The sequence below is a fragment of the Protopterus annectens genome, chromosome 5.part0 (genome assembly GCF_019279795.1).
Source record: "Protopterus annectens isolate FY-2018-M chromosome 5.part0, PAN1.0, whole genome shotgun sequence".
Classification (NCBI taxonomy): domain Eukaryota; kingdom Metazoa; phylum Chordata; order Ceratodontiformes; family Protopteridae; genus Protopterus; species Protopterus annectens.
In genome coordinates, this window is record NC_056735.1 from 579,775,335 (window position 1) to 579,847,423 (window position 72,089).

Here is a 72,089-nt window from a genome sequence, read left to right on the forward strand (position 1 = left end):
CATTGCCACACTATCCAGAGTCAGGAATACACTCCCTACATAGTTATTTTACCACAATACAGTACTGCACAGGTATCACATGCACCACAGGAGCTATTGTGCTGTACTATGGGCAAAAGGCATGTGAAGGTGTCTGACATCAGTTGGACAGCTTCAGTATGCCAATGTGAGTTGTACCAGGTGTGAATGTGGTTGGAAGCATCATACACCACACACAGGGACACAGGGTGCTAGTACTGATGTGCATGTGTGCATTGCTTCATGGGTGTGTAGCAGTTGGCTGTGCCAGAAGGCTGCAGATGACTAGGTGAGGGGTATACCTTGGCATCAGGCCACATGACAATGGTCTGTCATGTGGATCAGGTGTGTAGTGTCTGGGATGTCCCACACAGATGGGTATTGTACTCAAAATCCTGTCACCTGGGTTAGTATTGTGTGTGGCCAGTGCTGTGCAAAACTTGCCATGTATGTGTTCTATAGACCATGACATGGATGGTGTCTGGGATGTGCACACATCCCACATTCATGCACAGTGATGTGGAAGTGTACCTGGATTGACAGGCCCATGTTATGTACACAGATTATCATCACATGTACCACCCCTGACCTCTTGTGACAGGGCGTGCTCATGGACAGTCATTTGTGGATCACATTTGATGGCACCACAGATGTTGTAGGCATCAATTGGGGAACATAGTGAAGGTGCACTGTTTTCAGTTATGTGCCTATTGTACTGATAGACAGGGTACCATGCCCTCTGTAGCCCACTGCAATAACACCATGCTCGCTATCTGTGAACAGTATACAGGGTACTACCAACATAGTGGTAGTTGTCTAGGCAAGTGTGTTTGTGTATGAGACACAGGTTCATAGTGTACTCTGTGTAATACTAGGGTTGCTTACTTTGTTCACTAGGCCTTGTATCACATGTAGGGTGTGGATTGGCACCCCAGCATCTCCACTGATTGACATCTGTCATGCTTGTAAGGTGGACATTGTGACATATAATATGACGACCATAAAGGAAAATTACAAAACCGGCTCCTCAATGGGGCCAGGTGTTACACAGTCACAGTCACCTCCACACAGGTTACGTATTACAAACATACACTTACCATGTCTGGAAATAGAACCTTACCTAGTTTATCACACTACAGCATTACATAGTTATAGCATGCGCCACAGAGATTATAGGGATATGTTTCTACAAAGGTGTATTTTGCAGTCGATGATGTCAGCAGACATGCCAAAGTAGCGCAATGGTGGTTGTACTGCCTGTGATTGGCCTCAAAAACATTGCTCCTCACTCTGACAAAGGAACACACACAAACATTCACACATATGTCTGGGTATAGATCCTTTACCTAACTAGCTTATCACACTGCAGCATTATGCAGTTACAGCATGCACCATGATTACTAGGATTTTGCTTTGCGAAAGGTGTATTTCACATGGAATGACATCAGCAGGCTTGTCAAAGAAGGGCAATGATTGTCCTCAAAAGCACTGGACCATGCACATACAGTTACCATGAATGGGATTAGAACACCTACCTAACTACTACAGCACACTACAGCATTATGCAGTTACAAAACATGCCATGGAGATTACTGGGATACTCGTTCACCAAAGGTGTATTTCACAGGGAATGACATCAGCAGGCTTGTCAAAGAAGGGCAATGACAGGTGTACTGACTGTCCTCAAAAGCACTGGGCACTACACATATGCACAGACTCACAGTTGCCATGAATGAGATTAGAACACCTACCTAGCTACTAGATCCCATTACGCAGTTACAGAATGCACCACGTAGATTACTGGGACACTCCTCCACCAAAGGTGTATTTTACAAAGAATGACATCAGCAGGCTTGTCAGAGAAGGTCAATGACAGGTGTACTGACTATCCTCAAAAGAATTGGGCCCTACACATACACAGTTGCCATGAATGGAATTAGAACACCAACCTAACTATTACAGCACATTTGAGCATTACACAGTTACAGAATGCACCACGGAGATTACTGGGATACTCATTCAGCAAAGGTGTATTTCACAGGGAATGACATCAGCAGACTTGTCAAAGAAGGGCAATGACAGGTGTACTGACTATCATCAAAAGAATTGGGCCCTACATATACACAGTTGCCATAAATGGGATTAAAATACCTACCTCACTACTACAGCACATTGGAGCAACACACAGTTACAGAACACACCACAGAGATTATTGAGATACTCCTTCACCAAAGGTGTATTTCACTGGGAATGACATCAGCAGACTTGTCAAAGAAGGGCAATGACAGGTGTACTGACTGTCCTCAAAGGCATTGGGCCCTACACATACTCACAGTTGCCATAAATGGATTAGAACACCTACCTATTACAGCACATTAGAGCATTACGTAGTTACAGAGCACACCACAGAGATTATTGGGATACTCCTTGACCAAAGGTGTATTTCACAGGGAATTACATCATTAGGCTTGTCAAAGAAAGGCAATGACAGGTGTACTGACTGCCCTCAAAAGCTTTAGGCCCTACACATATGCACAGTTGCCATGAACGATATTACAGCACCTACCTAACTACTACAGCACCTTTGAGCATTGCACAGTGACAGAACATACCACAGAGATCACTGGGATACTCCTTCACTAAAGATGTATTTCACAGGGAATGACATCAGCAGGCTTGTCAAAGAAGGGCAATGACAGGTGTACTGACTGTCCTCAAAAGCATTGGGTCCTATACATACACACAGTTGTCATGAATGGGATTAGAACACCTACCTAACTACTACAGCACATTACAGCATTACGCAGTTACAGGACACACCACAGAGATTACTGCAATACTCCTTCACCAAAGGTCTATTTCATAGGGAATGACATCAGCAGGCTTGTCAAAGAAAGGCAATGAAAGGTATCCTGACTGCAGACACTTGCTGATGGGTCTGTGTATATGGTCCAGCACTTTGGTGCTGTTGTGGCTGTGGGTCCCATGCCTGAACAATTATCACCATGACAGGATGGCCATATCGTGCTGTGGCCATACCTTCCAGGTATTCAGACTCATTGAGGTTATCCAAAGGCAGAGCTCATTATTCTGTTCATTAACCCTTCACAATTTGATTTGCAAGTAGGTTTGTGGCTACACATCCCAGTGGTTGCAGCCATGATAAGTATGTGTACACATCAGGCTTTCACCCTTCACACACTCCATAGTGGCGATGCTACCCCTCTGTTAATCTGTCCTCTTCCTACCATTATGCACACAATATCTGATAGGTATGCCTATAGTTGCCACTCCATCCCAGCAGTATGTACATGTTGGTCCACAGTTCATGCATTGGAACATGATGGACATACTACTGGGATTTGTCAACATGTCCTTGCATTTGTGTTTGTGGACTGTGTTTTGTCATTATGTGGGGGTCCATGGGGTAACATACAGTGGCGGTATGGGTGTGACACAGACCTGTGACAGACGACAGTGGGGCATTGGGTACTGATGCAGGCTATCTGTAACAGGCCAGTGCATTCTGTCAGTTGTACAGACCCAGGCTGCAAGGCAATGTATTCCCCTGGGTTGACAGGATACATGTGCAAGGTGATGATGGCAATTGTTTCTGTCCTTATCAATCCATTGGTGTGGTTGCTGGCAGGGTGCATCTTACAGCTATGGACACACCTCTGTGGGACACCTCTTCAGCATGCTGCATTCTGTGAGTATTCACATAGTAATGTGGGGATCATATTGTACTCATTCACAGCAGCAGGGAGGTGGCCTGTGTGTTACCTCTGGCTGATGTTGGGCCAGACTGGCTGCATGTGTGCTAGGGTAGCTACTTGCAACTGCCTCACAGGTATACATGGCCCTTTCCCCTGCTTGTGGCTAGTGAGTGGACACCAGCAGCTTCTACATACATCATACCTCTGCCTTTTGTGGTCTGCCAGTGTTTGCCCACAGTACATCTTAGTTCCCCATACTACACAACCAACTGATGAGCTGTGAACCTGTATGTACAAACGGAGGTTGTCTCCATTTCACTGTGAAATGTTACACAGTCTCTCTCTACGGTACCTCCACCTGTGTACTGTGTGTATGAGTTGGCCAACACTCATGCCATGTCCATCTTCCCAGATGGTGACAGTTATGACATCTGTACAAATAATATGGTCTACTGCTGCAACATGTCATGCTGGGATACCAGTCTGTTTGGCACTGCAGTTGTGTGGACTTGGCCCAGTCATCAGCAGTACTGACCATTGGACACCAGGACACACTATCCATGGCTATTTGCTGAACACTTTCACACAGCATACCACTCAGAACTACCTAACACACAGAGCTCTACCTATTGTAGACATGTGACTATCCATCTTGCTGATTTGACCAGCGCAGGTACTCAGTGCTTGCTGTTATTACTCCTACACATGGATGCTAATACATTTCTACATAGGGTTGGGGAGGATACCTGCTAACTGTGGACATGTCCTATAACCACCTGGTATGTCAGGTACTCTGTTGGCTTCCACACAAAAACTTGACATTCAGATCTCTGCATATTGTACACATGCAACAGTCCATCATTATAATTGGGGCAGCTCAGGTACTCTGTGCCCTGCTGCTGTGTTAACCACACATAGATGCAACTGCTATACTACATAGGATTGGGGGGGGAACACCTGACAATTGTAGACATTTCTGCTATACCACCTGATATTTCAGGTACCCTGTTGGCCTCCACACATCAACCTGACACTCAGAGTTCTGCATATTGTAACATGAAACAATCCATTCTTCTACTTTGGCAAGAACAGATACTCTGTGCTCACTGTTATTACTCCTACACATGGATGCTAATACATGTCTACATAGGGTTTGGGGGGGCACACCTGACAACTGTGGGCATTTGCTTTGACTGCACTGGTATTTCTGGTAGTCTGTTGGCTTCCTTTTAAATCTGTATTCTGACATATCCTGCGGACTACAGGCATATCAGTGTAGTACAGTTTATATGTTTTATTGACCTACATTGCCATTTCAGACTTCCTACCCTTCATGAATGACATCCCAATTCCCGACCTGTTATACTCTGTGTTGGTCTGGAGGGGGGGGGGTTGATCTCCATTGCCATACCTTGAGGACCTTAGCACAGCCTTTCCTTGTGTTCATATACACCTGTCATGCTGGCTGGGTGGGGCTGTTTTTGGGTATGTGAACCTCCATGACATGCATGTGTGTGCCCTATGGACACACATTTGGGTCAGCACATGTCCTGCAGTGGGTTTTTTTCACGTTGTCTGTTACTGCCAACGTTGTTGACACCAGTGTCTGTTATGGTTTCATGCTACCCATATAGCTGTCCACTATCTGCTGCCATCCCATTCAGCCTCACAATTCCTTTCCTTGCATGTTCACATCCATACCATTGATACAACTAGCAGACTATACTACTACATTCAGTGATTGATAGGAAGGGTGACTTACTTTGCAGCTGTGCCAGTATAGAGGATAGTGCTGGAGGGCTGACTATGTCAGATGTACATAGTACACTCCCTATACATGGTAAAGCACAGGCGGTGTCTTTTTTGCCATCCCTTTTACTGTATGTGTGAGTAAGAGAGAGTTTCCATTCCCTGGGTTCCTACTGTATCAGTATGTGTGCTATGCATTGCCTCTTTGCCAAAGCCAAGGCATACTGTGCACACCTCCTTCTGCCTACAGGTGCAGGCTCAGGTTGTTCCTCCTCCGAGTCACTCTGTGCCTGTGCTGGCCTTGGCAATGGTGGGGGGCTGTGTCCCTGCCCCTTGCTGTTCCTGCTGCAACTGATTCCTTAGGATCTTGTTGTGTAGAATGGCACATACCATGAATATCTGGGTACATGTAGCTGGAAAGTACTGCAAGGCTCCACCGGATGTGTCCAGGCATCTGAACTGTGACTTGAGCATCCCAAACACATGTTCTATTATGATTCTTGTTTGTGTATGTGTGCCTCATTATGGAGCTATGGTTCGGGTGTGTGTGCATTTCTGATGGGTGTCATCAGCCATGGCTTCAGTGCATAACCAGCACCCCCCACTAGGTGGCCGTATGGGATGTCCCCACTGGCAATTCTCTGGTACAGCTGCATCAGATGCCAGATGTGGGAATCGTGATAGCTCCCAGGGCTTCCAGCACACACATTCCTTATAATGGCCTGGGCATCGCACACAACATGGCAGTTGATGGAGGGGAAACCCTTGCAGTTTATGTAGACCTTGCCCTGCTCATGGGGTGGTGCTTTTATGTGTATGTACGTGCAGTCTATAGCATGCACTACTTCAGGGTATTCTGCTCTTTGTTCGAAGTGATACATATTGCTGGCCAATGCCTCACAGGTGTTGAGGACATATATGTGCTCACCTGCATGTGCTGACATGACATCCCAGAACTGGTGGAGTACTCTGGATGCTGATGCCTGTGAGATCCCCATGATATCCCCAGTTGACCTTTGGAAGGTACCTGTGGCTAGTATTCTTAAACCTGCACATACCTTGGTTTCCACTGGGATGAGTTCCCCTCTGTTGGTTCTGTGTCTGAGATCTGGCCAGCACAGCTCGACAATATGCTGTAGGAGGTCCCTGTCCACCCAATAGCACTCCACTATCTCCAGTTCATATAGCCCCTGGTAGGTTTCCCTGGGTCTGTACACTCTTCTCCTCCTCCTCACTGTGTGTTGGTCATCAGCATTCACATCCTCACCAACATCAGCCTCTTGCACATGCTGGTTTATGATAGCAAAAGCAGACCTTAACATTTTTTCTCTTGCTTTCGTTTTGTAAAATTTCCCCATTCGTATACACCAGTGATGCAGAGTTTTTTGGGAAAAAACAAGGGGGAAATGTGTTTCCATAGTTTATAGTGGTGTGCTGGGCTGTGCTGGTCTGCTGCCTGTGTCATTGGCTGATTCTGATACAATTCACCTGCCAGCTATGCTAGTTCTTCTTGATTACCTTCCTACTGCTGTTTTCCCTTACCATTGCCTCCCTGTTTAAGCCCATGTGCACGCCGTGCAAACAGAGTGCTCACATGTGCACAAAGCTGCTATTTCCTGGTTTAACTTCTTTTTTCTTCCTGTAAAACCCGGTGCATGGCATGCAAACCCGCTTACACTTTGTAAAGAGTGCTATGCAGATTTAGACACACCCCCTAGCTTAGCTGTGCTAAGCTAGGAGCAAACCCGAGCCACAGGCCTCCAATCCACTTACAGGATCCCTGACACACACACCCATGATGTCACCTACCTTCTAGTCTTGCACCCAGCTATTCATACTCTTACACTGTTGGGACCTGCCTCACATGCTGGGGAAAACTGGGATTCACTATCCTTCCCCTCATTTGCATAGGATTGCCTGCTAATGCATAGTTACATATCTCACACTGAGCCTCCCCCCTTAGCAACCACTACTCACTGGCCAGGTTGTCTTCTGCCTGCCATTGACTTGCATGGCAGAATACTGATTTTAGTTAGAATGCTTATTTTAGGTTTATTTTCTTATTTTCCCCTGATTCTGTTTGCATGCCACTGCCCTATGCTTAAATAGCTGAGACCGGCGAAAAAATAATTAAAGTTTTTTTTTTTTGTATTGTTTGCAATGCCAGTGGCCTTATACGTGGCCATTGGCATGCTTCCTCAATGATATGCAGCCTTTATTTGGAGCTGTCATAGCGCCGTTTTGAATTTTGCAGAAATGTACTCGGTTACTAACTGAGTACATTTCTGCGGATAGCACTAGTCTTGCACAGACTGCTGCAAGCTTCCTGGATTGCAAAATCACCTCATTTGCATGGATTTCATCTGGAAATGGTGTGATTTGCATACCAGTGCTTAGTCCATGCAGGATTAGTGCAGGAGCACTCATACACGCCCCTGCAGGCTGTTCCTGGATCGCATGTCAGACATATAGCCTGCGTGGCCTCCTGAACCAATCTTGCACTCCGTGCAAGCTTTTGTGAATCCAGGGGGTTGTGTGAGAAGGCACTTCTGATACTGACATGTACACCATCTAACTGACAGACATCATAAGATCATCATAGTGAAGCACCACACAAATCACAGTAATGATCCTGTGAAATACAGCAGAGATATGACCAATAAACGTGGACAGTCTGACACAATCTGGTCAGTCCAGAGGTATGCATAGAACTCCTTAGTGCAAGATGTGTGGACCAAGCCTGACAAAGTGGATGTTTATAGCCATGTAAATGGGGATATCACAAATATACTGTAATAGATAAGCTCACACAGTAGATGCTTTTACATACTCCTATCTGTGCTAACACATATTAACTGGATGAGCAGAGGTCCCAAGCCCACATACTTTCCACTAGTTAGTGACATACATCTTCACAGCATCCCACTGCTTTTTCAGATATACACATCACTTATGGTGGGCAGGCAACAGTACATCTGACAAATATCTGGACATAACATCACACTAGGTAAATACACTGAGCTGCTAGGCATGTCACAAAGCACTGTGCAAACTACAGGCAGACTGACACAACACTGACCCAAGTTTCCTATGGGGGAATACACATGCGCTTGCAAATATAGCCGGCACTACAGGCATGTAACAGCATGGAGTAACAGACACCAGTGCAAGAATGCATACCCACAACCAACTTGAACACAGTCACAGCCAGTTTATGGTAAGCCTAATTAATAGTACAGCATATGGACTGTGTGAATAAAAACATCCTCATATGTGCCACTCAGACACTAACCCTACATATATTGGCCAAATACATTGTGTAGTCTGATGCCTGACTGTGATATGGGACATGTCTCAATCTGGCCCTACAAACATGTACGCTGATAGGGTACCATAAACTGGAGCAGCATGCAACGTCAGATAGAAAAGGACCAAGCACAATGACTTCTACCACAGTCTGTACACAGGCCAAGTAACATATTCCCAATACACACTCTGTCAACAATCACCATAAGTACACAGACCTCACTACTGTATAGACTACAACAGAATGTCCAGGTTTTGTACTCAGATATAAGGCCTACTATACATAACATGTCTAGCAGTCTGATATCTCGCTGGCTTGTTATCAGGTATGATGTCAGTAATTAATGATATACTGTACATATGCATCTCTTACTGCATGACATATGGACAAAGGGTGTCAGATGTAGGTGACAGAGGCACAAACACAGGACCAGTATTGACATATTGCTGTGATAAGCTGAGAAAATTCCTGGTGTAACAGGGTTTGTTGTGACATGTCTCTTCTGAGGGATATGAAGTCAGCAACTCACATGGATGTCAACATGTACTGACTGCAATAATCAGAGTATGCTACTGCATTTCTAAAGATAGGAAATGTGTGAGTGACACACCTCATGTAAGACTCCAAACTCTGGCCAGTCTGCAGATAGCCCTACAGGTGGGAGTTTCCTCAACCACATAACACTGTCATGCCAGACTTTAAATCATGTACAACAGCCATATCCACACAAACCCTGTTAAACCATTACTTCAAATGTAAAGCAGCAGCACTTACATTCTGTCCCCATGTCAGGAACATCCCCCTCCTGTTTGTTGGCCTGTCTCCACAGTGTATGTTGTAAGAGGTATTTCCAACTACCCTATGTAATGCTGTTTTTCAAACTCCCACATGAAGTCCTGCTCACAGTGAAGGAAAAGGCCAACACCCACATTAAGTGCTTAGTTATAGGAGTGTGGTTCCATGCAATTGGCTATAAGAATGATACCACACCTGTTCCACATGCAATTAGCAAGTGGGGGACTGCAATTCGTGCACAGGCCATCAGCTGATCATGAGCATTACAAAACTCAAGCTGCTGCCTATGTAAAACAGATGTACTTTTCCACATCCACCAGGAAGGGGAAGAGAGAGAGAGAGATAGACAGGGACAAAGTAAGAAAGGAAGGGAGTAAGAGAGTAAGAGCCAAGCGTGTTTGGGTATGATCTGTGGATGGAGAGTGGTATCTGGGTATTATAACAGTTGCTTATATTGTTTACTAATCCAGACTGTCACATAATAATTGCACATGGCTGTACACATTTATGGCTGAGGATTGTCTACAGCAACCTCTACAGTGTTTGAAAACTGTTGGCCTTGTAATGTGGACAATGGGACATATAGGTCCTCAATATAATGATGTAGGCAAACCCACACTGCAATGAATCCTGTCATTACACAATCACCCTAACACCCACACTGGGTACTGATGACACACACACTTACCAGTACTAAGTTTCAAAACCCTACGTGACTATGTATTGCTATTACAGTGTTATGCAGTTATAGCAAGTGCCACGGAGCTGACATGTTGTAGAGCTGTCCAAAGGTATCTTTGATGGTGAGTAACATCAGCAATAGAGCTAAAGGAGAGGTAAGGGAAGTGTAGTAAGTGTGAAGGTCCACAAAAGCAGGTGTCAAGGAAGACACACACACTCACACTCATTACCACAATTGGCAGGATAAGGATTGGCACTAATACCTAACTAGTTTGCTACACTACAGTACTACACAGTTATTGCAAGTGCCACAGGGCTTATAAGGCTAAACCATGGCCAAAGGGTTATTTCAAGATGAATGACATCAGCAGGCATGCTAAAGTAGGGCAATAGGAGGTGTAGTGAGTGTGACACACACACACACACACACACACACACACACACACACACACACACACACACACACACACACACACACATACTCACTTGCCAGTACTGTGATGCATAGGTTCATTGCTTCACAGGTGTGTAGTAGGTGAATGGGCCTGAAGGTTGTACAAGGCTAGGCAAAGGGAATACCTTGGCATCAGGCCACATGGCAATAGTCTCCAGTGTGGTTCAGGGGTGTAGTCCCTGGAGTGGTCACCATAGGTGGGTATTGTATTCACCATCCACTCATCTGGGTTACTGTTGTGGGTGCCCAGTGATGTGCACTGCTTCCCATGTATGTGATCTATATTCCATAACATGGATCATGTCTGGGTTGTGCACATGTCCCACATGCATGTTCTTTGACATTTGGAAGTGTACTTGAGGTCTCTGGGGCATGTTGTGTTGTTATCTTCTGATGTAGCATTCCTGACATCATTTGGTGAGACCTAGCTATGGAACTGAGGTTGTGCCTGCACCTACATTGACAGCATGATAACAGTATTCAGTGATGATAGTGGTATCTGTCCATACAGGGCATGTGTATAAGGCATGATATTCCCTTTGTGGGTTATATTTGCAGACTTTACAGTTATTATATGAGTCCAGTTGGGAACATAGCAAAAGGGTCACTGTAAGCATTTATTTGCCTACTGTGGGGATGGAACAGGGTGCCATGTCCTATTACTTGTTGGATAACACACAGTCATGAGATGTGACATATCATAGTACTTTCTGATGTCAGTGGCACTGTTGTGGTCAACAGGCATGTAGTCCATTGGAATCCCACCATAGTTACTATCTGTGAGGCAATATGCATGGAACTTCCAATATAGTGGTTGTTGCCTATCCAAGTGTGTTTGTGCATGAGACATGGGTGGAGAGTGTTCTCTGAGTAATAAAAGGGTTGCCTATATTGTTCACCAATCCATAATGTCACATGTAGGGCTATGGATTGTCTACACCAGCCTCTCTGGTGTTTGACATCTGTTGTCCTTTTAAGGTGGACATTTACAACATACACTAGGTCCTCAGCATAATAATTTAACAAAGCTCACCCCCCAGTGCATCCTGTTACTACACAGTTATAACATCCTCCACACAGGATACTGATGACACACACACACTTGCCAATACTGAGATTCAAACCCCTATTTAGTTATGTATTGATACTATAATGTACAGCATTTATCGCATGCACCATGAAGCTTACAGGATGGATGTAGTCCCAAGGTATTTCTAAGGTGAGAAACATCACCAGCCCTTGTAAATACTGGCATTGGGTGATGTAGTGGGTGAGAGATCCCAAAAAATAACTTCACCCTAAGCACACATTTTCTTTTGCCAGGCGTGAGGTTCAAATCTCTAACAATCTTTACAGACCATTATAGTTACACATTTGCCACAAGCACCACTAGCCTGACATGGTCTAGGGTTGGCAACAGATACTTCTAAGGTGGATGAAATCTGCAGGACTGCTAAAGGCAGGTTTTCAGATGTGTACTGGGTGTGAATGGGGCAAAAATGTTTGATGTACACACACATAAACACTTGCCACAGATGAGATTCAAACTTATACCTGTGTATCTACTGCTACTACATTGTTCTGCATTAATGGCACACACTGTGGAGCTTGTATGTTGGAGAGCTCCCCACAGGTATCTGTGAAGATGAGTAACATCAGCAGCAGTGCTAAAAGAGGGATAAGGGGAGAATAGTATGTGTGAATGTCCATAATATGCGGTATTATCAAGGACACACACACTCTCTCACACAAACACACACAGTTTTACAGTTGTCATGTCTGGGATTAGAACTCCTGCCTAATTAGTACATTACACTATAGCATTACACAACATATATCCCTATAGTTGTCCCTTCATCCTAGCGGTATTTCAGGCTTGTTCCACAGTTCATGCAGTAGGACATGGTGGGCATGCTACTGGGATTTGTCAACATGACCTTGCATTTGTGTTCTGTGGACTGTGTTATGTTGTTAGTTGAGACCCCATGAGATAGCATACATTGGCAGTATGGGAGAGGCACAGGCCTTTGACAGAGGACTGTAGGGCATTTGGTAGTGATGCAGGCCATCTATAGCAAGCCAGTGCATTCTGTCACTCCTACAGTCCCATGCTGTGAGCCACTGGATTCCCCTGGGGTGACAGGGTAAGTGTGTGAGGTGTTAATGGCAGTAGTTCCTATCCATATTAATCCATTGTTCTGGATGCTGGCAGGGTGCTGCTTACAGCTAGGGACACACCTGCATGAAACACATCTTCAGCATGCTGCATTCTGTGTTTATTCCCATACAGAAGTGGGGGTCATACTGTACTCATTCCCAAAAGCAGGGATATGACCTGTGATAAACCTGTGGCTGATGCTGGGGTGAGCTGTGTGCATGTGTGATATGGAAGCTTCTTGCAGCTGACTCACAGATATAGCTGGGACATTCCCCTTATGCTGCCTTGTGCGGGAACATAGGCAGTCTCTCATTACTTCATAACCATGCCTTTTGTGGTCTGCCAGTGATTGGCCAGACTGCATCAGTATTCCATACTACACAGACAACTAATTTGCTGCTAACCTATATGTACAATTCCAAAGGTGTGTACAGTCGACAGTTACATTTTATGTACTCTGTCTAGGGTACTTCCACCTGTGTACTGTGTGTATCTCTGGGCCACATTCATGGCATGTCCATCTTTCAGATAGTGGCAGATAATGACATATGAACAGTGAATTTGGATTTTTGCTTAATTGGGTCTTGCTAGGATGCATTGTGGTTGGCACTGCAATTGTCAGAACATGGCCCTTTCATCAACAGTACTGGCCAACCCTCCATGCCTACATGCTGACCACTTCCACACAATATAGAACTCACAACAACCTAACACACAAACCCCTGCCTATTGTACACATGCAACAATCTATCCTGTAAATTGTGCCAGTTCAAGTAACATGTGCATGTTACTGCATTTCTACATAGCATTGTGTGGGGGGGGGGGGCACTCCAGACAACTGTAAACATTTGCTATGACTGTACTGGTATTTCAGGTACTCTGTTGGCTTCCATTTTTTTGTATTCTGACCTATCATGCAGACTAGAGGCTTATCAGTAGAGTACACATCTTAGGTTTTATTGACCTATATTTCAGTTTCAGACTTCTAAACCTTCAGAACTAATATATGGCTGCCAGACCTGTTGTAAGCTGGCTGTGTAGGTCTGGAGGGATCTTTTCTCTTTTGGCATCAATTGGAGGCCTTAGCACAGCCTTTCTTTATGGTCATCTACACCTGTCCTGCTGACTGAGGCTGTTATTGGGTATGTGAGTCTCACTGACATGCATGTGTATGTCCTATGGACACACATTTGGGCCACCACATGTGCTGCAGTGGGATTTGATACCTTGTCTAGTACTGCCTACTTTATTGACACTGGTATTTATTATGAATTTCATGCTGCCCATATAGGTGTGCACTATCTGCTGCCATCCCTTTCAGCCACCCGATTCCCTTGCATGCTCACTTCCATAGCATAGATACAACTAGCAGTACATACTACTCTATTCAGCAATTGATAGGAAGAGTGACTTACCTTGTGGCTGTGCCAGTATATGCTGGATGCACATTGTACACTCCCTATATATGGTAAAGCACAGGTAGTGTCATGTTTGCCATCCCTTTCACTGTATGTGCGAGTCAGAGAAAGGTGTCATTCCCTGAGTCCCTACTGTGTCAGTGTATGTGTTATGCATTGCCTCTTTGCCAAAGGCTGGGCATACTGGGCACACCTCCTTCTGCCTACATGGGCATGCTCAGGTTGTTTCTCCTCTGAGTTACTCTGCGTCTGTGCTGGCTAGAGCAATGGTGATTGGCTGTGTGGCCCTGCCCCGTGCTGTTCCTGCTACAGCTGTTTCCACAGGATCATATTGTGTAGAATGGCACATACAATGAAAATGTGTGTACACGTAGCTGGAGAGTACTTTAAGCCTCCACTTGATATATCCAGGCACAGGAGCCATGACTTGAGCATCCCAAACACATGGTCTATTATGATTCTGGTTTATGTGTGTGCCTCATTATGTAGTTCTTGTTCGGGTGTGTGTGCATTTCTGATGGGTGTCATCAGCCACTGCTCCAGTGTGTAACCAGCATCCCTCACTAGGTGGCCATATGGGATGTCCCCACTGGCAAATCTCTGGTACAGCTGTGTCATATACCTGAAGTGGGAGTCGTGATAGCTTCCAGGGCTGCCAGCACACACATTAAAGATAATGCCCTGGGCATTGCACAATGACCTGGCAGTTGATGGAGGGGAAGCCCTTGCGGTTTATTCAGACCCTACCCCCCTCAGTGGGTGGTTCTTTGATGTATATGTGTGTGCAGTCTATAGCCCCCACTACCTCAGGGTATTCTGCTATTTGGTGGAAGAGATGCATATTGCTGGTCAACAACTCATGGGTGTTTAGGAAATACATGTGCTCACTGGCATGTGCTGACATGGCATCCAGGAACTGGTGGAGTACCCTGAATTCTGATGCCTGTGATATCCACATGACATCCCCAGTTAGACTTTGGAAGGTACCTGTGGCTAGTATTCTAACCCTACACATACCTTGGTATCCACTGGGATGGGTTCCCTTCTGTTGATTCTGGTTGTGAGGCATGGCCGGCACAGCTCAACAATTTGCTGTAGGATGTCCCTGTCCACCCTATAGCACTCCACTATCTCCAGCTCATATAGCCCCTGGTAGGTTACCCTGGGTCTGTACACTCTTCTCCTTCTCCTCACTATGGGTTCATCATCAGCATTCTCATCCTTACCACCCTCAGCCTCTTCCACATATCAATGTATGACAGTGACAGCAGCCTCTATCATTTTGTTAGTTTTGTCAGGTAAAATTTCCATGTCTGTGTACACCAGTGGTGTAGTGTTTGTGGGAAAAAAACAGAATAAAATGTGTTTGCATAGTTTATAGTAGTGTGCTGGGCTGGGCTGCTGCCTGTGAAATTGGTTGATTTTGATACATTTCACCTGCCAGTTATGCTAGCTCTCCTTGATTGCCTTCCTACTGCTGTTTTCCCTTCTCATTGCCTTCCTGTTTAAGCCCCAAGATGCGACGCACATACCTAGTGCTCAGATGTGAACAGAGCTGCTATTTCCTGTGGTTTTTTTTTTGTTTGTTAGTTTAAAACCCGGTGAATGGCATGCACACCCATTTAAGCAATGTAAATGCTGCTAGGCAGCCTCAGACACACACCCCTTCCTTAGCTGTGCTTAGCTAAAGGCAAACAGGGGTTACGGAGCTCCAATAAGCTTACAGCATGCATGACATTCCCCCTTATGAGGTCATCTATCTCTTATGCTTATACCATGGTGTTGCTGCACCTACACGGTTGGGTGCAAGCTAACACTGAGGGGAAATCTGAGATTCAGTATCAGTCCCCTCATTTGCATAAAACTAACTGCTAATGCATGGTTACAAAACTAACACTCAACCTTTCCCCTTAGTAACCACAATTCCATGGTATTGTTGTCTTATTCATGCCAATAGTTTAAAAGCAAAGAATAATGCTCACTACACTCTGTTCGCCTTATAGTAAACAAGACTTATAAAATACAACAAAAAAACAGGCTTAAATAGTGGGAAGTTTACTTGCTGTGTTCAATTCAAGTCAGTCACAATAGGTAACCAAATGTTCCACAAAAAGAAACGAAGCTGTAACCTACAAACCGCTTTACTTTGCGAACTCTTAATCCAATAAAAAAGAGTCAAAATCACCATAGAGTGTTCATTCGAACCTACTCATCCACTGGGCAATAGCTTGTAGAAAAAACACGCAGCCAGCATGTAAAAATAAATCCAAGCGTCCAGTAGAAACCACGTTTATTAAAATAATTAGAACACAGGGCTAGCGCTTTCAACGAATCTTCATCAGGCCACTAACAAACAAACATACTAGCATCCCTTTTATAGCAAAATGCTAGAGTCAACTACTGATGTCACATCCTGTTTGGACATACTTCATTCCCACCCATAACACTTCCCAGTGCCCCACTTTATGACTTACAAAGCCATGTCTGACCCAGCACTGTTAGACCAACCTCATTACCACAATCAACAGAATATGCTGGAGGGACGGGTTAATAACCCAGAGACTGCCCATGCTATGGAATAGACTTCCCATACATGTAAAACAGAGCACCTCACGGGCCCTCTTCAAGAGAAATCTTGATGAGTGGATGGGAAATATAAAATGAACCCAGGGTTAACTCCATTTGCTTTACTCGACAGAGGCACTGGGAACTAAGGTCAGGTGGCATGATGCCAGGGTAATCCTATGGGCTAGACTTGTAAAGGCCCCAGTGACATTAGCCTAGTACACAATTATGAACCTATGAATCAATCTGATCATTTGGGATGGTGACAGTTTATCACTGTGGACCAGGACAGATGGCTGTTGAGCTGGAGAATTTGTGTGTGTGTGTGTGTGTGTGTGTGTGTGTGTGTGTGTGTGTGTGTGTGTGTGTGTGTGTGTGTGTGTGTGTGTGTGTGTGTGTGTGTGTGTGTTTGTGTGAATTAAGAGTTTATTCAAAGTACAGTTAGTGCAGGCACCTTAGCACTGTAAGGCACCAAAAGCTAGAGGAAATAATGGGAAATGAGTCAGGAGAGTTGGACCAAATAATCTGCTTGGTGGGTTATTCAGTGTAAAAGCCTGTTCATGGGTAAAATGATTTCCTGAATGCACTTGTTGTCAAGCTTCACTTAGTGAACTGTTTAATGCCACCTGCATGTGTGAATTTTATATGCTTTTGTCCGTTTGGTAATAGTAGCTTGACTTGAGAGACTATACTGCTGGTGGCCATCAGGTTTGTTTTCTAAATTTTAATTCAGTTTGTGTACAGTGGAACAGATGTAAGCACCATATCCCTGTCCACCCTCTTTCTTTTTTAAATGTGCCACCAGATTATGTAGGTTAGAGGAAAGGAACTATAATAATGAAGAATAAATTCAAAGGCATGCTTGTGTATAGGTTGAAAGCAGCATTTTATTTTCTTGAATGTTTTGAAACCACATATAAAGTGTTTTAATTTATGGTGTCATCCTGCTAATCTTAGAAACAGGTGCTATAGTTTGAAAGTCATATAATGTTGCATTTGCCGTCAGTGCAACAGGGAGCTGCAGCACACATGATATGGTATGATACAGAAAAACGTGTACTGAACCACAAAATGTGCTTGTTGCTTAGCTTATTTTACAAACAAGTGTTATAAAATAAAGGTGCACTTTCTATTCTCATTGGTAATAATTTGAAATGTCAGGACTAGAGCAAGTCCAAAAATTTGGAGACTGACTGGCAAATGTTATTTCTAGGAATATTCCCTTTTCCTGAGGTATGGCAGTCTTGGAGTTGCTATATATACATTTGGGGGAAGTGGGTAGCTTGTCACCGCCCCTCCCTCCACAAAAATAAGTTTTAAGAAAAAATGTTTGTCGAAATTCACTCTTCTCCAGCTAGATTTTCAGACTTTTTTCCATGCTTTTGGTACACAACATTTTGAGTGCCAATATTTCAGTAAAGAGACATTGGCATCACTTTTTTTTTGTTTTTTTGGAGGGAGTTTAGCTTTCATCTGCATTAACTTATAAGGTCATTGCGCCAGCAAAAATGCTGAAGACTCAGGCAAATAAACTACAATTTAGTTAATTTGGTTAACAAAATCAGTTAAACACCTTCATCTTCAAAGTTCACAGGTTTGACTTCAGAATGAAATAACTACTCTAACATGCAATATATAAAGGTATTATCATGTCATATTTAAAATATAACATAATTAGTATTAAAGAAACTGGTAATTTCTTAATATGTAAAACAAGTTAATATAAACTGTATTAGCACATCATTAAAATCATACTGATAATTTTAAATTTTAATTAAAGCTTTGCAGCTGTAAACTTTAATATGTTGTTGATCCTAATGTAATAACTCAACCCTGGGGTCATGGTAGGATTCAAGCATAACTGCCACTGCAATTTAGATTGTTCCAAATGTGCCTCCCATATACACCAATCCTGGTGTAACGTCAACCTTATCAATGATGGAAAACAGAAATATATTGAAGATGTACAACCCTGGGAATATCTACTGCATGCATTCTTTGATCCACATTTCCATATATAGTAAGTCCTCTCATACGTTCATTCCATCAAGGTGCATTTGTGTTTTCCAACATAGAACAGATCAAATGTTAAGCACACTGCCAAGTATACCACTGCCTTATACCCAAAATTCACTTTACCTAAATGGTTGATGAAATGAGAAGCATTTAAAAATGCTACCCATCACCAGTATTAATATAACAGTACTGTTTGCAAATGCCACACTGTCTAGTGAGTATGCGTTCTTTGTCTCCAATAGTTGCACTGCTTTTCTAACAGATTCTTCAGATTTGCCCCTTTCTTATAAATACAGCCAGGTGATACACCTAAAATTTGTAACAATTGACAGAGCAGATATTGCTGAATTAGAAGATGAAGATTATTCAGATCTGGTCAGAAAAGATATTTTTGCAAATGGAAATTTAATTATGAGAGGAACTGATACTTATGTTTGCAGAGAAGATAATGAACATTGCATAGTGTTATGCTTGCTGGAAACAAAAATAGAGGATGTGAGCTAAGCATTAGAATGCCTTAATATAAGGAAGTACTGATCTGTTTTTATTCATGTTGGAAAAAATTGTCTCATCCTCAAGGACTCTCTGACTATTAGTAAGGAACTTATATCCATCTTAGATAGTATAGCTTGTACCGGTGTTAAGAATTATTTTTCAAAAGTCACATTTAGAAAGGAGAGTCAGGTCACCATGAATGAAAAGTTGTTTTGTGGGTAAATACCTACATGAAAAAAATGTCCCATTTCAAAAAATGGAAATGTGTAGATTATCTCTGCATATTTTAGCCACATGTGTTCAGACAGGATGATGTGCATTTGTCAAGATCAGGGAGGAAAAATTTTGCAGCAGCTATTTTGCAAAATTTGAAATACACAAGGCAGGATTTTTGCACAGATAGCAACATTTGATACATCTCTGATGGTTGTTAGTGCAAGGAGCATTAATAATAAAGTTTTTTTTTTTATTTTTGGAAAATTTGATAAGTTCCCACAAGATTTATGTGTTATTGTTTGTGAAACATGGTTAAAGGACAATGACTGGAAAACAGTTCTGTCAGGGTATACATGTTTTCACTCTAACAAAAAATCAGATGGAGGTGTCATGATAGGGATTAATGATATTTATGACACCCATGATTATTACATGTTCAGTAATAACATCAATGCTATAGATTGTATAATTCAGATAACTAAATACAACCCTGGAACATAAAACAATTGGAGTGTACAGACCACCAAAGTCAAGTGCTGATGACCTATAGGAATTCATGTGTTTCTTGCATTAAACACAGGATGGAAAAAATAATAGTGGCTGGGGATTACCAGAAACAAATTAGAATTATATTGATTGAACAACATTATTAATGAAATTATCCACAATGTATGTTCAGGAACAACAATTGCTTCCGCTTGTAAAAAAAAAAAAAAAAAAAAAAAAAAAACAAACTACCAGGGAATGGAACATACCAGACATTGTTTATGTTCCTAAATAAATTACTTTTACTTCATATCAAATTTACCAATGCTGATGTGCAGTGATCATGGGGCTATGAAGGTTAATTTTTTGCTATATAATTCTGTCAAACTGAAATCTAAACCAATGCACAGAAGATTAATTACAGGATATATGGAAGTAAAACAGTCACTATGTAAAACTAAGTGGAGTGATGTATTCATTGTGGACAAGCTACAGAAAGAATGTGGAATGTTTTGAAAGAGAAATTGTTTGAGTACAAAAAAATAAAAAAAAATGTTTATCATCAGGATCTAGGCATACAACATCAAGGGGATATATTTTGGTAAGAACACGATACCTGATTATGGTGAGATACAAAAATACAAGAAATGAAAAAGAAGTCAAACTGCAACTTTGGAAACTGAAATAAACAAGATGGACAAAAAAAATTAAACATAGTATAAGGCAAGATCAAGAAGTATTTGAAGAAAATGTATATAAAGATATTGAGCATAATAGGAAAACATTTTATAGATAGATAAGATGTGGAAGGAGTAAAGATATAAATATTGATAAACTGTGTGCAGATTCTAAAATTTATTCTCAGACACAACGTATTATATTTGCAAAATCTTATGCAAAACAGTTTGGCTCCATGAAGGGGGTGATAAGTTATTCTAGTGACACCCAGTTAAAGTTAACCTCAGATACTGGAATCAAAGTAGATTATATTGAAAATGAACTAGGCAAACTGGACCCAAACAAAGCACAGGGAGGTGACAGAATTAGCAATAATGACGTGAGACAACTTCAGCAAGAACTTATAGCACCATTATTGGAGACATGCTCTTATTAAACTTGTCTTTAAGGGAAAGAGGAATAGGACGGATCCAGAGTCATACAGGCCCTTAAGTCTACTTTCAAGGTGTGGAAAGATAATGGAGAAGGTAATATTGGATAAGTTGTTGTCAGAAATAAAAAAGTTGGGACTTAAAAGCATACATCAGCATGGATATATTGAAAATAGATTTATTACCTCCTGTAACATGATGTTCTATAATAATATAATAACAGCTATGAATAAAAAATTGTGCTGTGATATAATTTATATAGATTTAACTTCAGCATTTGACAGGGTCATACACAAAACACTGTTCAATAAATTAGAACAACTAGGTATTGATTTACTCTTGATAACATAGATATCTTCATGATTTAGAAATGGGACATGGCAAGTATCACACAGCAATTGGACCGGTGAAATTCTTGGTTACAGTCAGGGTGTCCCACAGGGCTCTGTCTTATGCCCTTACTTGTTTAGATTGTTTCTTTCAGACCTATATTTTACATCTGATGTATTCTATAGTCGGTATACAGATGACCTGACATTGGGTAAACTGATTAAATGTGTTACAGATAGGGTATGTTTGCAAAAGAACTTGACTAAATTGACCATTTCATCACAGGAGAATAATATGCTGATAAATATGTCAAAAACTATGCACATGATATTTGGGAGGCATAAACTTAAAGGTGAATATTGCAGACAGGGATTGAAACTATAGATTAATTTAAGGATCTGGGTATATGGGTCGATCCAGCTTTGCGTTTTTCTAATCATAATAACCAATTGGTATAGAACTATAGGTTGTATAAAAAGATTTATAGTGTCGAGAAAAATCAGAAGTGATGGAGTCATTATTTGTTAATTACAGTAGACCCAAACTTGGATATGCAAAAGCAATATGGAAACCTTGTAAGAAAACAAGCATGCATAAATTGGAAAGAGTACAGCAGAAATATACCAAGGGCCTCCATGGATGTAAAAATTTAAGTAATTATGAAAGACCTAAATATCTGAACTTGTACAGTATCTCTTATAGATATATAAAAGATATCTGTTATCTAATAGATATTTAGTAGGCAATGTTATTCAGGTCTCTTTTGGCTTTTCTTGGTTAGGGGTAGCCAAAGTGGAATGCCGGTCCGCTTATTATTGGCAGTAGATTTTTACGGTGCCGAGGTGCCAGCCCAATGCCCAACCTTCAATGAAGGCACACTCATTCATGCACGCACCTACCTGCATGTCTTTAAACGTCACTCGACTGCTGGGAGGACATGCAGACTCCACACAGAAGGCGCTCCAGCTGAGAATCAAGCTGGAGGACATCTTGCTGTGAGGAAACAATGCTAACCACTGCAACCACCTAGGCAATGTTATTCAGGTATATAGAGCATTTTGAGACAACTGCCTCTGGGAAGGTTTGGTATTATCAAAATGTAATAGAGAATTATCAGACAAAATTCTATAGGAATGAGAAGTGTACTGATTTGTTTTCTGAGTGAGCAGCAGATTTGTGGAACAAACAACCAAATGATATTGAAGCCAACACTAGTTTAGATATTTTTAAGAATAGCCTGGACACTTATTATGGGAACAACTGATTTGATATACTGGCAGGCTAGCAGGGCATTTATGCCTGTGCTTGAAATATTTGTATGAATGTATGTATATAAAATATTCACGGTTGTCTCAAAATGTTACATAATCTTACAAATCCTACAAATAATGTTATTAACACCATTAAAATTATTACATTAAGTTAACATTATTGCCCTCTCAAAATTTTAGTGAGCATGTAAGCATGTAAGCAGGTAAGCATGTCTTAAATCAGTATAAAAATAGGTGAAAAACTACTGTTTCTATTACTTATAATCTACTTCTTAGTGTTATCTAGAAGGTCATGTCAGCACATGCTCACGGGCTTGTGCTCAAAGATGCTACACCCAGTGCTCCCACTAGATGGCAGCCTAGTGATGAGCAAGCTCTACCTCCTCTAGCCAGGATGGGTGAGCTGACACTGGAAAACACAGAAACACTTTATATAGCATACCAAAGCCGCAGTGGTGCAACAGTAGCGTTGTCGCCTCACAGCAAGAGGTTCTCCTATTCGATTCTCAGCTGGAGCACCTTCTGTGTGGAGTCTGCATGTCCTCCATGCGGTCAAGTAGCATTTGAAAGACATGCATGAATGGGCGTGCCTTCATTGAAGGTTGGGTGTTGGGCTGGCACCTCGGCACCATAAAAAAAAAATCGACTGCCAATCATTAGCGGACAGGAGTTCCACTGTGGCTACCCCTAACCGGGAAAAGCTGAAAGAAAAACAACAACAACTTTATATAGCACACCCTTATTGTCATAAGTTTATTCCTACTTTTTACTTCAACAGCTTGTAAGCTAGTTCTTTACTTACCACTCCTTCTCTGCTTCCTTGGTTATTATGTTCCTCTCCATTTAAGGACTCAGCCTCCTTACTTAATCTTTTTGTAGTCTTGTTATTCACTAATGCCATTGCTGCTGTCTTGATTATTGTGTCCTCTTGCACATAAGATCTTTGCATCAATCAACTACTCTTCCAGCTGTACACTGGTGCACTTACCCTTTATTAGACCTAGACACACATGGCTGAAATGGATGACCTAGAGATCTGTATCACATCTAGTGCCATTCTCACAACACTTGGTGGTTTTAGGCAGAGAAGAAACTAATAAACTAAAAAAAATGCACACAAATGAGGTATTCAATCATAAATCTATAATCAAATAAAAAATACCAAACAATATGCTGTCAAAGTATAACTTTAGTAGATCATGTGCTTTTGCCTGTTAAAACTCTGCAGACTTCATTAAAATCTCTACAATCAGATGCATAATTTCCATAAATATGTTTCACAGTTTATTTATTCATTTATTTTACATTTGTTGACCTGGAAAGTCCGACTGGACACGTCCATTTTCAGCGGAGGCCCAGGGAAAAAAGCTCCAGTTACATCACAGGTACATAAACATATATGATCAAATTAATACAAATAATGAAATACACATAGGTAAATATGGCCTGATAGCAGGCTCATAGTTAGTTATCAGATAATAAATTCATCTTGCAGTAAAATACATTCTGTACATACTCAACACATGAAGTATATTGTAATCTTATACAGCTAGGATATAACAGTTATTCTAGGAACAGCAGATAGTTAGATATTAGAAGCTAAAGTTAACATTGCCAATGACTGTAGATATTTCTAGTATTTCAGCCTTTATCCAGGGGTAAGCAAGAGTATAGCCAATTGTTTGTGAGGTGTGTTTTTAGTAGTTTTTTGAATTGTGTTGTGGAGTTATTTGATGTTATTTGGGTAGGGAGGGAGTTCCCGAGTTTGGAAATGTAGCAGCTAAAGAGAGATTTACCTGACTCATTGTTATGTCTTGTAACTTCAAGGAGGTTAAGGGTACTTGATCTCAGGGTTCTTGTGGTGGTGTGAGGGTGTATTAAGTTTTGGAGGGCTGGAATCTTATCTGAGTGATGGCATAACTTATGTGCTAGTGACAATTGATTGAGATGAAGTATTTGAGGGAACTCCAACCAATTCAGTTGAGAGCTACACAGTGGTGTATTCTATATGCTGATTATGTTGCAAATTTAGCTATCTTATTATAGCAGGTTTCTAGTTTGGATAGTTCAAATTTATGGAGGTTAGTAAATACTGGGGATGTGTAGAGGAGGGTGGATAGCAGATGTGTCCTGGCTATTGTGGTTTTGGATTGCTTGGAGAGAAATTGCTTGTTACGGTAAAGGAGCACCAGTTTTTTGTAAACTTTCTTTATGGTTTGAGCAATATGCAAGCCGAATCTTAGGTGTTGTCTATTTCTACACCTAGAAGTTTGGTGTGGGTAGTCGGGGTAATAATGGTTTTGTTATTAGAGGTATTAGTGAAGTTGCCTTAATGGGTAGAGGTTTATAAAAAGTGAAGAGGAGTAATTTGGTTTTGGCTGAGTTGAGAATAAGTTGGTGATTACTAAGCCAATTTTCAGCTTGTGAGAAGCATTCTTGTGTTTGGGAGTGGAGGTGTTCAGGTGTTGGGGTGGCACATATGATTGTGGTGTCATCAGCATATTGAATTATTGTGGCTTTTGGCATGGAGGAAGAGAATTGATTGATGAATAGAGTGAAGAGTAATGGACCTAGGATGGAGCCTTGTGGGACTCCTAGGGACACTTGTAGTAGAGAGGATATTTGTTTTTGCCATTTTACAGCTTGTTGGTGACCTGATAGTTCTCAAACCATTTGAAGGAGGAGTAATTGAGTTTGAGGGTAGATAGAGTATGGAGAAGTTTGTTATGATCCACCATATCAGATACGTCTAAGAATATGGCAGAGACTAGTTGGCCATTATTTCTATACTGATTAATGCTGTTAGTGAATGTTACTAGTCCAGTGGTGGTACTGTGAAAGGGTCTAAAGCCATGTTGGTTTTTGGATAGCAAATAGTTTTTTTTTTAAGGTAGTCCATGAGTTATGTGTGTATGACCCATTCTAAGATGTTTGATAAGGGTGATAAAATAGCAATAGGATGGTAGCTGTTGGATTCAAAGGAGTTACCTCCTTTGTGTAATGGTATAATATAGGAGGTTTTCCATATGTGTGGTACTTTGCATTTGGAGATGGACCTATTGATGAGGATTGAAGCAGGATAGGCTATAACAGGTGCAGCTATTTGGAGGTATTCAAAGGGTAGGTTATTGGCAGCCAAAGTGGTGGGATAGAGCTTTTCAAGAAGTTTGTGAATAGTTTTGGTTGATACTGGTTGAAAGGTAAAGTGAGATGTATTAGTTATTACAGTTTTTCAAGATCAACTCAAAAGTCAGCTGATAGTATCAAGTAATATATATTATACTATTTTTATAAAAACTAAAAATGTTAAAAATAGTAAATAGTAAAATTATACTCAAATTTTAAAAAGAAAATAATATGAATAATGTAAATAACTACAGTTTAGCAGATCTTAGTTTTAATGCACTTGCAAAAGATATGTGCTGATTCAAGCCAGGCTGATGTGTGACATCCAGTCATAATTACCCACCAATTTTCCATGTTATTACCAGTCTTCTGATGACCCTCCTCTGTTGTTCTCGACAACCTTCATTAAAAAAAATAAATAAATAAATAAAAACTTTTAAAACTCTTTACAAACCAGAAAATGTTTAAACAATTTATTGTTATTGTATTACCTATCATAACCATGCTCATATATACTATTTTGCAACTGTCTTTCTGACCTTCACACATAATAAGCACTGCAGATTGTAACAGACAAAAGTGCTTAATCTATTAAAGTTATACTGTGACAATATACAGAGTGGTGACGTTTTTTAGTTCAGTGAAGAAAGTGCCAAATGCTAAGAGACAATGACCTACTCTATGGGATACATAGTACAGTCCATGAAAGATGTAAGTATCTGCACAACATGGATGTCACATTCACACCCAAAATTATGGTATATGAGTACCACATACTGCCACCCATATATCTTCACAATAATATCAAAGTAACATATGCTGATGTTTTCAAAAAGCCACTTCCCAAGCCTCCTTGGAATAGGAAGATAAAGCCTCAGCAGAAATTTAAAGACATATCACCAGCACTTTCACATATATTAAAGAGTCACCAGGCTGCAGACTTTAAACTGTCTGCTACCACAAAACCCAAAAGTACAAATATAAATGTTCTAATAATTGGTTAACCCATTGACAGGCACACAGACAATGTGCATGCTTACCTGGATAAAGACTAAGTGATAGTTGTCTTTCTGTCACCAGCCTCCATGATATGCTGGACAAGGACAGGGTGAAAATTGTCTTTCAGGCAACAGGATCCAGATGTTACAGAAGCTCTTCAGTCCATTACACTGGGCAACTACAAATATGATCACGGGGTAGCCCATGTAGGTGTGAATTACCTGGGGTGATCAAAAAGAGGAACATGCAAGAGACGTGATTGATCTCAATATGTAGGTATGACTATAATCCTATGTGGAATCCCACCTTCACCCAGAATAATGCTTTAATACAAATAAAAGATAATTGACTTCAACAAATGACTAATTACTTGGAGTTATTCTATTCAGTGTTGGTCTAGTATATGTCAGCTTTGAATGATATGATGCACCGATTGACTTGCTTCACAAAGGATGACCTTTTCCTCTCTTTCCATGACTCCTGCTTATGATTATTGACTCTTTTAGGCTGAGTCTGGCTATCTGACTTTCCAGCATTCCAGATAAACAAAAGATTACAGCAAATTCCAAAACAAATTATATCAGAGTTGATCTTCTCAATGCCAGCTGTCTTAATAACAAATTGCCTGATCTTGAGACCCTCCAGTAACTTGAATTAATCAATGTCTGCATTTTAACTGAGATTTGGTTTAATTGTAAATATAACATTCCCTCTTACCTGGGTTTAAGCCTTGCCATGTATTGCGACCTGACTGATAATGCAGAGGCATGTCCATTTTGTTGGTAAACATATCACTTCTAGACAGACTTCCTGTAACTATAAAACAGAGTTTGTTAACCTCCAGCTTACCCTAAAGAAAGTGCATTATCATTATGATGCCCATTTTTTTTCCAGAAATGTTTTATTTTCTTTCATGTTTGTATACAAACTTGTTTGAGAGATAAAAATTATATTGTAATCTGAACAGTATAGCACAAACAGTCAACCACACCTCTACTAAAACTATAAACATTATATACAATGAATGCTACAAAAAGACAGCTAGAAGAAAACCAAGTCATATTCTTAGTTTATAACAATTGAAACAATGCAGAACTTTACACTAATATTTCTGCAATAATGCCATTAAAGATTTGGTTTAACTCTCTAACAACTTATTACTGCATAAAAATTAAAACCTTTCCAGAATGGTTTAGTCTTTTAATATATGTTTAAGGAGAAGGTTCCAATATTTCTGGTAGTAGGAAAGTTGGTTTATATTTTTGGTTATAAGTTTATGTGAGGATATATATATAATATAAAAGCAATGGTTCTGAAGCTTAACCCAGACAGTTTGGAGTGATCTAACCAATTCTGAGTAATATACAGCCTGACTAGTGTGAAAAGAGTAATTAAAATATATAATTTTAGCTTAGATAATTTTTGAGAGGTGACATTTAGAATAGCAAATTCCTAGGACAGCATTGATTTTTCATAGCCAATTTTTCCACCCTAACGTTTAAAGAACACCATAGCTTGTGTGAGTACTTACAATTCCATAAAATGTGTAATAAATCAGCTTTAGGAAACGAGCAACACTGACACAACAATAAATTTTTGGATTGAAACCATTAAGTACTGCTGGAGTATAGCATACATTATTGTAAAACATGTATTGTGTATAAATTAAGTTTTTAAATGGAGTTAACTTCAGAATGGATTCAATAGTTTGAGACTTTAACTCATTTGCTAGTTCTATATTCATCACATTCCAGTATTTAGAGTATATCAAAGCTGATTGGTATTTAATGGAAATGAGTAGTCTATAAAAATTGGATACCATCTTTTTTATGAGACAATGTTTTAATCAGTGTTAAACAGGTATTGAGATTGAATTCATTTACATCTGGAACTCTTATTAAAGTAGACGAGAGCTTTGTAATTTGCCTAAATATTGTGATATAAACTTTATGTAAGTTGAGGGCTAATCTAGCTTGCTCAAGAGGTTTCTCTCTGTGCTTATAAATGTCCCATAGATTGCAGTTTATTATTGTTTAGTTTAATATTTTGGTTGAAGTGAATGGGTTGCAATAAAGTGAGGGCCTTACTCAAGTTTAAAGTAGCCAACATATTTTGAAATACTTTAATGCTATGTTTTAATGAGGTGTGCAATTTAAGCTTCACACAAATATCTAGTCCAAGAAAAGGAAGAGCTCTTGGGTTGATGTTATTACTTTTAACATGCTCATACCAGATTTTGACCCAGAGTGGGGTCCACTATTTGCTTTTAGGACTAAATTCTGATATTTGGACAAGTCTAATAGAACAGATTATATCACAATACAACTGAAAATCTAGTAGTCCAACCCCCCCCCCATTCCATTTGGGAAAAAACAGTTTTGAATAGCTGATTCTGGTTGATTTTGAGTGCCAGATAAATTTGGACAATTCCACCTTGAGTTCATGACAAATACTTTGGGAACAATTAACTTAGATGCATTAAACTGGTATAATAATTTAGGTAGAATGTCCATTCTGAGTATTGCTACTTTAGATAAAAAATGATAGCTTCATCTGTCTCCATCTAAGAGTAACCTAGAAAATAGAAGTCCAGATTTTGTATAAATTATTTAGCTTCATTGTTTGTTGATTATAATCAAAAATGATTCCTAAGTATTTAAAAGAATATTTTATCTCAATAGCAGAATCTGGAAAATATGTTTCTTTATGGTTTAAGGGGTAAGGTAAAAAACTTAGGTTGATTTATGTGATAATTAGAAACTTTAGAAAATGTCCCAGTTGAAGACAGAATTTTATTTAAATCTGTATTCAGAAGTTCAAAATATATATTTAAATAATCAGCAAAGGCTGATAAAGTAATATTATTATTCAGGATCTTTGGGATATGATGAAATGTTTTCTGAGAAATATCCAAAAATGGGGGTTCAATATATAAATTGAAAAGATATGGGGATGGGGACAGCCCTGTCTATTTCCATTCAGAATCCTAATAGACTTGGAACTTGTTTTTATTTATATAGAGATATGTCAATGCATTATTATAAAGTACTTTAACTATATCTATAAATTCTTTAGGGATATTATAGTAAGATATGGTTATAAACAAAAACAATCTAAGTCAACTCCATCAAATTCTTTGAACACATCCAAAACAAGGGCGTACAGTGGACATTTATCATATTTCAGAAGTTGAATCACTGAATCAAGTGTCAAGGTGTTGTCCCAGATCTGCCTATTGTTCATAAAACCAGATCATTTGGTTGATACAATCCTAGGTAAGACGTTCTTAAGTCTTTCAGCTAATAATGCAGACATATTTTTATATCCACATTTATCAGGGAAATTGGCCTATTATTGAAAGGATTCGATTTATCAAGATTCTTTTTTGGAATGAAAATTGTTTTTGAATTATTAAGATACAAGTCAGTAATCCCATATTATCTTATATAATTGAAAACTTTCAGAAGTATATTTGATAAGTTCTTGATGAGAGTTTTATGAAAGTTCACTGTGTACCCATCAGGACCAGGAGCCTTATTAGGTTTCAAGTTGTTTATTACAGATATCATTTCCTGCTGCATAAATGGGTCACTAAGAACTTCCTTTCATATTTTACTAATTTTGGGGAAGTTAAGATAACTTAAAACCCCTCACATTCGAGTTTTAAAGTTTGGTTATTAGATGAGCCATAAATCTTCTTGTAAATCTCTTCAAAACTTTTAGGATTTTTAGGTTAGTGTGAATCATTTTACCTTCATAATATGCTGAAGATATCTTAGGGGTTGCTAGTTTAATATTTATTATTCTAGCTAACAGTTTTGAGGGGCTTTGCACCAGTTCTGAGTATTTAGCCAAGGATTTAATTTCTTGAAACATATATTGTTGCTGGTGCATTAGATATAATTCTTTTTGTAGATTCTTTAATTCATATTCTAAATTTGAGTCATAGTCTGTTTGAATTTTCTTTTCTAATTCATTAATTTCTGATACTAATCTGTTCTCCTTCTCTTTGGCTAGTATCTTGTAATAGGTTGCTTTTTGTAAAAGGATCCCTATTATTCTAGTTTTACATGCTGCCCATTGAATATCATAAGGGATATTGATATTTATTAGACTAATCTCTAAGTCTTCTAAAATATTTGATACCTCATGAATCATATCATTTTCACATGGTAAATTCAGATTTAGAGACAATTCCAGTCTAACAGTCTTGACTTACCTCTATTAGATAGCTCAAGTTTCACTGTAATTCTGGAATGGTCCAAAAAAAAATCTATGTTTTGATAGATATCTAATTTCTCCCTTTAGGAAGGCTTCTGAAATTAGAAAAAAGTCAGTTCTTGACCAGGATTTATAGCATTTTGGATAGTAGGTGAACCTAGCTTTCTGTGGGACTTTATCACCAAAAGAGCAAGGGTCTATAGGGTGAAGTCAGACATCAAATCAGCTAAAGCAAGTGAGGCTTGATTATTGCAAGCATTACACCTGTTAATTCTATCAAATGCCGGGTCTATTACTGCATTCCAATCACCACCCAGTTTAAAATAGTAGTTAGGAAATTTGCTCAGCATATTATAAATTTCTAAAACAAACTCTTGTTGCTGTGTACACAGGCCATATATATTTAGAAAGAGCATAGGTTTTGATAGGTGTGGTGTTTGGGATGTAAAAGGCACCATCTACCAGCCACATCCAATTTCTGAGTGATAGGTTCATGGAAAGATTTTTGGACAAGAAATGCTACTCCCTTAGAATTACCCCAGGATTCATGAAGCTTGCGCCAGGTGCAGGCGGAATAATGCCAAATATGGCCGTCGAGCGATTTAGGTACGATCCAATTCCATGTGTACTACCGGTGTATGCCAGAACTGTGCAGCCCTCCACATAGGTATGCTAATCACCCCATGCGCAGTGTCGCACCATACAAATGAAGGCATATAGCGATTCATGAAGTGGTGCAGGCGTAGCGTAAGCCCACGGAAATGTAGACCAATAAACACGGTTTACATTTTCCCAAACAGAACATCGGAGCTATGGAAGCGGACCAGACTCATGTATTACAAAGTTAACATATGTCAATGGCTAAATACACAGCCAATGGCATAAGAAAAGATGCACAACACCTAAAAAACAACATTTAATGTCATGTCCACAGTAATGCACAGCACAACTGCAGGGCATGTGTGCGCAAACAGGAACACAAAGAAAATATATACAAATGTCATAAAATCGCAATGTAATACAAATCAGGATTTCACCATAATACGCAATGGTAGGCATGGTACACCACAACCAAGGTGCAAGGGTTGCTAAGGGCCTGCGACAGTGTTCAGCACAGTAACTATGAATTAGTAGTCAATGCCATGCAAATGAGGCAGGTAATACTGAATCGCAAACGTCCCGCTGGATGAAGGATGTACCATACGGCGCAGCGCTATAACACCAAGGAGTGGCTCAAAGGAGATACATGACATCAGCAGAGGGGTGTGCCACCATAACAGTAAGCACATTGGTAGGCATGGTACACCACAACCAAGGTGCAAGGGTTGCTAAGGGCCTGCGACAGTGTTCAGCACAGTAACTATGAATTAGTAGTCAATGCCATGCACATGAGGCAGGTAATACTGAATCGCAAACGTCCCGCTGGATGAAGGATGTACCATACGGCGCAGCGCTATAACACCGAGGAGTGGCTCAAAGGAGATACATGACATCAGCAGAGGGGTGTGCCACCATAACAGTAAGCACATTGGAGCAATGCAAATGTGGCCTGGCCATTGCTAAGCAAAGCTGCAGGACAGGGGTGGGTAGGAAGGTATAGAATTGTTTAGCTGAGAGCACATATGGTGCCCGAAAGCGCATGTGTACGGGGATGAAAATGTGCCCGAAACCCGGTAAGCAGATGCACGCGCTGCGAACAATAGCACAAACAGGAAGGTCAGGGGAAGAAAAGAAGGAAATGCCGAAGTAGGGTAATTGGAGTACTACTGAGCAATTAACACCAATCAACTCACGGCGGACAATCGATGGCAGCTGACAAGTCTGCTCGCAGAAACCTGCAAAACAGGATAGGGGAGGCATTGGATTGCAAAGAAAGGAGGGGATGCATTGGATTGCAAAGATAGGAGATCTGTCATAGCAGAGCAAAGCAAACCTACAGTAGACCGGCAATAGAACACATTACGCAAGATAAGCCAGGTCTAGGAAAGTACAAATGAAAGCAGGCTGCTGGATGCATGCCAGAAAATGGTAGGTGAAACGTGCAGAAATGTAAAGGGAAGGTCAAGAGGTAATCCACGGCAGCCAAATGTAATTCGATACCAAAGGCACTACAATAGTAGTTCCGGTAGTAAAACACATAAGATACCCTGTAGCTACGATCATACATACACACCCTATGACATCATCGGTGTTCACAGCACAATAGTATAAAGTGTGAAAGCACCCTACACACACCTGTGTATTCCCAAACACTGCACCGTAGGTGTAAACACATGAGGAACTTTTAAAATGTACATGTTGGGAGCTGCCATAGCTGTGATTCATCAGCATATGTTAGAGACTGACGGTGTTGTGGAGGATGATGCTGACAACCACCACAGGCCCCGGAGGAGGAGGAGAAGAGTGTTCAGACCAAGGGTAACCTACCAGGGGCTACATGATCTGGAGATAGTAGAGCATTACAGGGTGGACAGGGACATCTTACAGCAAATAGTGGAGCTGTGCTGGCCATGCCTGAGAACCAGAAACAACAGAGGGGAACCCATCCCAGTGGACACGAAGGTATGTGTAAGCTTGCGAATACTAGCCACAAGTACCTTTCAAAGGCCAACTGGAAATATAATGGGGATCTCACAGGCATCAGCATCCAGGGTAGTACACCAGTTTCTGGATGCTATGTTACCACATGAAAATGAGCATATATACTTCCCTGAACTTAGAATGAGTTGGCCAGCAATATGCTTCACTTCCACAGTGTGGCACACTACCCAGAGGTACTGGGTGCGATAGACTGCACGCACATACATATCAAGTCACCACCCAGTGAGCATGGAAGGCGTTACATAAACCGCAAGGGATTCCACTCCAACTGCCAGGTTGTGTGCCATGCCCAAGGCATTATTATTGATGTGTGTGCTGGCAGCCCTGGACGCTACCATGACTCCCATATCTGGCATTCCTCACAGCTGTATCAGGTATTTGTCAGGGGGGACATCCCAAATGGCCACCTTGTGGGGGATGCTGGCTATGCACTGGAGCCATGGATGATGACTCCCATTAGAAATGCACACACACCCATGCAAGAATGCCATCTTGAGGCGCACGCACAAACCAGAATCATCATAGAGCGTGTGTTCGGGATGCTGAAATCATGGTTCCGGTGCTTGGACACATCTGGTGGAGCCTTGCAGTACTCTCCAGGCACGTGTGCCCACATCTTCATAGTATATGCCATGCTATACAATATGATCCTGCGGAAACAGCTGCAGCAGGGACAAAATGGTGAAGGCCCTCATAGCCCACCACAATTGCAAAGGCCATCACAGGCACAGAGGGATTCAGACCACAAACACACTGTGCCAGCCCCAGTAGGCAGACGGAGGTGTGCCCAATATGCCTACGCATTGGCAAAGAGGGAACGTATAGCACATACTCTGACAGTGTAGAGCCCTATGGACTGACACACCTCTCCATCTGCACACACAGTAAAATGGATGGCACACAAACACGACCACCTGTAAATTGTAATGTATAGGTGGCCCACTGTGTGAATCCTACATAGGCAGCCCTCAAACATTGTAAACACAACAGCTATTGGAACACGGAATGTCAACACCTGAACAGTATATGCGCCTATCAGCATATGTTGGTGCTGTGTGTATAGGTTTCCAGGTACATCGGTAGATACACGCCCGATTGTCAGAGGCCATACACCAAACAGGGCAAACAGTGTCTGCTGTCGCCACAACATCAAGTAACCAACTGTCGCTTAGTGGAGCAGAGGCAATCGCGGGAGCACATGTGTGTAAGCACGGTTCTGCACACACTCAGCACAGATTCCCTGCTGCGTTAATGAGGGGCTCCACATAATGTAATCATGCATGTTGTGTCAAGGCATGGGGTGTACCCATGACAGGTATTCGTCACCCCAGCATGTTCCACCTACGGTCTTTTGAAGGTGTAGCACAGTATCATGTGTGGCTCACTGTGATATACGTACCCAATGCCGGAGCACATCCAGTAAACATCACATGGACATACCATTAACTGGACTCATCAATATGTAAACTAACTGAGTTACCCATGTGAGTGCAGTATGGAGTGACAACCGTAGTATACTCCACATACAATATGACATAACACATGTACAAATCCTAGATGTCCAAGTGTTAAATGCAGTGACCGTCGTGCATGTTTCCGGTCCCACATCCTGCAAGGGATGTAACGTAATCCCGAAGGCATGAGTAATGCATGTCGGATGCAGGTCATCAGATCATGTTTAGCACACTTTAGCGGGAATATGCATTGCCCCCTGCTGGTAAGCAACATTTAAATATGACTATATGGATATGTGCGAAACAGGGCTAAGCTTTTCCGAATATCGTGCAGATCACGGTCAATGATGTCCAGAACAGGTGAAACCAGCATTATTCACCCCTGTACTAATAGCGCCTGTTCTGAAGGGTAAAACGACCACTGCCAGGAGTAGAACACGCAATCATGTATACAATCACCTAACACTATTGCTAGCCAAGATGTACCTACGGTAGGGTTGCCACCTCTTCAAATGACCAATGTGGGACATACGTCAGATGTCTGCAGGCCGACACATACACCCGGCCAGTACAAAAATCAGAGCTTCACTGTTTTGCCTAGATAAAAGCTTATTCTTGTAATGTTTTAGTTACTTATTCTGTTTCTTATAACATATAGGTGGTTCAGATACAGAATAATTGTTTTATGCAACTATTACATAAACTATAGGAAATAAGTTTGTCCTAAAATCTCAGAACATTTGCCATGTTTACAAATATTTTGCAGGGCACAACTGCCCAAAGAGGGACTGTCCCTCACAAAGTAGGACAGGTGGTAACCCTAACCTACAGCAGGTGTGTAATGTAACAGGTACAGACACAAACGTGCGGAGTCCAGGAAACAGTTTACACCGACAAGTACACAATGAAAGGTGTAGCTTGCCTGTCACTTTCCCTGTCAGAGATATGTATATATATATATATATATATATATATATATATATATATATATATACACACATATATATATATATATATATATATATATATATATAATACAGATAGAAAGGGCGATAGAGTGATATATGTTGATATATATACGGATTCACCAATATCTGCTAATATATAGATAGGTCAACGACATTCATAACACCTTGGAGGTACAAATAAATAGGATACCTCCAACTAGGGAATGTGTCACATACCGACACGCGTAATCACAAGGCTGAAAGACCAAAAGAACACAGTACTGGAACAGGAGAACCGTGAGTAATACTATGACGATATGAAGGGACATTTAGTTACCGCTGTCGGTGTTGCGGTCCACGTAGGTACTGTGTTCAACTGTGTTTGTGAGTGCCGTAGTCTGTGTATGTGTGTGTTGAGGGTGCCATGTGTGTTTCCATGTGACTGTAATGTGTGTGTGTGTGTCCACATCATGTGTCTGTTAGTGCCAACTCAGAGGTAGATCATTACGGTAGGTGTGGGTATAGCTAGCCGTAGGCATACGGTTATCACCTGTCCCACATTAGGAGGAGCAGCCCCTCCCTGGGCAGGTGTGTCCTGACATAAAACATTACAAAGGGCAACTGTCCGAGATTGTAGGACATTATTATGTCCCATATATTATGTAATAGTTGCATGAAATAATTACGCCTGTATGTAAGAAATGTAAAAGTTACATGCAATATGATAAGTAGCCAAAGTTCCACAACAATAGGTATGTATTGAGGATAAAAGTATGTGCTATCCTGTGTACTGACCGTGGCTATGTGTCGGCCTGTAAACACCACTGTGTGTCCCGCAACTGTCCAACAATGGCCATATGAAAAGGTGGCAGCCCATGGCAAAGAGGTTCTGTCACGAACACAACTGCAATGACTGCAAATATCTGGGACAGAAATACACGGGATAGCTGTCATTTAGAAATATCCCTTTACATATTGCTGCAATTCCAGAGGTATGGAAGTATCAACCTCACCTGCATACTATATAGAAACCAATTAACAAGGGCCCAATGTAAAATCCCGTAACATAAGTCTACTAACTGATAGCTCTTTAATTAAGGAAGGAGCCTACACACATATATATGGAATATGTAGAAATGCAAGCCCCACAAACCTGTATATGCTACGTACACCCACCGACATCCCCCAAACTAGAAACTATAGCAATACAGACTGTAATTACAGCACATACATCCAGTCAGTCAATTACATCTGCAGAACCGTTAACATACCTTGTGAGAGACACAATTAAAGGCACCATGCAAAATTGTAGTCGTTGTATAATGGAACAAATGGCGATGTTACAGGTTTTATTTGCAATAGTCCGTTATCAGACGGTTGGGATGACAGGTACACCCACATGTTGAACCACATACTCTAGCCGTCACACACAATCCACGGGGGACATGAATCCAAACTATACTTGTCTCTACACATAGCAGTTGCAATTACACACAACAAAACACAATACAGGCCATCTCCCCGAAGGTGGGGCAAATGGGCAACGCCCAAGTGGAGAATGCAATTATACCCCACTGTTGCCACGTAATTGGAAAATGGAGTAGCTGCACAGCTGATGTGCAAGTAATTTGTCACTCAAGAACACCAATTGGCGGCAGGAACCACATGTTACAGGTATCGACGTATATAAGGATGACTTGCCAGACATTCAAACCGTATGCTCATACCAAATAACTGTTTAAACAGTGTAAGAGAGACGAAAGTCTTGAACGATAACAAGGTATGTAGAACACTCGATGTAAGTGTATGTATAGCATGTTTTGTATTAATTATGTTAGTGTATGTATAGCCTGGTTTGCATTAATTAAAAGTGTCTGCAATGCATAAAGTGGGAAAAGGTATTTATGTAGTGATGTCTTGCTGAGCATACTAACACTTGCAGAAATTGTGCGTCCAGCAGTGGGCCACAAGGTAAACATCACAGACACCACAAGGGATGTTATACATGAGGGCTTTAAACAGAACAATTCCATACCACCCGCTGTCAGTGGTATGGTATGTCCAACAAGTATGTGCCATAACAGGGGATAGTATATGTTGATATACTGTGACAGTAGGTATGTGTATGGGCATATAATGACAATGACATGTCTAAGGTGGTCCTGCTGTGCAAGTATGTTTTGCATAATGGAATACTATGTAAAATATGTGTAATGCATAGTATTATAGGTAGATATGTCAGATATGCTACACAGCATAACAGGCATATCATGCATACCAAAGGTATTGTTCATTGGCATGTACAATAACAGGATATATATGGCTTATAGTCATGGGACATTGTAATAGCATGATAGCTAATCTAAATGGAAGGGCTACCAAGTAACCATGCACAAAGGACATGTAATAGCTTCACAGGTTCATAGTGGGGTACTATGCAGTCTGGCAAGTCTATGTGTAAGCACAACTACAGTGTTCACACCAGTGGCACCTCTCTAGGGTAATGTCCTGTGAACAGCAGAGCCATGTGTTACCTGCACCTCTGCACAGTACAGCCACTGCAGTGATCCCTGGCATACATGTGTCTCCCATCCACCAAGTGAGGTATCACATGAACAGTGCTACTGAGTGTCCCTGCGTGATGTACATAGGAATCATGTTCCAAAGCATGGTGAGTGTCTGGTTTGGGAATGTAACCCTCAAGCACATCCCACTCATCGTTGCGTGTGTGCACATATCCATGAGCATGTTGCTCACAGTGGCTTTTGCTTATGTCGCGTATGTGGAGTATATCCATTAATATTGTTGTGGACATGGGCCCTGTCTGTTCAGCAGAGGTCACCCCTGATTATGTAGTATGCAAATGTGTGCAGACGTGGTGTCCGTAGTTCAGCTGCATACGTTAACTGTCAGAGCTCAATAAACGTCATGGCATGTTAATGTTGTGGTATGTAAAGCTGTAGCTGTTGTGTAAGGTACACCCTAAACGGGGTGTTGTACCCTTGAATGTGTGTAGAAGTCTGGAGTTCAGAGGTACAATGGGTGCCTATGTACCAGCTACACACCCAGTACAGGTAAGTGTGGCCAGGTAGAAGGATATCCACGCCACAGTGGCAATATGGTAATCACAGGAGTGGGTGTGACATACGTGTATACTATGAATACGTACAATGTGACATGTATGTAGGGGACTACCACCTATGTGATAGTCAGTGGGTGAATGGTGTAATGCAAAGGTGATGTTCATGCACCTTGTGTCATGCAGCTTGAGGCCATGATATTCATATCAGGTATCCATCACAGTGACACCCATATGGATGGAGTCATTATCAGCTGGTGGATCAATCATGGCGCTTTGTATGCAGTGGTTTGTAAAGCTACGCAGGGAAAGTCACTCTGTGCTAGCCTGTACCTCAGGGAAGCATATACCGAAAATGAGGGGCCCTATGACTGAGGACTGTTGTATGCTAAGTGTAACTGAAATGCAGTAGGTACTATGGTATGCTACCCTCATTGTGTGTGTCCTGTCCATGAGCCACATTGCATAACATCCTGAGACATAGGATACAATGTGCAGGTGGATGTGTATGTTGTCAATACCAGAATGGAGAACGGTGCTGAAAGGCAATGAGAGGACAATGTAGGCTGTGTGGACCCCCGTACTGTCATCAACTACCCTGGTAACTGTATGAAAGGAGTCCACAAGGTGTAGGAGCCATGCTCTAGCCCTAACAAGTCCAACCCAGGTGGCATCAAAGGACCGGAGCCCAACAATGTCTCTGTGAATGACGTCCATGATGATGTGCCCCATAGCCGTGCAGAACAGTCCAGTCAGGTGTGTAGGGTAATAGTCCCACTCGTGCATTGTGGCACCACCTGTGTGGAGTGTGATAACTGTTGCTGTGTGCCATTCAGGGGCCACAATGTCTGATACAAGGCTATTAATGAATATGGTGGCCTAGTGGGGAGACATGTCATTCAGGGGTTTGTGGACATCACAGCCTGGGAATTTGGAAGGTGACATGAGGCCAGTGTCCCAGGACATATAGAGTGCAGGTCAGTACTGTGTAGGTGTGACTGCAGGGACACCGCAATGTTCTTGCATAGATTGTGGCCCTGTAGTGAGTGAGAGGGTGTAATGTTATCATTGAATCCATCCGCCAGCATGTTGCCAACATCACCTGGTTCTGTAATGTTCCTGAGTGACTGTTGTATGTGAGAGCAGATGTGGGTATTGCCATTGACTACTGACATACCACCATAATGCCTTGTGGTACACCCCAGAATGTGTCGCAGTAATGTTTACATAGCTAGTTTTGGAGTATGTGATGAGGGATCCCGTGGCCCTACCGAGGCTGACTAGTGAGCTACCCCACCCATGGGATTGTACACCACTGTGCAACAGCCTCCACCTGTTGTTGTAAATTATGTCCATGGAACTTGACCCCCAGAGTGGCGTCTGTTATCTGGTGGGTACCATCATGGCTCTGTGTGGAATAGCATAATCCATGCAGTCGTGTATGTGCTAATGAAATGCACTGGAGTATGTTTCAGCATTTGTATATGCGTTATCCATCTGCACGGGTGTCATGACGTTAACTACTGCTGTCATAAGACATCTGTAGTAGGTGTTGTAGTACTCATGTACTGTGTATGCCGTGAAGGGTGTGGTGCCGGGATGTGGCTAACAAGGGTGATTAGCATATGTTCGGAATCCACTAATGAGGGGATAACCCCAGGTGTGGAATACCAGTCACATGTTGCTAGTGTTCATGTCAAGGATAATGTTGGTCTTGGAGGTGGTGTGTATGGGTTGATCCAGCCGAGTGGAGGTTATGACTCACGGACAGCGTTGGCCTAATGTGTCGGTACATGAGTGGCTATCCCAGTTAAGTGTGGGGTAGTGTCAGTCTCACATCAGTAGTAGCTATCTGAGCCCTATTGTCCAGTACACCAACAAATGAGGTCTGGTAACCATGGGGTATGTTGTTGAATCCGTAGCTTGTTACAATGTGTATAGTGGTTCTGTACACATTTAGTGGCACGTGGAGCACCTCTGCTGCATTGTGCTAAGTAACTAGCCAGGATGTGTGTACAACATAGTGGAATATGGGAACACCTCAGCCGTGGGTGTGCCGGTCCAGGTACTTGCCTGAAAGGTATGGTCTGTCTATAACCTGTCATTGCAGGTGTGCTCTGCAGAGTCTAGTGGCAGGTCCCAGCCACTGCAGAGATATTGAAGTGGTGCATTATAAGGTGTGCCTTGCCTGCGTGTGCCACAGAGGAAGATGTCAAGCATTGCGTCACATGACCCCATGTTTTGCTTGCCAGTTTCCGTTCTGGTGGTGACTGTTATTGGAAACTGTGCAAGACAGGCAGTATAGAAGCAGCAAGAGCCTTACATGTGATCTGTACTCCCAAGGCTGACAGGTGCAGGTCATCTGTGCCAAAGCAGCGTGTTGTTTGACCAGGTCAGTCAATGCGGATAGATACCAGATGCCTGTGGAATGACAGCAGAAGCATAGGCAACTGTTGATGTGACACAGTCAGTCATTGTACAGTGGTATCAGGTCCGGATGAATGCATAATGATCCCCAGGGCTTGGCCCACACCTTCAGGGCTACAAGACTGGTGAGCTATTGCATGTCCCTGCACACATAGTCTGTGAAGTTGCATCTCAGGGCAGTCACACTAACATGGAGAATGACAGTCACATCGTACCTGGTGAGGTGTGGCATGGGTGCATAGGTTATGCTGCAGAACCAGTTACCCGACAGCAAGATGTAAGTGACTATCGCCTTGTGTAGCCTGCTGAGTGGAACAGCAGTGTGACCACCTACAGAGTCACCTATGACTGGTGTGTTGTGTATGTTATAACACCCTATTGGCTGTATGTGATGGGCACACATGAGTCTGTGGGCTATAAGTTGGTGTTTTATTTGGTGATGGGGGCTGCCTTTGGTGCCTACACAGAGTTTGGAGACTTACTGCACAAGTTGTCCTCATATGTGTGGCCTGTGGTAGAGATCATGTGAGACTATGTGATGAGTGGGGTGTGTTGCGAATGTTACACATCCCCACATGACTGTCAGGTGCAGTCAGGGTTGGTGACAGCATTACCCCCAGCAGGGCTGCATATTTGCATCCCCCACAGGCTGTAGTGTCGTATGTTGGGAGGTGAGCATTGACTGTGTACATGAGACAATTGCTCTATTGCCACATGTACGACATATCCATCATATAGACAGGCAATAACACTGGTACGTGACAGTTGGACATGCCTCTATATACAACCATGTCTCACAGAATATGTGAGTTACGTGTGTACAACAGCTGTTGTACTGTAAGCAAGCTGGAAATGTGAGGACAGACAGTGTACCTGTGAGAAATGGTGTGGAATGGGTACTATATTAATCAGTAGCTCATGACATGCTCACGAGTTCTGAACAAGTGCTGAGCATGAACATACAATACAGATAGGGTGTTGGATAATATCAACCCACAAGTGGTGATGACAGTCATAATTGGTGGCACTGCACTATAACCTTGCTGAGTATGGTCTGCATGTCCATGAACCATTATCAATGTAGATGTTAGCAGTACAGATGTACAAGACAGTACAGATGTTTCATTACAAATACCTTTGTATGTCACAGGAGTGTTCCACCAGTGGCCTGTTGACAGACTCACAACTACAAAAGGTGCCAGAGTGACATGTGCATATCACACCAGTGCCAGCTACAGTAAAACAGTGTTAATGTGTTGTACTCCACCCTCATTGCAGCCCATACCACACAGACAAATGTCAGGCATCTGTGTATGTAAGGATGTGAATGGCCATGACCTATGAGCAATAGCTGTCTCAGTGTTGTGAACAACATACAGAATGGGCGGTGAGGGTGAGGTGTGTGACATATGTGCACATTCTGATGGATGATATCAGTATTGTCACCGCTAGGTGAACATCCCTGTACCCATTAACTACCACCTAGGCTGTGGTCAACATTATGGACACTGTGTAAGGGATGGTGCTGTGCAGTACACCTCCCTGACTTGGTGACATCTCCAAGCCCCTTAGGTAGTCATACGAGGTACCCATGTCATGACAGGGTGCCATCCATGAGCATGGAGATCATTGGACAGGCATACACAGCACTTGGGTGACCAATATTGGATCACATATCACCTTTAAGGGGTAATGGCCATGCATGGATGGGCGATACCAGCCGTCACAATCCTCACTTCCACTATGCAGCATGCTGTCTACCTTGCATAAAGACATTTGCTACACTATGATGTTGGACATGCTACATGTCCATATCCTGATCTGAAAGACATACGTTATGGACAGCCATCGTCCTAATACTAGGATTGCCACATCCTGGACAGATCCCTGTGCCATACATGTGACATACTCCTGCCATACCATGCAACCCTATCCATCAAAGCTGAACATGTCATCCCTGTCATACATGGTGTGATGGCCGCATGGTAGATGTAGTATCACCTATCTGGATCAGTAATGTGGCACTGATGCACCTCGCGGTGGCATAATGGCTGTCGGATACAGCTAGGAAACCTTGCCCGTACATGCTATAGTTGATACCCATCCCTGCGAATGACGTCCAACTAGCCATTGTCCTGTGTCTATCACATGTGCAACACAGGCGATCCATGGCATGATGCTGAATAGCAGTACAGTGCTGTGTAGATGTATATGGCAAAACACATACATGTACAGGTTTACATGCGTATGTGTGCATTGTCACTGCTCAAGTTCATTAAGGCTGTGTCTGCGTTGATATGTGACATATACACAGCATCAAGGTCAACAGCATTACCGTGGACACATCCAGGCATGTGCAGATAGGTAAGAACACCAGTGCAGGCAAACAGACATGCCCACATCAAGACAGCATTCACATGGAGTATGAACACTGTAATGAGGTGACACACATATATGGTGATGATATCCAATGCATAACGGGTGTTACATGTGTGTGACACAAACATGTCAGTCTTGTCAGTGTCATGATGATTTGCAAAGATAACTGTGCAGATGTACTAGATGTCATAGAAATGTATGTGCAGAAGTATCTCTGTACATCTCTGAAACTGTGACCTGTCACCATCATTATGTCTTACAGATAATGCCTCGTACATGCCTTCCAGCATACAGCTGCCAGGAAGATGATGTCCTCATCCCGTACCTCCATGAGAACTATGAGGTGTTGTTCAGCCATGTGCCACAGCATGCCCAGCAGTGGGATGACCTGTGGCAGGATCTTCGCAGGAGGGTAAACGATGTGGGTGGCCATAACCGCACCTACCAGCAGGTGCGCAGACACTGCATGGACTTGATACGACATGCAAAACAGCGTGCCACTGCAATCGCCAGGGAACAAGGTGGAACAGGTGGTGGGCCACCAACCCAGCCCCCACTCACACACACTGAGGAGCTACTGGCCAGTCTGGGGAAACTCTCAGAACAGCATCCACAAACACTAGCTGCCATTGTGGAGGTGGGTGTCTCCCAACCAATGAGCCTGGAGTTTCCTGGTAAATCAGTACTGCACATATGTCTACTATATCCCATTTACGTGCATGTGTCACTGTACATTATGTAATGTAACAACATATGCATGGTATGTGGACACACATGCTGCATACTACAGTATGCTACCCTGTGTATGCACACATGTGCATACTATATGCTATTGTACAGGCGACTGTGTTAACATGCACAGTGCACCCTGTGGCTGTCATAAAGTCATGGATAATGTTCATACTGCTGTGTCACCCCTATACAAGTACCTCTGGCGTGCCGCACAGACATGAGTCCATTGCAGGTGAGACTGTCATCAGTATCAGGCATGTTAAAGCATAGATCTATTCACCATGTGGCCAGTTAACACTTGTACACTTGATGTTCATTCCATTCATGATATACAGGTCGCATCACCCATCATTCACACAAGCCACCCATGTGCAATATATACAAATGAAATGATACACCGACAGGAAACCATAGTATTTGTCATTGCTACATGTGTGGTCAGCTGTGCATACAACGGTGGAGGTGTTCTACAATGGAGGCTTATGTACTATACATTGGAACAACACGTGTGGTACGCAAACAGTACCACACAGTGAGCTGTGATATGGGCAGCCCACAGGAGTCACCATTGTGTTATATGCCCCTGCAATGGGTGCACACATTGTGATGCGCCATCTGACATGTCCCAGACATGTAGTGTATTGGCTGCAATAATGTCACACTATCCCATAACCCATACCCCACATACCACACATACAACCTGTTGTCTGCATAGCCCTATGGATGGTGACATATCTGACATCTATGGGTGTATGTCATATGGGACAACACAGACATGTGTGATAGATGGCCATCACCCACATTTGTCCAACACATGTGCACATATGGCCATGGGGGATGGCCAGAGATACGTAGCCACACAGTAGATGTGATGTGTATACACCCTGTTTCACATTGTCCACACATGGTCCAATTATAGCCTTAGTTGACTGATTATGCAGTTGATGTGGTACACTGGACATCCTAAAAGTCTGTGCACAGCTAGTGGAGGTGTCACTGACGTCTACCATATAAGATGTGTTGAACATCACACCTGTGTCATAGCATGACTGTAGTAACCTCTACAGCTTCCACAGACATTGACACCACATCAGGCCACAGATACAGTACATTTCCCTTGCTGCTGTAGGACATCACCATTAGCTGTGCACCTCATGTGTGTGGTACATCAATGTCATGTGGGACATGGTGAATTGACAAGTCCGCTATGTGTGGACATGGTTGCAGGCAGCTAAGACTCTGTAGTTGTTGTTCCGGGGTGTCATCTGTAGGTCCTCCAGTGACCTGTCACATGACATGGCATGGTTTGGTGTGTATACACCTCAGCATCATGGGTCACAATCCACAGTTATGTCATGGGTATGCATGCAGTTATGGCTATACAATGTATACATATATGCACTGTATAGCAATATAGATGCCTCATGATGCCATGCAATGGCACAGTGTCTGTACTTCACACTGTAAAGCAATGTAGATGGCTCACACCACCCTTCCATGCACATGCAGATTTTCTAAACAAGCATTCTATCTGTAAGGCATGCAGACAACACCGCAATGTGATGCCCATTACGACGCTGTACATGTGTCAGGACACCATTATGTCAGGCATGTATGCATGTTAATGCACACGTCAGCAGATTACATGTCAAGGTCACGTCAGCCATGTGTACTGTTATCCTGTTCTGGTCTACATGGTGTATCACGGGGATGCATGCATACTACCATGATTGTGTGAACTGCATGGCTACTGATATGACACCTGCTTGCTGTAGTGTGCACCCCAGGGGGTATGTTTACTAACACTATTAATGTCTGAGCTGCGTGCTGTCTGCTGTATCACAGGCATGCTGCATGCCGTCTGTCAAATCACATGCATGGTGTGTGTGTGTGTGTGTGTGTGTGTGTGTGTGTGTGTGTGTGTGTGTGTGTGTGTCTGTGTTTGTGTGTATGTGTGTGTGCGTGTGTGTGCGTGTGTGTCTGTGTGTGTCTGTGTGTGTGTCAGTGTGTGTCTGTGTGTGTGTCTGTGTGTGTGTGTGTGTGTGTGTGTGTGTGTGTGTGTGTGTGTGTCTGTGTGTGTGTCTGTGTGTGTGTGTCTGTGTGTGTGTGTGTGGGTGTGTGTGTCTGTGTGTGTGTGTGTGTGTGTGTGTCTGTGTGTGTTTGTCTATTGTAATTTAGAGTCTTTCTTTGCATTCACAGGTGATGTAGGTGCGTTAACCTCCTGCGGTCCATCTGATGTCAGTGCCCCCACAGATACTAGCAGTGATGAACATATGCATGAGGTACAGGCAGGATTGTCAGGGGCTGAATCTGTGCCAATGATTGCCATCCCAGCTATGTCCCCCTCTTCCCTGCACACAGTTCTGCTGCCAACACATACCGCATCACCAGTGGCCATAGAGGAAGGACAGTCAGTGTCTGTTAGCGTGGAACAGGAACGTGTGGTGGCTACAGAAGGTGTGTCTCCACACCATGGTGTCGGTGTAATGTCTGCAGATGTGCCACGCAGGCATGTGGCTGGTGCTGCTCATAGGAGGACCTCTGGCATACATGCACCTGCAGTACAGAGAGCAGCAGCTGGTATCACCAGACGCATGTTCCAGACTGTAATGGTGGCACAGGCACATGCTGAACAGCAGAACAGAGAAGGGCAGAGGCTGCAGAGGGCTGCTATCCGTACCCTAAATGACAACATCCAGGCATTGGAAAATGCTCAACAGCAGATTGCTGATGTTCTGGACAGGCGATTGGGTGACATGGTCGGAATCCTTGACCATGGTATGGCAATCCGCGAGCATGAGCTGTCTGTGCTGGAACATCTGGTAGGAGTGAGGCATAGGCCACCTGGACGTAGGCCAGCTACACCACCTAGTGCAGGTCAACATGAGCGTGCCTCCTCATATGTCCGCTCCCTATGTGCCGGTAGCAGTAGCAGTGCAGCTTGTGCTGCGCTGTCCACACCAGGACACAGCAGGCCACATGGACGTGGCCCTGGACATTCCCAGCAGGGACACGGTTCCAGTGGACATGTGTCATCGGACAGTAGCCAATCTGTACCTCCGCCTGGTAGTGCCCGTGCAACCCCTGGCAGGCACAGGACACGTGGCTGTGGCTGGACACAGTGAACTCTACAACCTGGTCTGTACAATCTGGAGCTGTCAATAATACCCCTGTGTAGGCCTCACAAAAGGCAGAACTGTGTGCATACATACACGTACACAGCAAACACATCTGTAGGGCACCAGAACACCCACATGCATACTGAACAGACATGTCCAATCATATCACTGGCCCTTATTCACACACATGATGTCACCCATTGGTCCAGCCTATGCCCCTGGCAAACATTATCACCCTGTGCATATGATGAATCCTGTGCTGCATCCCTGTCATCCACACCATCGGTGCAGGGACATGCTCAAATGGTCTGATGCACAGGGTGAACAGAATAGTGAGAAGTGTATATTACATTAGTTGTGTACGACTAGTGAGGGAAGTGTATATTGCATTAGTTGTGTAAGAATAGTGAAAGACATGTATATTACATTAGTTCAGTACTGTTGACATGCACCAGACATACCATGTAGTACTGGTGTAGCATGCATTGTTATATGTTCACAGTATGTGTCTCAGTAACAACAGTAACAGCATGTTGGTAATGATGCCCTGGTTCCATCCTTATGGTCTACTTGCATGTGCCTACAGGTAGCAGTGTTTGCAGTCTCCCATGTGTAACTGTGTATGGCAATATCAGCATGCTATACGTAGCCTCAACCGGACTGCTGGAAAGTCTAACATACCACAGATGTCGACACATATACTGATCCAGCAGCATGTGTGCAGTTTAATAGGCTACAGTGGCTAGAGACGTGACATCCATACCAGGTCACATCACAGGTATGTTGACATGGTGCAGGGGTTGACACAGCGGTCTGGCCAATGATAACGCTAGAGGCCACTTGATAGCATGAGGCCTCACTGTGTAGCAGTAATACCCTGTCACATTACAGGAACATGCCCACACTCACGGGGTCAACAACACTATAATGCACAGCCCATAGTGTTGAGGTGAGGACACTTGCCTATGTGGTCATCACCCTCACAGTACTGTGCACCCACACGACGCGAAACAGAGAAAGGAAATGTACAGGTAGCCAGTACGGCTGAGACCGATGGCATCAGCAGGGTAGTAGGCTGCATCACCATGAGGGGTTAGGGATCCTGTGTGTTCTGTATGGTAGCATACACCCTCACTCCATGCACCAGACAGCCATACATATATACATACACACACACACACACACACACACACACACACACACACACACACACACACGCACACACACACACACTGTGGAAACCACAAATGTCATACACATACGAATAGCTGATGTGTGTGATACACACACCACACTTGCCTACGTCATGCTTTCCACACTGCAGTATGTACAAATGTCTACAACAGTGTACAGGGGTGTGTAACAATTGGGATGTATTCCCCACCATATGTGGCATATATGGCCACACATGGCAGTACTGTGAATGATACACCTGCTATATGATGATGTGTCTGACAGACATGCAGCAGTATTGGCCGCATTATGTGTACCAACTCTATGTCTGGCAATTGTGCTGCTATATGAACATGGGAGGATGTAAGTGTTACAGGTGTCAAGTGACGTATTGTCAGTAACACCCAACCGCTGTGTAGGTTTTATGTCTTCACTGTCAAGTAACAGTAACATAGTGTACTGTTTGCACATGTAATGGTAGGATGGCGTGTGACACACCTGTGAGCCGTCCCCGGTGAACATCCATCTACACAGGTGAATCACCACTTTATGTACACACATCCATCCATACCTGATGTACATCCTACTGTACTGTCAGTATGTCACCATATGCAGGTGTCAATGATGGGGCTGCATTGCAACTGCATGTTGTAGTTAGGCACAGATGAGTTACTTACATCAGCTACTGCACATGCATGGTAGCTGCATGCACTCTACAGTTTGTACATGTGTGTTGGTCCTACATGCCTGTCATGTAGCCATGTTTGTATGCATTGCAATTGGTGGACATGTGTGTTGACATACATAACACATGGACTGTTGTATGATATGATGGGTGTCATGTGTAACAAGTACAGAGGGAATGTGTCCTCAGTCAATATTGCTACCTCATGTACTGTTAGCATTCAACAGTCATGGACCCACCTTCCATTTGCATGCGTATGATTGCTGTAGCCAATTGTCTGCACGGAGGACAGCAAAAGCTATGTTATGTACATATGTGTTGTGTGTGTGGTCCATGCACATATCCACTGCAATTACATGTATGACATATCCAAACATGTGTGTTCATTGGTGTACAGTAACAGTCATCTGTCACAGCTGTGTAAGACCCAGGGCCCCTGGTATGTGTAGAGCCAACCTGGTTATGTACAGTGGTATCACTGCAATGCATAACACATAATGGAACCCTGTCAGTACATGTGTAGTCTGCATAGTTGCTGTACACCTATGTACAGTCCACTAGTCATGAGTCACATGGTGTTGTGCTGATGTATGGCTGTGTATTGCTGGTCCAATGACATGGTGATGTCTGAGGGCTACATTGTAAACTGCGGTATGTACCTCTGTGATCTGCACCTCAGACATCTGTGATGGCTCCCGAGTGTGTACTGGTCAATACATGTGAGTGGCCTTCATGTATGTGGGGACAGTAATACCATACTGTGCCCTTCCATGTTTAGAATCCATGTGCATGCAAGACGGCCATTTGCAACTGCTAAGTGTGTGAGCATGCCCAGTACGCCGTTGTGTAGTTGGACACAAAGTACATTCCAAACTGTGCCCTTATGTGTTTAGAATCTGTGTGCATGCAAGACAGCCCTTTGCAACTGCTAAGTGTGTGAGCATGCCCAGTACGCCGTTGTGTAGTTGGACACACAGTACATTCCAAACTGTGCCCTTACGTGTTTAGAATCTGTGTGCATGCAAGACGGCTCTTTGCAACTGCTAAGTGTGTGAGCATGCCCAGTATGCCATTGTGTAGATGGACATACAGTACATTCCAAACGGACGTGTGATACTAAGCGTGTGGGCATGGCCAGTGACACCTTGTGTTGGTGATGTGCCTCTGTGTATGGGCATGGCCATTGACATCCTGTATAGCCATGGTGGACATCCAGGCAACAGATGTCCATTTTCAATGTCATGATGGATGCCTACATTGAACACACTGGTTGACTGTCTTGCAGGGTGTACTGTCTGTGGCATGTCCCGTATCTATGTAGTGTTGTTGTAGTGCTCCGTAGATATTTAGTTGCCCCGATCACACCACTGCCGTGTGTTTGTCTACGTCTACCTTGGGACAGTAATATGCTTTCAGACTGCTCACTTTCTATACATTCCCTGCTGGCGTCCTTGCCTTTGTGGATGATGTCACCCACCTAGATGTATGCCTCTGGGAGTGCTGTATTCAGTAATCTTGATAGCGTGTTCTGTAAATGCATAATGCTGTAGTGTGATAAGGTAGTTAGTTGTATGTTCAACACCCTGCCAAGTGTGTGCCTGTGTGTGTGTGTGTGTGTGTGTGTGTGTGTGTGTGTGTGTGTGTGTGTGTGTGTGTGTGTGTGTGTTTCCAGCTGCCTGGGGACACAGTAATGCTTTTAGACACCTCACACCACATACATTCCCTATCGGCATCTTTGCCTTTGCAGATGATGTCACCCACCTAGAAGTATGCCTCTGGGAGTGCTGTGTTCAGTAATCTTGGTACAGCATTCTGTAAATGCGTAATGCTGTAGTGTGATAAGGTAGTTAGGGGTATGTTTGACTCCCAGCCCTGCCAAGTGTGTGTGTGTGTGTGTGTGTGTGTGTGTGTGTGTGTGTGTGTGTGTGTGTGTGTGTGTGTGTGTGTGTGTGTTTCCAGCTGCCTGGGGACACAGTAATGCTTTTAGATGCATCACACCACATACATTCCCTATTGGCGTCTTTGCCTTTGCAGATGATGTCACCCACCTAGAAGTATGCCTCTGGGAGTGCTGTGTTCAGTAATCTCGGTAGCGTGTTCTGTAAATGCGTATTGGTGTAGTGTGGTAAGGTAGTTAGGTGTATGTTCGACTCCCAGCCCTGCCAAGTGTGTGTGTGTGTGTGTTTCCAGCTGCCTGGGGACACAGTAATGCTTTTAGACGCCTCACACTACATACATTCCTTATCGGCGTCTTTGCCTTTGCGAATGATGTCACCCACCTAGAAGTATGCCTCTGGGAGTACTGTGTTCAGTAATCTTGGTAGCGCATTCTGTAAATGCGTATTGCTGTTGTGTGGTAAGGTAGTTAGGCGTATGTTCGATTCCCAGCCTTGCCAAGTGTGTGTGTGTGTGTGTGTGTGTGTGTGTGTGTGTGTGTGTGTGTTTCCAGCTGCCTGGGGAGACAGTAATGCTTTTAGACGCCTCACACCACATACATTCCCTATCGGCATCTTTGCCTTTGCGGATGATGTCACCCACCTAGAAGTATGCCTCTGGGAGTGCTGTGTTCAGTAATCTCGGTAGCACGTTCTGTAAATGCGTATTGCTGTAGTGTGGTAAGTTAGTTAGGGGTATGTTCGACTCCCAGCCCTGCCAAGTGTGTGCCTCTGTGTGTGTGTGTATTTCCAGCTGCCTGTGGACACGGTAATGCCTTTAGACACCTCACACCACATGCATTCCCTATCAGTGTCTTTGCCTTTGCGGATGATGTCACCCATGTAGAAGTATGCCTCTGGGAGTGCTGTGTTCAGTAATCTCGGTAGTGCGTTCCGTAAATGCGTAATGCTGTAGTGTGATAAGGTAGTTAGGTCTGTGTTCTAATCCCAATTCTGCCACGTGTGTATGTGTGTGTGTGAGTTTCCCACTGCATGACAACAGTACATTGCTTTTACACTATTCGCTCTCCATAGAATCCGTACGGCGTCTTTGCCTTTGATGCTGATGCCAGCAAGCTAGACGTATGCCTGTGTGAATGCTGTATCTAGTAATCATGGTAGCGCGTTCTGTAAATGCGTAATGCTGTAGTGTGATAAGGTAGTTAAGTCTGTGTTCTGATCCCAATGTGTGTGTGTGTGTACACATATATATATATATATATATATATATATATATATATATATATATATATGTAATGTAGATAGATATAGATATGTATGTGGATATTAGCACTATTGAATGTCCTGCATTATCTGTACGTGATCACCTTTGATGTATGTAAATCTGCTATGGCTCTGTGATAGTGCACATACTGTGTGCTGTAGTGATCCTGGGTTATAGTTGTGTAGTGACCAGTTATTTTGTTGCTGGGTATTACAAGGGACATTGAAAACAATGATAGTACAGCACCTTTAAACGCTCATGTGCACATCTCAGCAACAATCAGCAGTGGTTATTACTTTGGAGGTTGAGTATGGCTCATATAACTATGTATTAACTGACAATACTATGCAAATCAGGCTAACATTACTGACTCCCGTTTATCCACAGGTTGTGATACAGATCCCAAGAATGTATGTGTATACATTGACAGGTGCAGGACTGGAATATTGTTGAATGCATGGAGGGGTGTCCATGGCCAGTAATGGCGATCTGTACAGCCTGGCAGGTACGGTCTGTGAGTGTCCCACAACCTCCTGTATATGGCTGACACATGCTGAAACTTTGTACATGCAGACACACACACATAAAACAAACAGCTAGGGCTAACACATACACATACACACATTGCATCAACATTGGGCCATGAAAACACTGTTGTCCCTCACACACACATACTTACATGTTGATTGGATGGCTCAATGACAGGCTCTGGAAAAGAAACACCATACCCTGTGCATATGATGACACCTGTGCCACCACCTGTAATGTGTAACATTGATGCAGGAACAGACTAACATGGTGCTGATGCACAGGGTGGCTTTATAGCATTGTATTAATGTTAAAATGTTGTTAACACAAAGTGTGATATCCTTCTAGGTGTATGTAAGCAGGCGTGATGCATTGCAGCTATGACCATCAATGTAATATAGTTTACAGCACTGTTAATTCTGAAGATTTATTATCCATCCATGTGCCATTTGACTGACGTGTGTAGTATTGGCAGCATGTGTTTCAGAGTGTAAAGTACGTGTGTGATGTGTGTAGTACAGATTTATACATGCTTACAAATGTGTACACTGGCTTACATGACATTACACGGGCTTCAACATTCTTACACTAGCTTACTCATTCTTCAACGCGTGCACACGGGCTGACACGCGCGCACACATACTTACTCGGTCTTACAGGCGCACACAGGTGCGAACACACCGTAAGCAGGTTTACAAGAAACTTCAGTGATATCCATGGCATACACCATCAGTTTCCTGACTTTACCTAGGATAAATCATAACACGCCTCTTCCACTGATGAGTAACTGACAGCAAACATGTGACACACTGCTCCGATAAGATTACAGTGTTTTATACATACACACTCATGATGTCACCTATCTTCTACTCTGATAGTCCCCTTAACCTACTCTTACATTGTAGTGGCTTGGCCCATATGGCATGACAAATTGTGATTCACTATCCTCAGCCTCAATTGCATCGGATTGCCTACTAATGCTTGGTTACATCTCTGACAGAGCGCTTCCACACATAGCAACCACTACTCAGTAGCCATGTTGTCTTCAGCTTGCCATTCACCTGCATGGCGAACTAACCTTTAACTAAAATTACAATTTGTATGTATATTTTAAATATTTTTCTTGTTTTGACAGCGCACCGCGTTTTCGCACCGCTGCGCTACACTTAAACACCGGAGATCGGGGGAGGACAAATAGAGTTTTATTAATTTCCAATGGAAAGAAATGCCACTGGCCTTATATTTGGCCATTGTCATGCTTCTTCAACTAAATTCATCCTTTATTTGCAGCTGACATTGCTCCGTTTAGCTACTTGCAGAACGTAACTCGGTTAACATCCAGGTACATTTCTGCACATAACTCTACTCTTGCACGGACAGCTTACTGTTTCATGTATCACACATTTACATAATTTGCATAGCTTTCACCTACAAATGGGGTAATTTGCATATCCTAATATTGTCCGTGCAACGTTCATTTTAGGGGCTGTCTTACACGCCCCTACAGGATATTGCTGAATAGCTTGGCAGACATCTTGCCTTGCGCTACTCTTACTCTACTCGTACACGCCGGCCAAGGCTCCATGAATCCTGGCCTAAGCTTTGCTGTATGCTCATATGTCTAATTGTGGAGTATGCATGGCTGTAGGTATGTTTTGACCTGCTACGTCTGACATTTCTACAGAGCAGCACCCACTTTCATCATTTGTAAAGGTGACAGCCCTATAAGTACTATATATACAACTGTGACATTTGACAAGTCAACACATACTCGCGGTCAATACTAAACTGACTACTTCAGCACTTTTCATACCTTCAGATTTTTCTTGTAGTAGTATAGTCGATAATACTGTTTCCTATAACATGTATCTGATTCTGATACAAGATATATCATTTTATTACTCCACTACACACAAGAAGAAATTACAGGCCAGATGCCATTACATTCCTTTTGCAGGACACACCCACCCAGAGTGTTGTGTTCCTCACAAAAGCCAACAGGTGCTAATCAAAACATATTATGCTATCATCTACCTTATGTGTCCGCCGGTATTTGCGCTTTCCATCAGTGGCAGAACTCACATGTGAGTGTGGGAGACTGAACACTGTATCGGGGACACTGCATAACATCCTGAGGGACACATTTATTTTGTTTCTATTAACCTTCCACATTGACTATCACAGGGCATAAGTATTCATTCACATTTATTGAGGTACATGCTTTTGACTTATACATGTTTTGTCATTTGTCATCACGTCTTTCTTCACACCTGTCCACCTAATATCACTAGTTCTGTACATTTATTTAGGACGGTGTTACCTTCATACCTCTCAACTGTACACATTTTGGGTAAATGTCCCGAACTTAGATTTATAATTTTGTTCCTTTTTTCATAATATTGTGCCTTTCTGGTAAATTAGTGGCAAGTCATTAAGGACTGTGAGGTTAGATAATAATGACAGACATTAGTATTTTATAATTAATAACCCTCAAAACATTCATACTAATGAATTATCCATTATTCTATCAATGTTCTAACTTTGTAAGAGGAATATTTAAAATCGTCCCTATTTGTACTTATTTTAATATGCCTTTGTCTAGATGTCATATTCTGAAAGGTTGAGAGGTATGGTTACCATCTTATTCGTACGCATGTGCGTACATGATAATCGCTTACATGACAATGATATAAGTCCCTACGTCTTCTCCCAATGGCTTACACAATATCCAGTAGATGGGTTCTTCATTTTTGGAAGATAGAGGCATGTGCTATACCCACATAGGAATATTAATCACTCCCATGGGGCTGACCTAATAAATCTGTGCCAACCAACACCTAGGCACCTAGGCCCATTATTGCATACCCATGATTCCCATACATGACACCCCTCCACAGTAGTCATAAGACATATTTAATGTGAGCGATAATAAAGTATGAAGACACTTCTAAGCACTATCCACTCTCTGTGTATTGGGACATATGTCATACATTCTGTCAACCCATGTGTTATTACCCTTGCACAAGCTACTGTTGCATGTACAGCTATATTGTAGTTGTGGATGTGAATTTCTTTGCTTTAATCATTACAGGACGGTGCCTGTAGTGCATCAATTTTTGGGGTCCTGCAAAGGACACCTATATCCATGTTTAAAGAGTAGAACTTGCAGATCTGGCACACTGGTACTTTCCGGGCAATGGTTTGGAAAGCAGCAGTGTATTTACCTTTCTTGCATGCCTATATGTCTATCCATAATAGCTATGACGTAACCTATTTATGTACATGTGTTATATCTACAAGGACATATGTTTATATGTTTGTTATGTATATATCAATTAATGTATTGTGTGTGTGTGTGTATATATATATATATATATATATATATATATATATATATATATATATATATATACATTCTTTATTTCATATATTTATTTAGTTTAGGTCTGTGGATATATATATCTATACACAAATATATATATATATATATATATATATATATATATATATATATATATCCATATTTAGATATATAAATAACGTGCAGAAAACAGCATTCATTTGCTATGCTGTGAGCGGATTACACACACGCAGGCGCACTTGCATATATTTATTGTGGGTTACATATGTTTACTAAGTCTTTGTGCTTACGTGGGCTTTATTAATTGTGAAGGTACCAGTAAAATATCTGTAATCCTGTTAACAGACATATGCGAAACACACGTTCACCTTTACATATTTAAATGTCTTTACAGCACAGACGCATTCATTACACTTTAAAGTTATATGTGCTGTAGTCGTAGTTGAACCGGGACTGCATTCACTTTGGACGGATGCTGTAACCACTATACTATTGGTGTTCTGACTCATTTATATGCATACCCATGGTACATAGCTACATTAACATACGCCTCGCCACTTCACCTACAACACAGGCATCCATTCACCTGCTGGGAAAAATGCGGTACTACATATTACACATTCCGTATTCCCTACTGCTCCGGACCCAAGCTGCATATTTAATCACTCCAAGGAAATGCAGAACTCCAAGGCTTATAGTCCTGGCACATACAAGTCTTTGATTGTCAGGGTGTTCATGTGGTGATCTGGGTTTAGGCTTGTCCACCTGGTAAACAGAATTGCACTGACCGAGTTCAAATTTCAGACAAAGCACATGGATAGAATTTGTCCATTTTATAAATATTTACCTGTGCTTACAGACACAGGTGTTTTGGCACCTGTCAGCAGCTTTTTATGTTGTCAGTACATAATATGGGTGGGGGTGGTTACAATACATAATCCACGGTGAGGGGTGTTCCCATTCACATTTGACTATTTCCTGTATGCATTCATACGAGGATTATTATTTTGGGCATGAATTAACTACAGGTATACAGTAGTACAGTAAACAAATGTGAAGGTTTGTTACTGTAAATATGTACGGACCTCTGTAATACACTGTTGTTTTCTGGCAAATTAGTAGCTAATCATTAAAGACTGAAGTCAGAACATAATGACAGGCAGTTGAGTTTCAGACTTCATAATCTTCAGGAAATTAATGCCAATGTACAAACTGTTATTCTATCAACTTTCTAAGTTTCTAAGAGCAATCTTTACAAACTGTCCCTACTTTTGGGTCTTTGACCCACTTTTATTCACGGCTTTGTCCAGATATTTTGCTCTCAGAGGTTGACAGGTATGGTCGGTCACACCTACACACACATTACTTGTCCCTCACACAGTAGATCAGGGTTATCCTGTTTACGTCAGTGCCTTCATCACCCTTATACCATTTGCCACTATGCAAATGTGTGCAATATATTCTCCTGCTTATTCGCGTCAGGACACGTGCGTCACGGGCAGGTGTTTGATCCTGGGTAGTAGGTTATGCATGACCACTTAGGGCTGGACAGTGTTGTGCACCTCTAATGCACATTCCAACTTCTGTCCAGATATCTACAGGACTGGACTTCGTGTCTTCCGTTCTAATGTTTACACAGGTTATGTATCCCATGAGGGATATCCAAAAATTGGACCGATCCACAACAAGCTAAATAACGAACATCTTTTTGGAGTTACGAAAATGTGCTGAGGGCTTTACATGCAAGGGATACATAGTGTGCAATCCTGCAACCACCTAGGGTGACACTACCTACTACATATGTGCAGTGGTCACTATATGTAGCTGTGGCTGCACCAAACCAGTAGGCCAAGTACGGCTGGATTTGATGGACGTTCAGGTATGGGAGTGGGTTGTGTGATGTGGAGGGGATGCTGGGTAGTCCATTATGCATCCAGGTGTGTTGCATTTGTTATGGCCAGTTCCATCAGGACCAATCTGTGGGTATGTGCCAGTGACATATCTATACATTTGTATCGCACATTTCAATATTCATATGTTTGTGGGATTGTGTTCTACAGTATGGCCTGTCTGCTTGTGTTGCAGCTGTTTATACATGTGTTTGTGTTTCTTTCAGCTTCACCCACTGCTCCCTCATACACCTCCGGTTCACCTATTCTGCATACGACACAGTATCGCCTTGGAGGATTGTACCATTACCCATCCACCCCACACACACAGATTCCTCACACCCCATACATCACTGCTTTGGTTGTTGGCCCATGGCACGGCCAGAGTAACACATTGAATACCCTACATGTGTCAGGTACCTGTATGGTTGTGTGGACTACCCTGCCATGTTTGCTTTCCACTTGCTATACCTCACGCACATAGGTACACGCCCATACTTAACTTTCTTTACATGGTTGGTATAACCGGGTACTACCCGTTCGACTGTGACACATCCTGACAAGTTCGGCTTGTACCGCTGACTTCCGGATTTTGGCAGCCTGTTGTACTCATTGGTTGGATGCCACCTTTTCCTATGTCCAGAATGGGATATCTTCCATACATATATCCGACTGTAGTGGACAACACCTCCCCACAGTCGGCGGTAGGGTTGCCACCTTTTCAATTGGCCAAAGTGGGACATTTTTGGTACAAACATCACATTTTACAGGCCGACACATACCCATGATCAGTACACAGGATAGAACTTAAAATTCTTGCTTATATAAAAGCTTATTCTTGTAGCATTTTAGTTGCTTATTCTGTTTCTTATAACATTTATGTAATTTAGATACAGAAAAACTGTTTAATGCAACTATTACATAACGTATAGGGAATAATTTTGTCCTATAATCTCAGGACATTTGCCATTTTTACAAGTTTTTGTCAGGACAGAACTGCCCAAAGAGGGACTGTCGCTCGCAAAGTGGGACAGGTGGTAATCCTAGTCGACGGTACGGATAATACTGTTCCTTTCAGCCTACATGTGTCCTTATTGTTGTAGCTGTTTATATGCTCCTTCTGTTTCGTTTACATGCTTATTCTATTTCCTATCACATTTGGTATGTGACATATGGACATACCTTTTGTATGTGACAATTACATGCCTCGTGGGATATGATTTGGACATACGGTCGCTAGATATCTACATTTCTCGTGTATTTTGTTATGGACACATCTGCCCAGCTGTGTACCCTCCCTCACATTATGGGTCAGCTGGTGACCCTCACCATTGGGCTGGATGTACCTACTGGCAGCTCGCTAACATATGATGCATTTCACTTCCACTTGGTATGGCTATCTACACTGCATTGGACTACGGCCACACGGTCTTCCATGTCATTTGTTCGCGGGATAGGGACCCATTATTCCCTACCATGCATTTGTGTTTGCTTCTTCACTTTGTGTTCGCAGGTACTTTCTTGCATGCTTTGCATATGTTTCAGTATCCACGGACACTGACAGATGTGATTACTGTCTTGCAACTTGTTATATGCAAGCATTTTAGGTTGCACGTCAACAGCTGCCATTTCCACGCCTCCATGCAGCACTTCAACACGCCTTATGCACTCACGCTCCTTTCCTGTGCACGTGGCTGTGTCGGCAGCTTACCTTCATTAATATGCATTTGGCGCTACTGCGCCATCTTCACGCCGCACTGTCGGCGCAAGCCTACTGCCGTCCTTGCACCAAGCTTCATGAATCCGGGGGTTAGTGTTACACCCTAATGCAACAATGGTCTTTATCCATTGTTTCCCTTTGTCTATGTCCCAATCCTTTTGTAACATATATGGAGAAAGAGTATATTAGCTTCAGATTTAAATGTTAAGTGCATAATCAGTTTTTTTTTGTCTTTTTTTTTGCAATCCTTTCATGTTCCAAGAATCAACTATCCGCATTTTTGCAAGTGATACATATTGTTTGAGTCTTACTTTGATGATTCTCTTCTTCTTACAGTAATAGTTAAAATACACCATTAATGCAAGTTCTGTTTTCAAGTTTGTTGCACCCAACCTTTTCAGAACTACTCCAGTGCCTATCCACTTAACCACCGTTCCAGAAAGAGGATAACCTAATTGGGTAAGGATAAATGAATTAAGCTTTAAGAGTAACCAACTAGTCAACACTAATCCTCTAACTAATAAGCATTCCATAATTTCTGAAACACCAATATGCAAAGTTTTATGGAACCCAAGATCGGTCATCCGTTTTAACAATACACCATTAATCCTCTGGCTCCTAAAGTGAACATAAGGCCAAAAGGATCATACTTTTATTCATTTCAAAGAGAAGCCAACATTGATATAGTAACAGCAGCAATTTTAACTTTGCATTGTCTTTATAAGGAATATTAAGAAGAGCACAAATTTACTAACAGCATTAACTCTGCAATAAGTCTCATCTATGAGGTCTTATCAAGTAAAGTTATTAAGCTTTAGCAACACAGTAATAGTAAATTATTTTAAATAAGTTAATTCTCATTAACTATTTATGAGTAAGCAAGATATAATAATTAACTTGACAAAGAGGAAATTCTGCATATTCTAACCTTATTATGCGTGTTGCTAAATACAAATATATAATTTAATAGAATCAGAAATTATGCGAAGCAGCACTATTTAACAAAAAGTTTACCCTTATCTGGGCAAGCATTTATAGCAGTTATTTACATAACCAAAGAGTTACTTTTCAGAGCCAAACAAAATGTGATCAATAAGTGCAAGTCCGTGCAACACAAGAAGTTAAATAAGGCTATGAGCTCAGCCGCCTTGTTTCGGTCTAAAACGATGCACAGCTAAAGTTTACATATATATGAGCATTTCATCTTGTCAGCTACATTATTTGTCTTAACATTTTATTTTACTTAAATGATAAATCGATAAACCACACTGACTTTATCTTTTGATAGAGCTCAGCAATTTAAGCTGATTATAAATTCACAGTTTAGCATATTCATAACCTGTGTTTAATGATATTTCTTAAGGTTCTGCTACCAAAATAAAAGAGAACAAAGATCATTGTAGCAGTCAAGTGTATCAGAAATACAATATCACTATACATTTCATTAAGCCCAGTTGTTATTAGGATACAAACAAAACAATTGCCTATTTTGCATTGCAAACACAAGGAACAATAGTTGAATTATGTTGCTAGGACAAACAACCATAAATGACTGTTTATTATGCATATCAATGTGTTAACTATTGCCAGAAGCTTAATCCTTTAATCTAAATGTAATTAAACCTTAACCATTCTCAAGTTAAGTTTCTTGCCACGAAGTACCACCATCATTGACTCAGAACGGCTTACAAATAAATCACCCAAGCCAACAATTCCGCCAGTTCATCTTTCATTTACTCAAATTAAACTGCTTAAGTTTTGGAATATTTAAATGTTCCAGACTCCTGATCTTATACTATTTGCAACTCACCTGTATCACTCAGTTGCTTAAGCAAACACAACTTTGTTGGACTGCCTTCCTTCTTATTTGCAAACATGGTTTCTTTAAGAAAAAGGAAGGGGAAGGTTTAACTATTTAATGGGTCCTTACCAAAACAGAACTCGAATCTAGTTACCCATTTATATTTTAATTATTTAAAATGTCACTTCCGGTATGAACTGAGAGCCAAATGAACATCATATTTTCTGAAAATAAAATATATTTTTCATATTAGCAAGCATTACATTTGTAGATTGGCAGTCATTTAGGATTCAGGAGTCTCACCAAAGGCTTCAAGAAATGCTGCCTTCACATCTTTAGGTAAGTCAGCTGAGAGTTTACGATCATTGTATTGACATATTAGTGTATTATGTTATTTCATTTGAAATTAAACATTCCAGTTAAGTAAGTAGGCATAATATGATGATAGGAGTTGCCTTTTTTGCTTGATTTATAAGAGAAGATCCTGTGCAAAGGTGATTCTGTAACTGTTCCAAAGTATATATATTTTGTTTTTGGTGGCCAGCATAGTTTTTTGAACATCTTGGTAGTTGAGAATTCTAATGTATACTTGCCTAGGATTGTCAGCGTTTTGATTTCTATGAAGTGCCCGATGAGCCCTTTCAAGAACTACCTCCTCTGCAATGATTTCATTTTGAAGCAGACTTCCAAAAATCTGCTTGATGACTTGGGTTAAGTGTGGTTGTTCAAATTTTTCAGGTATGCCTCTTATTAGTATGTTGTTGCGTCTGTGTCTGGCTTCCAGATCAATTAGCTTTAGTTGTATTTTTGAAATTATCGTATTTTTAGCTCTACTTCTTTCTATAATTTGTCTATTTTAATTTTATTAGCACATGTTATGGCTTCAATTTGGTAAAGCCACAAAACTATTTGATTTAAAGTATTTCCAAAACCAGTTAATTGCTCCGAATAAGTGTTAGTAGAAGTTTGCAAGGGAAGTAGAGCCATTTCTAACTCATCCATGTGGAATCCTTGATCTGATTTATATTTTGCTGTGGACTTTGCATTTTCTTGCAGTTGTTTAACAACTCTTTGTCTCTTAACTGTAGTTTCTTTTTCTGGTGATGCAATTAGAGAAACTTTAGTTTTAGAAGTTTGAGTATCCATCCCATCTGCTTCGCTGGACATTTTAGTCAATGGAAGGTTTCTGTATTTGTTTTTTTACTTACGAATAAGGTTGCAAGCCCAGTCACATGTAGAGTGGAGCACCTGGTCAATTCTGATTTAGATTAACCTATATAAGCTTTGTAGACAAATATCTCTTCTTTAAAATAGAATTTTAGTGTACTCCAAGACCTTAAAAAGTTTTCTGTTGAATTTTCAGGGCATTGTATCTGGCATATAGCAAGATTTGAAACAGTTGCAAGGAGCCACAAGGAGAAGGTGCTCACTGGATATCTACCATCTTGGAATCTCATATGATGCCCATTCTAGGATGTCTTCTTTGACCCAAATAACCATGAGAGATTCTTCTATGAACAATCTGAAAAAAATACCTTTTTAGTGGGTGATTTTAACTATCTGTTTATAAATTAATATATACAAAATAGCATAAAAGTTGGGTATGCCAAGAAATGCATTAATTTAAAAAAAAATTCTCTAGAACAATTAGTTAACCATCCATCCAGAATATAGAACATTCTGTCATTTGTCCTTACCAATATACCCAACCCTTGTTAAATATGATCATAAAATTGCAAAATTCTCTTCAAAGTCTCAAATTTTCCCACCCACTGTGAACTAATCTGAGTTTAAGGAATTTAAAAGAACAAACTTGCTCAAACTATGTACGATACACTCTAAAAAATTTATATGCAGTATCACCAGACCCCCAAGAAACTTCAGCTCTTACTTATGCAGTAAAGTTCCAATCCCACATGGAAAAAATGCTGACATTACACTTCCTACTAGAAACAAATATATTTGTAAATTCAAAACAAACAACCCAGGTGGTCTACCAGTATGAATACGCTTTATAATAAAATAAAAAGAAAACTTCTAAAGTCCTATAAAAAGTCTAAATCTAAAATTATCATGAGGAAGAAGAAAGCTAAATGTGAACTGCAACAAACATCTGAAGGTAAGGATAAATCCAGAATGCATTGCTTTCAGCACACACACTTTAAAAATTGTTATATAGGCCCCTGAAAAGTAGGTACAGCCACCCAAAAAACAGGAATCTAATTAGCATACACATAAATCATCTCACTCCCAATAAAAATGTGGAAACTCCTCAGAAATTTCGAAAAATAGTGACAAAAATGATGGAAAAATGTAAGGACATTATCAAAGAGACAGTGTGTAAAATCTGTAGACATTAATGAACTTTATTACAAAATTCTACCATACAATGTCCTTTATTTTTCCTCTAAAAAGGAAGATGTAAGATGCACGTCCTCTTTCTTTAAGTTATCGGTGCCACTACTATGTTGGTCAGGTTCACTAAAGGCATTCAAGTCCAAAGTGATTGAACACCACTGTCTCACAGCCAGAGATTTCAGAGTCTGGTAACTCAATTTGGCTGCTGATTGTGCTCAAGCTCAAATATGAGTTCAGACAAGGAGCCACGGGGAGGGAGCTTCTGTTCACAGTTGAACTCCAATATGAGTTTGGGCAAGCAACTGTGCATATGGAGTGGGAGTGGGGGGTTAAGGTTAGGGAGCAGGAAAGGATTTTTTGATTTTGGAATGGGAAGGGAGTTTTACGTTTAGGAAGCAGGAAAGGAGTTTTAGGGTCAGTGAGTCATGTAAGTTTTAAGTTTAGGGAGGGGGATTGAAGTTTTAGGTTTAGGGAGCAATTGGGAATGTTAGTGTTAGGGAGGGGAACTTGAGGTTTATTGCAAGTGTGAATGATTTCCATTGGGAATTGGATGAAAGTTTTAGTATTATGGTTTAAGTTCTGGAAGACTTATGTAGTTTATAGGATTGGGTGTTAGGAAGGCTATGTAGAAATGGGAGACCAGGCTGGTGAGAGTTAAAACACTTGCTTTTTTGATCATGTGGCACAAAGCAGATGTATTACAAGATTCTAGTTTACCAGATTGCTTCAAAAATCATGTGTGATGACAGGGATTCAGAAAATTGTGTGAAGGGGTAAATCATGCCGGAAAATATAAACATTCCTCCAATACAGATACATCACATGCAAATGTAAATCAGGCCTGAAAACAGGCATGCTATTCAAAAACATAGACATTTGAGTGGTCTGCCAAAATGACATCATGCACAAAGGGCCAAAAAACATAGCAAATTCCCTTTTAAATCCTAAGTACAATAAACAATAAAGCCTAGGAGCAACCCTGTGGTATCTCCAACATCAATCGAACAAACCTTGAGTAACAGTAGTGATAAGTTCATAGATAACACGTTCTTTATAAAATCCAAAGCGTTTTTATTTAACACGGGGTTGCTCCTAGGCTTTATTGTTTATTGTACTTATACATATGTGCATGACTGGCTTGGGAGCATTAATTTCTTGGTGGTTTACTTCATTTTTATTTTTTACATATTTTCGTCCCTTTTAAATCAGTTTAGTGCAAGCTTTACCATGAAAGCAGTCAATGAAAATTATGCAAAGTCTTGAATCTCTAACACCACCTAAAGTCTTAACAAATATGCCCTAACTTTGCTCTCAAAATCCAAAAATACAATTTCATTGGGAACAGATCACTTTTATGACAAATAAGTACTGCCAAACATGCCCTCATAGAACTCTACCTAGAACTGTTTAACTTAAGCTTAGCCACAAAGGGTATGTGTCTGATGTATGCAGAGCAGCTATTGTGATACCTTTTCTTTAGTCATTCTTAAACAGGGTTGTACCACAGATCTGAGGAATTATAGACCTATAATTATGAATAGTCTAGCCTGCAAGACCTTGGAGCCATCATATCTAACTTCACCTAATTGCGATATCAAACATATCATACACATAGGCCTAAGCACTTTAGGTTTGTCAAAAGGATACAATGTCTAGTCACCTTAATAAACATCTTCAAAAGGTCACATATGACAGTATATGACAGTAGTCACTTTGTCCACACAGCCTATCTGGATTTTGCAAAGGGATTTGTCATGATCCCCCATACTGGTATTGTAAATAAGCTAAAAGACATAAATATAGACCTGCACTTGATTAGCTGGGTAGCAAACTGGTTAAAAGATGGAACCCAGTTAATGGGGTGGAATCTACATAATGTAGCTGGTACCACTTGGAAAGCAAAAAAGCAACTTGTGGTTTATCTCTGGGAGTAATATTGTCACCCCACCTATATGAATATACTTATTCTTATTTCATCAGTAAATCCAGATCTGTGGTTAACAACATTTGCAAAAGACTACAAGCATGGTGTTACTGTCCAATCTCCGCTTGATATGGTGTCACTATAGCAAGGACTAATCCATACTAACCAATGATATTTTGAAAAATGGGCTAGAATTAAATGCAGAAAATAATTGATGCTTTTGGAAAAAGACTATCATCTAAACTTACATCATAGCTAGCACCCCACACCAAAGTGAAACTATAACTGGATATCTTGGTACCTTGGCTAGTATTTCTCTCTCTTTTGACCAACATGTAATATTAGAAGACACATTTTTTTATTTAGTACAACTGATATTTTAAGACATTTCATTCAGATTAAAAGAAGTTATCAAACAACTGTACTCTTCTCTCATTTGACCAGATATAGAGTACAGGACTTCATTGGTAAGTACCTGTACAGACTTATCACACAGCTAGAACCGCCCTAACATTTCCTAGCCAAGAGGATTACTGGTATAAAACCCCTTACCTATCAAGAGATGCTAGAAACTGTGTCTTTGTACCTGTTTTGTTATAGACTCTTATGTGGACATCTATGTTTTGCACCCCCATTCCAGAGGAGACCAAACCTTGCTTGATATTTTACATCACATAAAGATGGATAATTCCACTATCACTTGATTTAAAAAGATTTAAATCTCCACTGATACATAAATAGAAAATGACAGGCAGATTTATTACCCAGTGTCCAGCCCACCACTGGACTAAGCTGTCCTTATGTGGCACCTTTGCATATTTTGCAACATAGTTTGATGATTGAATGAGCATTTGAAAATACATTCAAGACATTACTTTCCTTGACCTTCTAGAGGTGGGCGGTAAATCATGAGGGTGAGTATTCATAAGACATAAACAGTCTTTTGACTTACTTGTCTTATAATTCCTATGATCCTATGCTCCTGTAAATGAGAAACAGAGTTTTATAAATTAAGTAGCAGACTGACCCTTTGGCAGAGGGTAGTGTATCCTCTGCAACATTAGTTACCTAGAACTGACTAGTGATGTGGAAAGTGAATTGGGTTTGAGAGCTTGACAGCAAGCTTGACTACACCAGGGGAAGGTGCAAGGTTTTTTGGCACTGTATCACTCTTTAGTAGAGGGTATCAAAGGGTGCAATGTCTCCCCTACACATTTGGGAATAATAGGTCTGGACAAAACATATCAGTAGATCAGTATTGGTGTATACACAGTCAGATATTGTGTCACTGCATGCTCCATGTCTCAGGTATACATAGGAGTGTCTAAACATCTTCACAGCAAAAATAGATGACACCGAACTGGAACAGCCTTGAATTTCTCTGCAGTTCCTAGTGATGATGTAATTGACATCCAACAGCTGTGGTTCCAGAGTTGAGACCTTCATTCGGTGGGTAAGCCAATCTGTTAGATGGGGAGAGAAGAAGGAGAAGAAACTATAACATCAGATGGTCAGTTTAGGAGTAAGGAAAAGAAAACAAAACAAAGTAGGAAGCAGATCAGGTAGGCAGAAGGAGTTCAAAATGGGTAACTAATTAATGTTTAGTACAGAAGTACAGTCATATGTCAGGGGAGGTGTGAAACAAAATTATATGTTACAGTTTGCTTAGCAGTATTATTAGCAATGAGATACTGGAGGCAGAGGAACTGGCACTATTATTTAAAGCATTCTACTTGATGGGTGATAGTCCATCTGCTCAAAATGCCCCTGGAGCTAACAGGAACACCATCAAATTCAGTGCAATTTTCTTTGATTTCAGCTGATAGCTCAGTTTACAAATATAAATGATATGAAGCAGAAACAAGCTGGGTCAAGCCAGTTGTCCACACATTTATATTTATTCTCAGTTTAAATGGAAGTTAGTTGTGTGTTAGTGATATACTAGATGGTGGGAACACAATTCACCTTTTATGAATTTCCAAATCCGTGAGCCTAAATATGAAGTCTTTAATGTGCAGATGATTAATATTTGGGTACCAGCAGAAATAGCTATCGGTGTTGAGTATGGGAGTCATGGCTTCAGTTAAATCAAAATAGAGTCAGACAAATTTAAACATTGTACATGCTATTCAAGAATATTATGTGCTGTATAGCATGGCAAGAATAGGAATGCCAAAGCCAGATGCAATTCAGAAAATTGGAAACACCATAGGGAAATACATTGTACAGTTTTACCCCATTATGAACCATTGTATTGCATGAACGAGTTACTTATGCAAATCAATCATCACCCATAGAAGATATGTCAATAAATAAATAAATACATTTCAAAGTGCAGGCTGGACCCAACTGGATACAAAAAGAGGATCTAACTACATAGAATCCAAAAGGCCTTATGGCTCTATGACTGGTAGAGCTACAAACCACATCCCTTGATACTATTCAACACATATCATGGATCAGCAAAGCAGAACAGTTAGTGAGGAAAAACAGGGAAAAAAGAAAATACTTTTACTACATTATAAAATACACCCTACCATGCAAGGTAGTTCTCTTTGGAGCAGATAGATTTACTAGCTCAACATAACTGGTCTATCCCATTACAATGATGACTTTGAGCTCCTACAAACAGAGATCACACAGCTCCATATTTTTTATTTACCTTATAATAGTTATGAAATTCTGCCCACAACCAAGCAGTTTTCTGCAAAACCCTTATGAATTACAGGCTTTCAGAACAGCAGATTATGGCTGAGTAGTGGAGTCTATTTTCTTTTCAGATGTATTTTTTGCTCCCTACAGCTAATTATCAGCTGATCCCAGGGCCTCAACTCATTCACCAAGTCTATAAAATCTGTATAGCCTCATTCAAACTGATCTATGTTTGGGACAAATAAAGAGGACGAGACATTCTGTGGCATTGTCATATTGCTGCTTCAGTGTTTTCCATCTGATGACACAGACTTAGCATGTTCCCATCCAGTCTCAGGGAAAGTTGTGCAATATGTGTTATGCTGATGTGTTATCCATGCTACTGTGTGTGTTACTCACCCCCCCCAAAATAAAAAATCAGGACAATGCCCCTACTTGTTCCTGTCTTCTGCCAAGGATCAACCATGATGGTCTATCCAAGAATATTTGTCCACGCATAGAGCTATCCTCTCTGCCTGCAAAATCAAGTGAATGAGCTGCTATTTGAATTTGGGTTGCCTGGACCATATTTAGGACCTTTTCCCTTTACACCATGAACATGGGTTATCAGTTGACTCAATTATTTCTTAACTAAGTTATTGAGAAATAATGATAACCCACACTACTGCGACATAACATATTTTCTGCTATGAAATTCTGAATAATGATAAGCTGCTGACAGCTTGAATAACTGTGATGATATAGTGGTATAGATATGTGGTACATTATGGAGTATTAGTCTGGTAATGTGTTGCCTCTCCTGGAAAGTCCTGTATCTAGCTCAGATCCTGCAGACTACCAACACAGATTGGTAGGATGTCATGCGTAGAATGGGAGATCCATAATACACAATGTGTATCATAGAAGAAAATGTACACAATGGCAGACAGAACTATGCTATGTTAATGGAAAAAGGAAACTGCAAATGAGTGCTTGCTGTCCAGAGCACAGGAGCAAGGATATGTTTTAATATACCTTGTTTTTCTGAGCATCATTCAGGAAACCAGGATGGCAGGTCAATGCTGGCAACTACTATGACAATTTTTGTTCATGAATCTATAGCCACTGCTGGCATACGAAACACACTGCACAAGTTGCTGAGTCCATTTCAGAAATTCTACCTTCCATTTAACTAACAGATAAAAGGAAAAGTGTCACTAGTTTCTTTTCTTTCTTTTTTCCTTCAAAACCAACTACTTGTTTTGTTCTCAGTAGTGACAGCTTCTGATATGACGCTAGGAAACTTAACCTGCTGAGATACCAACCTGCCAAACAGGTGTACAACTGACTACTGAAAACAAGAACTCCTATCACAGGAAGTTTCACAGCAGACTCCATAATTACAGTTATTTTTCTTCTGTAGCACATTGCAGATGGGAACTCATGAAATCTGCATCTTCTAGGTTCTTAACTGCACCTTCCACTGCTGAACACAGAGCAAAGTCTGACAATAATACCATACATAAAGCCATAGTCCCTACCCTAAAAATAATGTATTTATTGATCTTTGTAACGTAAACTGGGAGTAGATGGAGTGCCTCATTTTGTTTCTTCCAGCTCAGGAACCGTATAACTCTCAGCCCATGAAGTCCACTCATCCAGTATGTTTTAATGAACTACAGTCTCTCTCTCTCTCTCTCTCTCTCTCTCACACACACACACACACACACACACACACACACACACACACACACACACACACACACACACACCTACATTTGCGTGCATTCATGTACCACATGAACATACACACACCCATGCAGGCACACACACACACAATCATACAGCCACTTACACTGAAAAACAAACATTTTTACCTTGCACCATATTTGTGTAAATCTCTCATACACCTATTTAGTAATTATTTAAAATGACTTTCTTAACTTGTATATCAGTGCTGTGAACCATCCATTCATGCTGATCAAAAGAGAAGGACATGCTACTTCTTAATAGTTTGTCTACTTGTTCATTAATAAATGTGTTTTGTTCTTGTAGAATATCAGGATTACTAAATATAACAATGTACAAAATGTCCACTGTCTTTATTTTAAACAAATAAACTCCATAACCCTTGCATTATTTTAACGAAAACCAAGTAGATGTCTTTTTGTTCACCTTACCTAAAAGTGCCTTGCAAAAACTACCTTCTATAAAAATTCATAATGCTCTAATGGAGTATTGCTAGGTTTATTTGATGGACTATAATTAAATAGGCAGGTTAAGTCTTTTCCTTAACATAGTGATGACATTTTAGCAGAATCACTTGGTAAATTATAATGAGATACATAAATAACATGGAAATGAATTAGATTTGGAATTTTAATAACTAAGTAAGCAAGATCCCAGAGGCCAGATATCTTATTACAATTTAACGACCACAGAAGATAAGAAAGCAAAATTAATTGCAAGGGGTCACACTGTATGAAAATGCAATTGCCTGTAATTAGATTGATATCACAAGCATTTATATCATATGTTTGAACAAGTAAGCTTTACTATCTCTAAATGTTTGCAGTATTACTCATTTGTATAGCAATTTGACTGACAGATATATTACATACCATTTGTGAATGGACAGATGGCAAATTATGTATGGCAATTTATTTATTTTTCCTCTAAACATCAGTAATAAGCTCAATCTATGAAATATATGAACTCACTATACACAGAAAGCCTTTACATTCTTGGAAATAAAAAGCAAAATATAATATTTCTGACATTAATATTATTCTCTTTATTATTCTTCTGCTATGCAAGTGGGGTGTTGATGCTAATAATAGCATGATATCACTGATGTACTGCTATGGTCTTAAATGGATCATTTTTCCATTTGACATGTATGAATCACAATAAATGTCAGGCATAAGCATTTAATAACAGGGGAAGCCAGATGTAATTAATTGTAACATGCAGTTTGTCATTGGTGTGCCAT